The sequence below is a fragment of the Quercus lobata genome, chromosome 6, assembly GCF_001633185.2.
Source record: "Quercus lobata isolate SW786 chromosome 6, ValleyOak3.0 Primary Assembly, whole genome shotgun sequence".
Lineage (NCBI taxonomy): Eukaryota > Viridiplantae > Streptophyta > Magnoliopsida > Fagales > Fagaceae > Quercus > Quercus lobata.
The window spans coordinates 15,403,659-15,475,747 of NC_044909.1; the positions used below are offsets into that span (position 1 = coordinate 15,403,659).

General features: G+C 35.9%; 2 protein-coding genes, 1 long non-coding RNA gene and 1 pseudogene across 3 annotated transcripts; 3 read left to right on the plus strand and 1 right to left on the minus strand.

The window, feature by feature from the left end:
- The first annotated feature begins 28,968 nt into the window (after positions 1–28,968).
- Positions 28,969–33,627, plus strand: LOC115994825 (protein SIEVE ELEMENT OCCLUSION B-like). Its single transcript, XM_031119105.1, has 7 exons — positions 28,969–29,268; positions 29,611–29,703; positions 29,824–30,269; positions 30,372–30,466; positions 30,546–30,676; positions 31,378–31,836; positions 32,814–33,627. The coding sequence occupies exons 1-7, from the start codon at positions 29,059–29,061 to the stop codon at positions 33,408–33,410; spliced, it is 2,031 nt and encodes a 676-aa protein (XP_030974965.1). The 5' UTR covers positions 28,969–29,058; the 3' UTR covers positions 33,411–33,627.
- Positions 33,628–37,896: 4,269 nt separating this feature from the next.
- LOC115994826 lies at positions 37,897–55,259 on the plus strand (annotated as a pseudogene).
- Positions 40,674–41,315, minus strand: LOC115994827. The gene is made up of 2 exons (XR_004093273.1): positions 41,209–41,315; positions 40,674–41,037 (listed from the first exon to the last, which is right to left on the minus strand). It is a non-coding gene; the product is annotated as an uncharacterized LOC115994827 (long non-coding RNA).
- Positions 55,260–63,286: 8,027 nt separating the features above from the next.
- On the plus strand, positions 63,287–68,531 carry LOC115993698 (protein SIEVE ELEMENT OCCLUSION B-like). Its single transcript, XM_031117654.1, has 7 exons — positions 63,287–63,591; positions 64,159–64,251; positions 64,444–64,889; positions 65,643–65,737; positions 65,873–66,003; positions 67,080–67,538; positions 67,828–68,531. The coding sequence occupies exons 1-7, from the start codon at positions 63,397–63,399 to the stop codon at positions 68,422–68,424; spliced, it is 2,016 nt and encodes a 671-aa protein (XP_030973514.1). The 5' UTR covers positions 63,287–63,396; the 3' UTR covers positions 68,425–68,531.
- The last annotated feature ends 3,558 nt before the right edge of the window (positions 68,532–72,089 follow it).

Genomic DNA, 72,089 nt, shown 5'->3' on the forward strand with positions numbered 1-72,089 from the left:
TCTCAAAAACATCTCTAAAAAAAAAAGGCAAAACATTCATAGATCCACACACACACACACACACACACACACACACATTACACACACACACACACATTTCAAAAACAAGTCAAGACAATTTAGTGAGTACGCATTAACACATGTATCCTTTGTGATAGTCAAATTACATTGTACCTGCACATGTATTAAAAGTAAAAAAGAATTTTGCGTGTTGTGTGTGAAAACATAGTAAGAGTACATAAGTTTCTCATGTTATGATGATTTGAGATATGAGAAAATTAATTTTAACTCACACACAATCATAACTGCTTGATGGGAACTATTACCTTCGAGGTACATCCTATAACTCCCACATCTCCTAGAAACAACTTGCAACCATATTTAAAAGCATTTTGATTCTCTTTGCTTTTGATTTTCTTTGCATATTTTTTTTTTCTTTTGAGCATATCATGCATGGGCATATAAGAGAGAAGAAATACCCAATTATGTTAAGCTTACCCAATTATGTTAAGCTTAAACATCATAATTTTGCCATACTGAAACACACAGATATTATTCATGATTAGCGGGCTTTAGTGGTGAGATGGTTATTTATGCCTTTTTCTTCAGATTTTTTTAGCCATTCCTGTTAAAAAGAGTGATATGAGTGTTAAGTACAAGATATTACTTAATTGTACTCATCACAAATACAAGCCACAAAACTCACTTGCTAAGTTGTGCATTGAGATGCTCATCTAAGGTACAAAAGATACAAAGTTTGGAAAATTTTACTTCAATGGCCATCCAAAGTACACAAGTACCAATGTACACGAACAGACACTATTTTTGTAAATTTTTTATTCTTTATATTTTTCTCTTTTTATTTTTATCCAAAAAAAAAAAAAATACTAAACAACCAAACTAAAATAGATAAATAACATGAAAGCATGAAAGAGAGATGCATATGCATGAAAGCATGATTCCAAAGCAGATAAGAAATCAAGTAAAGAGAGTCATACTTTAGATAGAAAGAATTAACGTAGAGGACAAACAGAACAGTCAATTAAGTCTTAGGCTCCTTCTCACCCACACAGCACGAGTCTTTGGCTGTGAAGATGATAAGGCATGTGTCCTAGTATGTCTACTAAAGGACATAGAAGAATTAGAATTCTCTTGAAATTGAGTTAAAAAGCTTAAGACTTTTAATAACTCTACAAACAAAGATGTAGGTCCTTGAGAGGAAACTTGTGACCGTTTGGACACTTGTTTTTAAGGATACAACTTAAAGTAATTAGGACGAATGTGTATAGAAATACCACAATGGTGATAAACATGAGGTCTAACAAAGGATTTAAAATTAGCCAAATTAGCTTTGGATTTCATACCTTTATCACCTTTCTCAGATTGGGGCACAAAGACAATCCTTGATTCAGAAGCCGTGGAAGAGGAGGGGCTAGAGGAAACAACATATCCTAAGCCAGTCTTATCAAAACTAGGCATTTGAGCACTCAATACCTCATCATTCTTTGCACTAGACATCCTCTCTATTTGAGTTCTAGCTTGACTAAGCTCAACCTCAAGATTCTTGACTTTCTCTTCTAATGAGGTGTTCTCCACGACAAAAGTCTCAACTAACTTTGTAGTCTCATCTAGTTTAACTAACAGATCAGTTTTTTTAGTTGTTACCACATTAAGCTCTTTTCTATAAAGATGAGAAGTCTTTTCAGATTTTATAAATTCAGTGCATAGCTTATCATAGGCTTCCTGAAGGGTCATCTTCTTGGGTACTTCATCATCAGAAGAACCCTCACTATCATTAGCACTCTCCACAGTCACCTTATCAATTATGGTAGCAAAAACCATAAAATGACCATATTCATCCACATACTCATCGGAAAAGTCATTCTCAGTATCACTCTAGGTAGTAACCAACACTTTATCTTTGACTTCTTTCATAAGGTAGTTTGGGCACTCTATCCTCATATGACCAAAACCTTTACACTCATAGCACTAGATAAGGGGTTTCTCACTCTTATCCTTCCTAGATGATTTAGATTTTCTAGTAGGTTTGTCCTTATCATTTTTCCTAAATTGAAGAAGTTTGATAATCTCATTAGTTATGAAGGTTAGATCCTCATCCTCATCATCATCTTCATCTTCATCTTTGCTTTCATCTTCATCTTTAGAGCCATCAATCTCTTTCTCTATACCCTTAAGAGCCAAGTTTCTACTCTTTCCACCTTTTTCCATTAAACCTAATCCCATCTCATAGGTTTGAAGGTTTCTTACAAGCTCAATCAAAGGAATTTGATCAATGTCCTTCACTTCTTCCATGGTAGTGATCTTGGCATGGAATCTTTTAGGTAAGGACCTAAGGATTTTCCTAATAATTTTGAATTCTATTATAGATTCTCCAAGGTTAAAGGCAGAATTCACAATATCCTTGAGTTTAGCATAGAACTCATCAAATGTCTCATCCTCCTCCATCATTATTTCTTTAAAACTACTAGTGAGTCTTTGAAGTTTCACAGTTTTTACTGCCTTGGTACCTTCATAGGTGGTCTCAAGAATGGTCCATGCTTTCTTGGAAGATATTTTCTTGAATTCCTCATTGGTCACCCCACTAAAAAAAGGTATTCAAGGCCCTACTGTTGAAATTTTGCTGCTTAGATTGTTGCTTCATCCCAATCCACTGGCGCTTCCTTAGGCTTAATCCAGCCAACTTCAACAGCTTGTCATACTTTTTCACCTAGAGCCTGCAAAAAAACTTTCATATGAACTTTCCAGCATGCATAATTAGTACCATCAAATAAAGAAGGAATCAAAAGAGACTGTCCACAATCCATGACAATGGGGGTCAATGATCACACTTAGGAAATTAATTCAATCAGAGTGTACCCGCTCTGATACCGCTTGTTGGGAAATTTAGAACCTGGTTGATAGAACTAGCAAGTTTTAAACCCAGTTGTTAATTAGATTTATTATGAATAAATGTTATTAAAACAAACAAACATTAATATCATGCATAGCGGAAAAGTAAATAAGACAAGATATAATGACTCAGGAAAACCAATAAAACAAACTAGCTTCACAGTAAAAAACCTAAAGGAAAACCTTCTCAAAAAGCAATCTACTATAATAAAGAGAAGTTTCAAATCTAGTACAAAACATTTGTTCCTAGACTTTACAATCCCCGTAGATGAACTTACAGCAGAAACCTTCTACCGCTTTAGAACCTCTGAACTCTTCAATATATGAACGCCACCTTTTTGCATGGATCCTAGTAGGTGACTAACCAATGATACACGGCTCCTAGTACGTGACTAACTCCAGCAACTTGAAGATGTTATTGACTACAAAGTTCTTCACTTCATCAATAATGAAGATCAAGAAGTACTTGTTTACAAAATCCTAAGGAGCAAAAGACGCAGTAACTTCTTGTAGAGAGAATAAGGCACTCGGTCACTTTTTGCATGTGTTCTCCTTATATTTTCTTACGTGAGGACCTTTAAAATAAGCCTTATATATGTCTAGAGTTGTGAGAAAAGAAACCCTACACATACATGTCAGCATGGGCCAAAAATCAAATTTAAAAATTCTGATTTCGTAGATCTCGATAGATATTGTATCTGTTGAGAAGCTATCAAGACCTCGGTAAATATATCTGTCGAGACCTGGGTAGATATATCTGTCGAGATGTGTGTCAAACTTTAATGAACAACACTTCTTTACTTGTTTCTTGAACAAATTTGCATGACTTCAATACTAGACTTGAACTCTTGTTCCTTGAAGTATTAAACTCATCCTAGATCTACTCAATTACAAATAAAGTGCATTTTGTCAAAGGATTAGCTAATTTATAATGACATATGTTCTAACAAGTTCTACATATATCCTAACAAGTTATAATTTAACTTGACTAAAATATGGAATTTTAAAAAAATAATAATAATAACAATAAAAATTTAAATATATAACGTTTGGTTTCATTATGATAGTTTTTCTCATTAGGCTAAAACACTGATTTTTAATATGGACGAAAGTTAAACTCCTCCTATTTAAGAGATAACTTTTATTTTTTGAAGAAGGAAAACATAATATTATCACGAAGATAAAACCATGTGTCACCATAACAAATACCAAGTTCTTTAGAATCCCCTGGTAATTTAATTTCGTTGAATCACGTGCAATAAAAAAAAATCAAAGAATAATTAGTTTATCAGGTATGAAATTGGTGCTAATATTTTTTTTTTTTGAGCAAAAAGTTGGTGCTACTATGGAGACTCCGTGATGTTCTCGATTGTATCGACAAACAGGTCAGCATTGAAGTGTTAAAAAAGAAGAATATTCTATTGTTCATTTCGGGCATGGAAATCTCTACTGATAAAATTTCGATCTTAAAGCCAATATACAATGCAATAAGGAAGGAGGAGCAATATAAGATTGTATGGATCCCGATTTTTGACCAATGGAACGATGACACGCGTAAGAAGTTTGAGATGCTCAACTCCAAGATGCCATGGTACGTAGTGTAGTACTTTTCACCCATAGCTGGTATCAGGTTCATCAAAGAGGAGTGGTATTTCAAGAACAAGCCTATTATCGTGGTGATGAACCCAAAAGGGAAGGTGGAATGCCCAAATGCAATCCATATGATTCGGGTATGGGGAATGAGGGCATTTCCTTTCAATAGCTCTGTTGAAGAAGCTCTATCAAATGGAAGAGACTGGATGGGGTCCATAGTGACTGGCATAAACCCAAATTTACATAATTGGGTAAAGTTTAGTAATACAAGTTCTAAAACTCAATTGCTTAGGCACTAACACACATTCACAAATGAATAAAAATCTTTTATCTTAATCTAAATGTTTCACTTTATACTCTGCACATTTTGTCATGCATATTTTTTTTCCCATTTAAAATAATAAATTTTTTGATATAATTGATGGAGTAAAAAAATGAAATATTGAGAGTAGACATATGTGATTTAATCTTAAACATAATTAAACTAGTGATGTTCATGCAGAAAAAAAATTGATGATTAAAACATTTTGCTCAATCAGATCAAAGAGGAGAAGTACATTTTCTTCTATGGTGGCAAGGACAAAGAGTGGATTCAACAATTCACTAAAAGTGCAAATGCCCTTGCAAACGATCCAGTGATAAAGGACGCAAGGGTTTCTATAGAGTTGCTTTGTGTTGGAAAGAGCAACAAAGGTGAGGATGCAAAAGCTATTTTGGCACCCTGAACCATAAAAATCATGCTACATCAAAAGTGTTATATCTAAAAATTTATAACATTCAACTACGGTGAACTATTATATTTACTACTCAATAAAAGAGAATAAGTTAAAGGCTATGAGATGTGAATGGAATGGGTTCATAGTTGACACTACAAAAAAGGGGTCTATAGCCGCGTTTCAAAAACGCGGCTATAGACCCCAAAAATGCAGCTATAGGATAGAGCCGTGTTTCCTATAGCCGCGTTTACAAACACGGCCTAAACAGAGCAGCAATAGGCCTATAGCCGCATTTTTTAACCACGGCTATTCGTAGTTCTTCTTAATGATATCAACCATGTTAGTCAAATAAAGGTTTGTGGACAAATTTCGTCTAGAGGCAACTTTTATTTATTTATTTTTTTTTTCACATTATATGGCAAGATAATAGCTTTTGTTTTATAATTTAAAACAGTACTACAATCATAAACTATTTTACAATATTTTTGCAAATGGTTAATGTGGCCAACTTCTTGTTAGTTTTTATTTAAGCATATCATTAATACCACTTTTTCATTTAACAATAACCATTATCACTTTATAAAAAAATTTGTAAAAAAAACCTAGTATTTATCTTTTAAGTTAATAAATAAATAAATAAAAGAAAAGAAAAGAAAAAGACTAGAGAAAAAGAAATTCTCCAATGGGGAGGAGCATATTCTATTCCTATTGTTGCACAGTGGGGCGTAGTACCTTACCTAACAATGTGGTCAGTGGTCACTATTAAGAGCATCCACAGCAAATGTGGTATTTGTGTTAAATGCTATAATATTTGGCATTTGGCACACCAAACACCAAAAACGGAGTTTTATTAGACGTGTTAAATGTGTCAAACTTTTGCAACATGCTACAGTACCCTTTTATTTTGACATGGTATGGACGAAGAATGGCATATGGTTTATTTTTTTTTTATTCATCTTTCTCTCTCATCCCAATTAAAATATCTCTTTCATCTTCTCCTTCAGCCACAGATTCACCACCTCCATCTCCACTCTCCCATACCCTTTCTTCTTCCCTCTTCCCTTTTGCTCTATTCTCTTCCCATTCATGAATCATAAGCCACCACCGATTTCCTCTCTACCATCTCACAAATTCCATCATCATTGATCTATAAAATCTTCTTCACCGGTTTTTCCCCCCCTTTTGTTCACTCTCTCCTCTCTATTGTATCTCATACACCAAATAGGTTTAGTTCATCTTAGAGTTGCCAATTCGCTGTTCAATCTCGGTATCATTGATTTGCTGTTCAATCTCAGTTTCACCGATTCTCTGAAGGTTTCATTGATTCACTACTTCTTTGAAGGTTTCATCGATTCTCTTGGGTTCATCAATGGTGGTAGATGGGTTTTAACAGCAACTAGTGGTTGGTGAATTTGGTGGTTGAAGGTGGTACTTGGCGGTGTGAGCTTGAAATTTGGGTTTTTTTTTTTTTTTTTTTTTTTGTGGGTTTTTTTGCTGCAATCTGTGGTGGATGGGTTTTTGCTGCAATTTGTTCAATCTGTGGGCCTTTTTTTTTTTTTTTTTTTTTTTTGGCTGCAATTTGGGTTGATCTGATATTGCCATATTAGTGAGTAATTATGGTGGTTGGTTTGCTGTAGAGGTGTTGTTGTGGTAGTGGATATTGTTGGCTGGTGGTTGTGCCGTTGATGTTGTTACTTTTGTTGATGATAATAGGGAGGAAATAATATATTATTTTAATGTGTAGTAAATATTATTTTAATGTATAGAATTGAATGATAAAACATCTAATAAATGAAATATTGTAAAATAATGTGGTAAAATAATAAAGTAGGCTTTTAATGTGTCAAAATGGCATTTTTTATGCAACATCTACTATAGATGCTCTAATTAGCTAAAAACATAGACAATGTGGTACATGGTTTTAAAAACCGAACCGGACCAGTCGGTTTGACCAATTCAACCTGGAACCGGCCTCTAATCCGATCCAGTTATGATAAAAAACTGGAAATGACTTAAAACCCAGTAAACAATAAAAACTAGCCGATTCAACCTGAGAATAGAAAAAACTAGAGGTTGAACCAGTTAATGACCAGCTGGGGGTTTTTTGACTTTTTCGGGAAAACTACGTCGTTTTGGTCCTCAAAATTAACACTAAAGTCCTAAAAACTAACCCTAAGCCTAAAGTCCTCACCCTTAGACTCTCTCATCTCACGATCACTCACGCCCCACTCTGCCTCAGCCTCACTCCCTCACGATCAGTCAAGCTCTCAAATCTCAACTCTCTCATCTCACGATCAGTCAAGCTCTCTCTGCCTCACTCACCTCAAGCACGCACCTCTCTCTACGCTCTCTGCCTCACGCATCGTGCTCTCTGAAGTTCAACTCAAGCTGAGGTTTTTTTTTTTTTTCTTCTTCTTAGTTGGTCTTGCCCTCGCCCTTTGTGCTCTGATCTCTGCTTCTCAGTGTCTGGGTTTTGGGTTTTCTAATTAGGTAATGTTCTTTTCTTTTTATTTTGATTTTCTTTTTCATTTTCTCGGTTCTTTTTTTTTCTTTTTTCTTTTTCATTTCTCTCGGCTTCATCAGGTAATAAACTAATAATTAATATATATATATATATATATATATATATATTTATGATTTTGATTACTCGATTTTGATCATTTTCTTTGTTCTGGATTTTTTTTCTTTCTTTTCTCAGCTTCATCTCAGATTCTTAATTCATGTTCTCAGCTTCATCTTAGGTTCTCCTTCCGTGACTTCACTGGTAAGTGGTAACTTCAATTATTAGTTTAAAATAGCATTTTAGTTTATTTGTGATTTTGTGTATGTTGTGGATTTGATTTACAGAGCATTATTGTTTGTGACATAGTTTACAGAGTATTATACTATTAATTATGTATGTTGTTTTGATGAATTTATTGATAAAATGGTTGCTGCTAGTCTGAAATTGTTGAGTGAAATGGAGTCTGCCTTTGTACCATCTAATGAACATGCTTTTACAACTAGGTCTAATGCTAATTCTTCATTTGTAAGAGCGAAATGTGATCCCACATGGGATCATGTAACTGAAGAGTTGAAAGACGAAAAAAGTAGTTATAGATGTATACATTGTGGGAAAACTTATAAAGGAGGGAGCATCAATAGGATGAAAAGACATCTAGCTAGATTAAAGGTGATGTGGCTGCATGTATGGGTGTACCTTATGATGTTAGGTTTCAAATGGTTGAGAATTTGAAGGAAATTTCAAAATCTAAAAAACAAACAAAAAAGGATCAAGAAGCATCTAATTATTCACCATTAAAGGACTCACCAGAATTTGAAGATGTCTAAGAAATTACTCCTAGAGGTAGGGGGTTAGGTAGGGGAAATAGAAGTGCTCCTAGTAGTTTTCCATCAAGATCCAATCTTGGCAAGAGAAAGGTTGGTGACATTGGTAATTACTTCGCTCCTAGAACAACACCGGAAGCTCAACTTTCTATTAAAAGTGTGCTTGCTGGCAAAGAAAAAAAGTGGAAGGTTGATATGTTTGTAGCAAGATGGATGTATGATGCTTGCATTCCAATTAATGCTGTGAATTCTAGTTATTATCAACCTATGTTCAATGTTGTAGCTTCTTATGGTCCTGGATATAGAGGCCCAAATTATCATACCCTTCGAGTGCCTCTGTGGAGAGACGCAAAAAGAGAAGTCCAATTGATTGTTGATTCTCATCGTTCATATTGGGCTGACACTGGTTGTACAATAATGGCTGATGGGTGGACTGATACTAGGCATAGAACATTGATTAATTTCCTTGTCTATTATCCTAAAGGAATTATTTTTATATGTTCTGTTGATGCTTCTGACTTGGTTAAGGATGCTATTAATTTGATAAAATTGTTAGTTGGGTTGGTCCTGCAAATATAGTACATTTGGTCACTGACAATACTGCAAATTATGTAGCTGCTGGAAGAATTTTGTGTGGAAAATATAGGAACATTAGTTGGTCACCTTGTGCAGCACATTGCCTAAACCTAATTTTTAAGGAGATTGGGAAGATGGATCATGTAGCTAAACTTGTAAAGCGTGCATCCAAGATCACAGTATTCATCTATAACCATGTGGCTTTGCAAGCTTGGTTGAGGACTAGAAAAAATTGGACAGAAATTGTGTGTCCAGGGCCAACTAGGTTTACTACTACTTTCATTGCCTTAGGGAGTCTTAAGGAACATAAGCATGACTTACAAGTATTGGTGACTAGCAAATTTTATGTTGAATCAAGATATGCAAAAAATAAGAAAGTAAAGGCAGTGGTAAAAATCATTCTTGATAATCAATTTTGGAATGATTGTCATGTAATTGTACATATTAGGTAAAATAGGAAAGACTTTCATAAATAAATAAATAAATAAATATATATATATATATATAGAGGAGTCCAAATCTTTTGTTCCACTTTTCCTGCTCCACCCTATACTCCACTAGTAAAAACTTGTCATATGTTCACCTAATTAATTAATTACTACCATTAATTAATAATGGTAGTATTAATAAGTCAATAATAGTAGTATTTAATTAGTTAGGTGAACACGTGGCAAGTTTTTATTGGTGGAGTATAGAGTAGAGCAGGAAAAGTGGGACAGAAGATTTGTAGAGAGAGAGAGAGAGAGAGAATCCCTTTAGTAACTATTATGCTTTTATATTCAAACAAATATAATAATTATTCATTAAAAGAAATACAGAAATCATCTATAGTCCGATTGTTGACGTTTATGATAATGAATGGGAGATTTGTGATATAAAACTCTTCACATAAAACTCAAAATATCAATGGTTTAGAGAAATTATAAAATTTAATTTGTAACAATCTTAAAATTTAGAATTTAATTTTAAAAACTTCTAAAACTATAGGTTTCAAGTTAAACCACCTAAAAAAAAAAATGTAAGGTTATAATTTGTCTCCAATAAAATAACATATATAAAAGAAACAATGTGAGAAAATCACTTCTTATTTTTTTTAATATTTTTCTGTGAGCAGAGAAAAATCACTTAAAATAAAAAAGAAATAGTCCAAATTTGACTATTTAAAAACAACCACGTGAGCTGGAAGTTATGTCACTCACCAATTATAAATAAATAATAAATAAAACCAACTCAGCAACTAAAGTCATACTTTGTCTTTTGCAAACTACTACTATCTTAATAATTTAGTGAAGTCTAGCAAACCTCAAAAAATGAAAATAAAATGCATGCAAAACTAGTTAAATCATAAATGTTAAAAACAACTTTGTTTTTTTTTTTTTTTTTTTGGTGTAAACGACAATGTGGCGATTGATTGATTGATATTGATGTGTTATCGTCTCATTGGATTATGCGCAAAAAATTCGTTACCAGCCCCTACCTATTTAGTTCATTTGCAGTAGTAGTGCTGCGTGTTGCACGTGAATTTTATCTTGGAGTTCCCCCGTATGTAGCTCCAAATGGGTGTGGCGTGAGTCATCACCGATTACTCTGTGTCTGGCTGTACTTGGGGGATGGGAAGAGAAAGGAAAAGAGGAAGAGGAGGGGAAGAATATTTCTCTTTATGTGTTTGGATATGGATAAGAAAAAAAGAAGAAGAAAATATGAGTATTTTATCTTTCTTTTATTTAGTTTACAAAAAAAAGAAAAGAAAAAATACGTAGAGAAAAAATTCATATATAACACTTGTAATTTTTTAAAATATTAAAAATATATTAGTCATTTTATAGTATAAAATGACAGGCCCATAAAATTTGTAACCTCCTTTCTTTTTTTCCTCCCATTTCCGCCCATATTGATCTGATACCAAAACAATGGACCCCATGGAATATCATTCCACCTAATCCATTTTTGTTCGCTTTGGTACAACCAAACAGTGAAAATGAGATGTCTTTCAACCTTTTCCCTTCTAGGAGTTTCCGCTTAGATAGATCCAAATGGATGTGTGAGTCATCACCAATTTTTCTTTTAAAATGGATAGGCCATTGATAAAAACGAAGTTGTTTTCACATTTATGATTTAACTAGTTTTGCATGCATTATATTTTTATTTTTTGAGGTTTGCTAGACTTCACTAAATTATTAAGATAGTAGTAGTTTGCGAAAGACAAAATATGACTTTAGTAGCTGACTTGGTTTTATTTATTATTTATTTATAATTGGTGGGTGACATAACTTCCAGCTCACGTGGTTGTTTTTGACTAGTCAAATTTGGACTATTTCTTTTTTTATTTTAAGTGATTTTTCTCTGTTCACAGAAAAATATTAAAAAAAATAAGAAGTGATTTTCTCACGTTGTTTCTTTTATATTTGTTATTTTATTGGAGACAAATTATAACCTTACAATTTTTTTTAGGTGGTTTAACTTGAATCCTATAGTTTTAGAAGTTTTTTAAATTAAATTCTAAATTTTAAAATTGTTACAAATTAAATTAAATTTTATAATTTCTCTAAACCATTGATATTTTGAGTTTTATGCGGAGAGTTTTATGTCACAAATTTCTCCTTCATTATCATAAACGTCAACCATCAAGCTATAGGTGATTTATGTATTTCTTTTAATGAATAATTATTATATTTGTTTGAATATAAAAGCATAATAGTTACAAAAGGGATTCACCTAATGTGTATAAGATGGGAATACTACACATAAGAAAACACAATATATACTTATACTTTATTATTTTTAATTAGTGCTATAAGTATTTTGAAAATACACAAAAATTGCTCAACTTTGTCACCAATTCCAATCGTCCCTCTCTTTTCGATTTTGTGTAATTTTTTTTTTAAAAAAAAACTAGACACTGGTTCTTCTTCTTCATTTAAAAAAAAAAAAAAAAAATGCTTTTCTTGTCTTTGGTTTGTATATTTATGATAGTGTTGGTGGTGATTGATTTGGCAATTTTTGGATCTACGTTTTATGGATCAGATGTTTTGAGCTTTGTTTAGTTGGTATGATCAAGTGGTGAAAGGGTAAGAATATAGCAACCAACACATTTTTTTTTCTTCTTGATATTAATTTTCTATACTTTGAATTTTTTTATAAAAAATTTTCTTATTTAAGTTTAATTTGGGATGTGTTAGCGTGCATTTAGATTGAGATTATAAATGAAAATTATTTCATTATTCAACTTATTTTGGCATTATTCAACTTATTTTGGCATTATTCATGAGCCTCACTATACTATTTCAACTAACTTTTACCTTTATTTACAGTACTTTTAGTAATAATTTTTCAGTTTCAGCAAAGAAAGCGGTATCCAAACACATAATTACTTGATTGTTAAACCTTTTTTCCCTCAATTATTTTTAGGAATAATATATAAATATTAAGATAAAATATTGTTTTCACTTTTTACCCCTCAACTTTACACAAATTTCATTTTTTTTTTTTTAATTTGAAAAGTGAAAATAGTAAAACTAATGATTAAATTCGGCAGAACTAAAAAAGTAAAAAGAACTAAATTAGAAGTAGAATAAGTCTTTGGAAAACACTTAAAGTATAAGTATGGAATTAAAAATCTGTCAAAAACACTCACGACAGATTGCTATAACATTACCTTTGTAGGTGTAAAGTTCCCAGATCATACAACGGGCCTTAGGCCCATTATAAAATTCGACCACGTCCGAGGAGAAGGTGTGGACACCAAAAGGACTCCCGGCCCAATTCTTACGGGCCCAAATTGTTTCAAGGGCTAGCCAAGGAGAAATGTATCCTCGGACGTACTAAGTATGGCTCAAACACATACCCTGCCAGCAATAAAGAACCACTCCAACGAGCATTAGTAACAGGGATGAGTCCCACAAATCCGTGAGAGAGAAGAAAACATGAAATGCTAATGGGAAGACTACAATTGCCACATTAAATGCATGGCAGCCACTTTTCTGGCCGCATTAATGTAGAGAGGACTGGCGAACAGTGTCACCTTGACTACTACAACTCACAAAAATATGGGGGAGGTGTCCGATGGGACTGGCACTCAAGTGAAGGTCCAGATGTGCAACAAGTGTAAGGCTTTGATGACTTTAAGGAAGATATATAAAGGAAGGGAGTCCCCATGAAGAAGGGACGGAAAAAGAGAAGGAAAAAAGGCAGAACCTTCGAATTGAGACAAGGATACGCATCATACTTCTCCTTAGACCAAATACTTGGTAAACTTGAGGAAAATTCACCTATTTTAAAGTGTTACGTAGCAGAAGGATGACCAACGCACACTTCGTTAAAGCCTAGTTCTGTAGCACATACTCTATAAATTCATTGTCTAAGGATCTTTGGGCCAGACTCCCATAACTGTTGGGCTCAGGCCCCGAATCTAGTCCTTACAATTGGCGCCATCTATGGGAAAAACTTGTTCCTTGATAAGTGAAACCATTAGCAATGGAAGGACCAGGTCCGCGCCAAATGGGACGCCCAGACTCCCAACGGCAAGAAAATTTTTTAAACCTCGAACGGGAGAGAGATCAAGATAAACAACGAGAAGGTAGTGTAAACACCTCCCACACGAGCAGGAGACACCCAAAAGGGAAAGGTCGCATCCCACAAGCAAAATGATCATAGGGCGCTACAGCAAGAAATCGACGACTTGAAGAAGAAATTATGCCGAGCGCAGCGGAAGCTTCCCTCATCCGACTCGAACACTAGCGATGAAGGGGACAATGAGTACAGGCAGAGGTCGAGAACCCCTCCAAGCGAAACCTTTTCCTACGAGGAGGAACAGCCTCGCAAGCGCAGCCACAAAAACCCGTCTTACTAGGACCTAGCAAACGAGGCCATGAGTAAGGCCCTGGACCGTATTTCCCAGTCGCCCTTCACGCATAGGATAGAGGGGGCTGAACTTCCTCGATGGTTCCATCAACCCACCTTTACTATATATAATGGTTGGACAGACCCCGTAGAGCACGTGAGCCAATTTAACCAAAGGATGGCCGTCCACTCCAGGAATGAGGCATTGATGTGCAAAGTGTTTTCGTCCAGCTTGGGACCTATGGCGATGAGATGGTTCGATAGCCTCAAACCAAACTCCATAAGCTCCTTCAAGCAGCTGACACAGGCTTTCGGTTCTCTCTTCATAACTAGCAGCAGAGTCCCTTGGCCCCTGGATTCCCTCCTGTCCCTGTCCATGCGAGAAGGAGAGACCCTGAAGGCCTACTCAGACAGATATTGGGAAATGTATAATGAAATAGAGGGAAATTATGATGACGTCGCCATTAACACATTCAAGAGGGGCCTGCCGATAGAGCATGGTTTAAGAAAGTCCTTGATTGGGAAGCCGGTCACTAATGTGCGCCAACTCATGGACAGAATTGACAAGAACAAAAGAGTCAAGGAAGACCAGCAGACGGGGAAGGGCAAAGCGAAGATTGTCCCTCAAGAGAGGAGGGACTTCAGGTCGGACCGTTTTAATAACAGTAATCGGCCGAGAAGGGATTACTCGGAGCAGTTCGGATCCACTGGGACACAGGTAGTCCATGTTGTGTTCCGATAACCATTACATAAGGTCCTAGAGAAGGTGAAGAATGAACTGTTCTTTCAATGGCCAAGCAGAATGGCCGGTGACCCCTCGAGACGTAACCAGAATCTGTATTGCGCATATCACTAAGAGTCGGGCCACACTACTGACGATTGCAGGAACCTGAAAAACCACTTGGACTGGCTTGTCTGAGAGAGGAAGTTAAGACATCTGTTGCATCACCCTGTTGGATGGCAGGAACAGTCAAATGTCGAAACCAGGCAAAGCACATTGAGGCCACCCATTGGCACGATAAATGTCATTCTCGCCGCACCAGGAAGGACTGGCTCCAATCCTTTCAAAGTAATGTCGGTGGGCAGGTTCCCGGCTGAAGCGGATGACAGGGAGTCCAAAAGAGCTAGAGGGATGGTCACGCCCCTAATCGGATTCTCGGATGAGGACAAACTGGGAACCCTTCAGCCCCATAATGATGCCCTAGTCGTCATGCTCAGGATTGGGGGATACGATGTGAAGAGGGTGCTGGTCGACCAAGGTAGCGCCATGGAAGTGATGTATCCTGACATGTATAAGGGATTAAAGCTGAAACCAGAGGATCTGACTGCGTATGACTCCCCTTTGGTGAGTTTTGAATGAAAAACTGTCACTCCGAAAGGCATGATTAGGCTGCCTATACAAATAGACTCGGACGTGGTAGAGGTGGACTTCATTGTGGTAGATGCATACTCCCCCTACACTGCCATCGTGGCCAGACCATGGCTTCACGCCCTAGGGGTTGTGTTATCAACCTTACACCAAAAGGTGAAGTATCTGTCAGAAGGTCGAGTGAAAGAAGTAGTAGGGAACCAGGCCATGGCTCGACAATGCATAATGTCAGCAATCTCGCGACGAACGAATACAGAGCCCTCCACCTCAGCCGAGAATGGCTTATAGTAATTAATGACCCTGGCCCCAGTCTCGGGTAGTGGGGGACCTACCATGAGTTGCAAGGATTTGGAGAGAGTTCTTGTCGGATTAGACCCAGAGAGGTTTTTTCAGGTTGGCTCAGAATTACCGCCCCAAGAGAAGGAGACACTAATTGATTTTCTTAGGCAGAATGTGGATGTGTTTGCTTGGGACGCCTACGAAGCCCCGGGGGTTGATCCAGATTTCATTTGCCATAACCTTAATGTTAGCCCGGCCGTAACGCCTAAGAAGCAAACTCTTTGTGACCGTTGAAAGAGCATGCTGATGTCGTGAGAGAGGAGGTTATAAAATTCAAGAAAGCAGGGGCTATTAAGGAGGTGTTCTACCCCGAATGGCTGGCCAACACAGTCGTGGTGAGAAAGAAGAGTGGGAAATGGCGGGTCTGCGTGGACTTCACAGACCTAAATAAGGCCTGCCCGAAGGATCCCTTCCTAATGCTGCGAATAGACCAATTGGTAGATTTGACGGTGGGGCACCCTCGAATGAGCTTTTTGGACGCCTTCCAAGGCTACCATCAGATACCACTAGCCGCTGAGGACCAAGAAAAAATGGCTTTTGTCACCCCCGTTGGAAATTATCATTATAAAGTAATGCCCTTCGACTTACAGAACGCCGGATCAACCTACCAAAGGATGATGACCAGGATGTTCGAACAACAGATGGGTAAAAGCATTGAAGTTTATATAGAAAACATGGTGGTGAAGAGCAAATTAGTGCTCGACCATGTTAGAGACCTCGGCGATGTCTTTCGGACTCTGAGAAAATACAGGCTATGCCTAAACACATCCAAGTGTTCATTTAGAGTGGGTTCAGGGAAATTCTTAGGTTACATGGTAACCTACAGAGACATCGAGGTTAACCCCGACCAGATTAAAGCTATCCATAGCCTACAGCCTCCTCAGAATCCCAAAGAGGTCCAGAAACTCACTGGCATGATTGTCGCTTTAAACCGTTTCATTTCTCGCTCTGCAGACAGATGCAGACCTTTCTTCCTCCTGTTAAACAAGTGGAAAGGCTTTGAGTGGACTGAAGAGTGTGCCTTAGCTTTCCAGCAGCTTAAGGAATACCTTACCCGACCACCAATTATGTCCAGTCTTGAGGCCAATGAGATGCTATTTGCCTACATTGCCGTAGCCCCTCATGTAGTGAGCTTAGTATTGATCCGAGAAGACAACGGCACACAACGGCCTGTCTACTACGTAAGCAAATCACTGCACAAGGCAGAGATCCATTACCAGCCCCTCGAAAAGGCCATCCTGACAATCGTACAAGCCACGCGAAAGCTCCTCCACTATTTCCAGGCGCATACTGTTGTTGTACTAACCCAACTTCCGCTAAGATCAATACTCCAGAGTGCCGACTACACGGGTAGAATAGCCAAGTGGGGAACGATTTTGGGCGCCTTCGACATTAGGTACATGCCTCGCACTGCTGTGAAGGGTCAGGTCCTCGCGGATCTAATAGCTGAGTTTGCAGAGCCCAAACCAGAAGAAGGAGGAGGGGCACTAAACCCAGACGGGAAATTGATCAGCGCAGTCTCTCAGCAAGAGCCCAGCTGTTGGAAAGCACACATTAACAGCGCGGCCAACCAAAGGTGCTCAAGGGTGGGGCTTGTCTTGGTATCCCCCGAGGGGATCACCATTGAAAAATCGTTGAGGCTGGGTTTCTCTGCCACGAATAATGAAGCAGAGTATGAGGCACTATTGGAAGGAATGTCAATGATCTAGAGACTGGGTGGAAAATCCTTGAACATCTTCTCAGACTCAAGACTTGTTGTGGGACAAGTAAATGGGGAATTGGAGGCGAGGGATGAAAGAATGCAAGAGTACCTAGTCCAAGTCAGGCGCTTACGGGCACATTTCGATCACTTCGATCTAGCGCACGTGCCCAGAAGCGGGAACACCCATGCTGACTCTCTTGCAACGCTAGCCACCTCTTCGGCTCAACCACTTCCTCGGGTTATTCTCGTAGAAAATCTCTATAGTCCAATGATAACAAGGACCAACTCAGTACGAGTTCACAACCTCCGGGCAGGGCCTAACTGGATGGATCCTCTAGTGCTATTCTTAAAGCATGACACCTTACCAGAAGATAAGAACGAGGCCGATAAGATTAGAAGAAAGGCTTCTCGATTCTGGCTGTCCAAGGATTCCAAACTATATAAGCGCTCATTCTCAGGACCGTACTTGCTGTGCGTGCACCTAGATGCCACTGAACTTATCCTGGAAGAATTACACAAAAGGATTTGCGGAAATCATATAGGGGGTAGGTCCCTGTCCTATAGGGCTATAACTCAAGGTTATTGGTGGCCAAGCATGCAGAAAGAGGCGCAAGAATTTGTAAATAAGTGCGATCAGTGCCAGAGGTTCGCCCCGAATATACATCAGCCGGGCGGAACCCTTAATCTGCTGTTCAGCCCTTGGCCATTCGCACAGTGTGGCTTAGACATCCTAGGACCATTTCCTAAAGCTGTGGGAAACAAAAGATTTCTTCTTGTCGGCACAGATTATTTCACAAAATGGGTCGAAGTTGAGCCGCTGGCAAACATTAGAGACGTTGACGCCAAGAAATTTTTTTGGAAAAATATCATCACTAGATTCGGAATCCCTCACACTCTGATCTCGGATAACGGTCTCCAATTTGATAGTAAAGCTTTCAGGAGATATTGTAGTGAGTTGGAAATTGTCAATAGGTACTCCACACCGGCCTTCCCGCAGGGTAATGGGCAAGCCGAAGCCTTCAATAAAACCATAGTGAATGAGTTGAAAAAGAGGTTAGATGACGCGAAGGAAAGGTGGGTGGAAGAGCTGTCCCATGTCTTGTGGACGTACCGCACCACACCCCGCAGGTCCACAGGGGAGACCCCCTTTTCGATGACCTATGGGGCCGAGGCTGTTATTCCTTTAGAGATAAATTTCCCAACACAGAGGACCAGCGTGTTCAACCCCAGTGCTAACGATGGACTTCTGGAGAAGAGCTTGGACCTCATCGAGGAAAGACGGGAGAGTGCAATAGTTCAGCTCACCTACTACCAGCAAAAACTTAAGCAAGGTTACGATGCAAAGGTGAAGTTAAGACCCCTAGCACCCGGGGATCTGGTATTGAGGAAGGTCCTAGGCATTGCTAGAAATCCCGCATGGGAAAGCTCGGACCAAATTGGGAAGGCCCATATCGTATCACCTTTGTGGCCGGCATAGGAGCCTACTTTTTAGAAGATTTGGATAAACATGTAGTACCATGCCCTTGGAATGTAAACAACCTGAAAAGGTACTACTATTAATGAAAGTTATAATTCTCGGCGCCACACTACTGTGCAATTTCATTTAAGTGTTAAACAGAACCCAAATCCTGCCTGGCTCCTCAGACCACAAGCTTGGGGGAAATTAACCGCTGTACAATTTCATCTAAGTGTTAAACAGAACCCAAGTCCTACCTGGCTCCTCGGACCACAAGCTTGGGGGAAATTAACCGCTGTGCAATTTCATCTAAGTGTTAAACAGAACCCAAGTCCTGCCTGACTCCTCGAACCACAGGCTTGGGGGAAATTCATCGCTGTGCAATTTCATCTAAGTGTTAAACAGAATCTGAGTTCTCCTTAGTTCCTTAAACCACGGGCTTGGGGGAAATTAGCCTCAACGAAGTCTTATCCAAGTATCAACTATCATTTTTCTTACGCATTCATTCATGTTTGACCACATTGTTTAAATCTCAAATAACGTTTGGTTCTCAACAGTTAGTAGCATAGAGGAAATTCATTCACAATGAAGGCAGAAAAGGAAGCAATGCAATAAAATTTAAAGGAAAACGATATCATTCATTGAGTTCTAAAATGCGTTCTTTTACAAACTACAGAAAAATAAAATGTAAAAGATAAAGAAAGCAGTTACAAATAAAGACCTATGCTAACGTCTTAGGCTTGGTCCTGAGCAGAATTCTTTGCAGGGACTTATGTTTCAGATTGATCACCTCCTACCTTGGGCTCGGGAACGGCCTCCTTGGCTTGCACGACAACATCCCTAATTGTGAGAGTGTCCTCAGGTGACTTGTCCTTTGTAACCGGTTGCGCCTCCTCCTCAATTTCAGGTACATGGGGATCCGAGATTGTGACCTTTGAAGGGAAGGGCTCCTCAAGAGGGACCGAGTCCAAAATCTCACGAATATCTTCTGGAAAGAAGATATTCTCCACTTTCCTGAGATCGAAATCTGCTAGAACTACCGTCCGGTCCATGACCACCCCCCAAGAGACAGTAATGTAATCCCTACACACTGTAACCACCTCCTCGGTCAGCCTGGCCTTGGTATCCGTGACTCGACGTTCATAAGAGGTCGCCACCGCAGCCTCGGCCGCCTCCCTGGCCACACAAGCTGCCTCTTTGGCCTTAGATAGCTCGGCCTTGAGATCTGAAACCATCTGCTTCTCAGTCGCGAGGATTATTTCGGACTGATGAAGTTGTTGGCAAAAATCCTCAGCCTGCTTCGTAGTGGTCTTAAGCCCAGCCTCGGCACTATCACGGGCCTTTAGGGCCTCCTTTTTCTCATTGTTGAGGCGATCCTTTTCCAGCCTAAGGACGCCGGTAGCCCTCTCGGCAGCGAGGCAAGACTGAACCTTAGTGTTCAGATCCTCGCGAGCCTTATTGGCCCACTCCTCAGCAATAAAAATTTGTTGAGTGACCTGCGTGGGAATAATGGAGGATTAATTAAAAGAAAATAACAAATAGATGCAAACGGCATAAAGAGACTGGATAAAGGAAAATCTTCGTTTACCATAGTCATGTCTCTTTTCAGCGACATAAAGAGCTCTGGTTGCCGAGTAGCCCGAAGTCCCTCCATGTCGCGAGGCAGGAGAAAGGGCTACTGCAGGGTCTCGGCCAGATAGGACGCCTGTCCTCGTTGGGACTCCCACAAAGTCACGTCCCACGAAATAGGGGCGCTGTCTAGCACCAGGCGTGAGGACCAGGTCCGTTACTCCCGCCTTATAGCCGCCTCGTCCCGGCTGTCAACAGACCTAGTCCTTTTCTCTTTGGGCTCCTTGCCCTTTTTCTAGTGCTTGGCCTTTTCTGGGTCGACCTCGCCCCCCTCCAGATCTTCCACAGGCCTCTTCTGCCTCAAATTAGGGAGAGGCTACAGAGCTGGATCAGTTGTTGGGGGAACAGGAGGAGGTAGTTTGGATATGGTTGGCTCCTTGGGGGCATCTTTGGAAGATTGCCCTTTATTTCTATTAGACAGAAGGCCCCGAAGATCAGATCTTGGCTTCAAATCCATGCCTTCTTCTTCAACCTCTTGGCTGCTATCAACCTGAGCAATCACCAAGCCAAGTGTAGAAGCCGCCGAGGACTGATCGATGTCTGAAAGCTCTACAAGCTTAGCTGAAACCTCTCCCTCCTCAGCGAAATGGAATTGATCAATTTAGGCTTCGAGAGATGAGTGTGATGAGTCAGCCCCTTCCCTGGGAACAGTTACCTCAGGAAGAGCGCGCCAAGTAGGCAGTTGGACGAGAGGAAGGTCTCTCCGAGCGAGGAAGCCTGTTATAGAGACGTCTATTCAGGCTAATTGTGGACTTCCAGCCCTGATGGCTTGACCGGCGTCCACAAAGGCACGTGTGAGGGGCTCGTAATCCAAGATGAGAGGTGCGGCACGCAGCTGGCCGTCCTCACTCACGAAGATTTCAGACCTTAAAAGGAAGTTGAGAGCTTGAACGTTGACCAGACTGAGCTGAGGAGTTGTTTGCTCTTTGTCTGCAAAACCCAAGGGTTACGTTAGTCCGAGGAGGCGAATAATCAAAGAGAATTGAAATATGGAGAAAAAAGCTCGAATCTAAAATCTCCTCCAAGAGATTCAACCCTACAGCACCCCACCTGGTATTCCCTCCCTAACTGGGCAGTAAAGATCGTCATGCCACGCCCCGGAGACGATCAAGAGGTCGTCCTTCAAGCCTTTGTTGGAATTGGGAAGGCAGGATATCAGCCTCACCTCGTCAGACCTGGATTTTAGGTAATACGACTCGTTGAGGCAATGACATTCATATAGATGAACCACATTGTGCAATGAGAGGCCGAGGTCCATCTGTTCATTCAGAGCATCAACGCACCCCAAGATTCTGAACATGTTCGCGGTGCACTGGTGTGAGGCCAGCCTATGGCCAAGCAAATAATCCCTAGTTATTCTCCCTATAGGGATCGTCATTCCTCCCTCTATGAAGGCTATCATTGGAATGGCAACCTGCCCCGTCCTCCTCTTGGTTGGGACCTCATCCAGGGAGCAATATTCTAAATCTACTCCCGGCGGGATACAGTATTTGGCCCTGAAGCCTTCCATACCGGCCGGAGAGTCTACCAGCTTTTCAAGCTTACCCATCCCACTAAGCCTAGGAAAAGCGAAGAAGTTCTACTTAAAGGAGAAGATCGGGAATGGCAGCGTAAGGGAAATGAACACTTACGGGAGCAGGAATCTTAAATCTTTTAAACTTGTAAAGAACTCGCCAAGAATCTTCGAAGGGGTGTCTATTGAGTCTGGAATGCCTTGCGAAGGAAAGCGCTGGAGTGCTCTAGGACGTTTGAATGCTTTTTTTTCAAAAATGGAAGAGAGTTTTCCTTAGGAGTCTTTTATAGCGAGGGAACTAAATGAGCTTGTTCCCTCCCAGAATAAGGAGAAAATATCAACCGTTGATCAGGCGCCCAATCGTCAGATTAGAAGGACACAATGCCGCCTAGCGCAATAATTAGTGTCTCGGGGATTACGAAATGCCAGCAGTAGTAATGAGGCACGTGTGGCTATACCTCCGCACGTGTAAAACGAGGCTTTACAATAAATGACCCCATAGGTGTCAAAATCCCGCTTTTCCCCTCGATTAAGAAAGAAAGAACCGAAATTTTGAGGGGCTATTGTAGGGGTAAAGTTCCCAGATCATACAACAGGCCTTGGGCCCATTATAAAATTCGACCACGTCCGAGGAGAAGGTGTGGGCACCAGAAGGGCTCCCGGCCCAATTCTTACGGGCCCAAATTGTTTCAAGGGCTAGTCGAGGAGAAATGTCTCCTTGGACATACTAAGTATGGCTCAAACACACATCTTGCCAGCAATAAAGAACCACTCCAACGAGCATTAGTAACAGGGATGAGTCCCACAAATCCGTGAGAGAGAAGAAAGCACGAAATGCTAATGGGAAGACTACAATTGCCACATTAAATGCATGACAGCCACTTTTCTAACCGCATTAATGTAAAGGGGACTGGCGAACAGTGTCACCTTAGCTACTACAACTCACAGAAAGATGGGGGAGGTGTCCGATGGGACTGGCACTCATGTGAAAGTCTAGATGTGCAACAAGTATAAGGCTCTGATGACTTTAAGGAAGATATATAAAGGAGGGGAGTCCCCATGAAGAAGGGACGGAAAAAGAGAAGGAAAAAAGGCAGAACCTTCGAATTGAGACAAGGATACGCATCATACTTCTCCTCGGACCAAATACTTGGTAAACTTGAGGAAAATTCACCTGTTTTAAAGTGTTATGTAGCAGAAGGATGACCAACACACACTTTGTTAAAGCCTAGTTCTGTAGCCCATACTCTATAAATTCATTGTCTAAGGATCTTTGGGCCAGGCTCCCATAACTGTTGGGCTCAGGCCCCAAATCGAGTCCTTACAACCTTGATTCTTGATTTCTAGAATTAGAAAATTTTCTTTTTTTGATAGGCTCTAGAATTAGAAATATGTAGTTGAAGTTGGGCAGTTATCGTAAAAGATGTACTTATAATTACCAATTTCTCTTAAAATGGATAGACCAGTAATAAATATGAAGTTGTTATCAAATTTATGATTTCACAACGTTTGCATTTTTTTTTTTTTTTATTATTTTTTTTATTTAGGTTTATTAAGATAGTAGTTTACAAAATATAAAGTATGACTTTAATAGTTGAGTTGGTTTTTATTTATTTATTTATTTATGATTGGTAGGTGAAACAACTTCAGCTAGTTCACGTGGTTGTTATTTACTAGACAAATTTGGACTGTTTATTTTTTATTTATTTTAAGTAATTTTTCTCACATTGTATCTTTTATGTTATTTTATTGGAGATTAATTATAACCTTACATTTTTTGGGTGGTTTAACTTTTTTGTTGTTGTTAAAAATGGGTTGTTTAACTTGAACCCTATAGTTTTAGAAGTTTTAAATTATATTCTAAAATTTAAGTTGGTTACAAATTAAATCTTATAATTTTCCTATTTTTAATTTTTTTTTTGAGAAGAACCCTAATTTAAAATTGAATATCAAACTTTTAAATAATATCAATTAAAACCCTTGAAATATAGTTGAGTTTTATGCGGAGAGTTTTAAATCACAAACCTCCCATTCTTTATTATACATGTCAACCATAATCTAGCTATAGATGCTTTTTGTATGTCTTTTAATGAATAATTATTGTATTTTTTTTTTAATATAAAAGCATAACTGTTCCTAAAGTGATTCTCTCTCTCTCTCTCTCTCTATATATATATAATTGATTTTGTGTTATTTTTTACTAAATTTATTTGTAATTTAAGAATGGCACATTTGCAAGTGAATAGCATCATATTTACTTATAACCACAAGGGGTTAATTTAATGGTTCTTAAGACCTTATGAAATTGTATTGTGTTCGAAATATTTACCTGGTATTTTAAAGTCACCTCCAAGGGATTCATCCCTATATTTAAGCCTAATTTGGGACGTGTTATTTGATTGTTAAAATTTTTTCTCTTAATTTTTTTTAGGAATAATATATAAATATGGAGTATTATGTTAAAATATTGTTTTTACCCTTAACTTTACACAAATTTCATTTTTTTTTTTAATAAAAAAAAATTTGATAATGAAAATAGTAAAACTAATGATGACATTCGATAGAACTAAAAAGGACTAAATTAAAGATAGATTAAGTCTCAAAAAAGCACGTATGGAATTAAAAAATTGTCAAAAATAAAAGATATAATTTGTAATTCAATCATTCGGATATTTCTACCTTCTCTTTAATTTATTTTATGATAAATCTTCTACTTCCTATTAACTTGTAATGATAATTGGTAGAGCTAATTAATCGAAAAGTGTTTTCGAAATCAAAATCAATAAATTCTACAGTTAAAATCTATCTATCTTCTTTTTCTTTTTCTTTTTGGAGAATAAATGGCAAATAAAATCTATCTATCTCGGTGTACAAATGATTAAAAATTTGTCGATTCATCTATCTCTTTCGATGTGAAATAATTACGAACACAAAAATATACATTACTCGTACTATGTACATAGGAAATGGGATTTGGATCCCAACTCAGAAGAGTACCCCACCCTCGTTCGCATGCTGTACTTATAAATAAGGCGAAAACACCATTTTGGTCCCTATATTTTAGGGTCACAATTAATTTGGTCCCTATGCATGGTATCTGTCAATTTGGTCCTTACCGTTAACTCACTAACAGAAAATGTTTACACGGCAAATGGTTTGTACAGTTGGCATATTTAATATTAAAAAATTGGATCAGATGATGATGTGTCTAAGTTTAAGTGGCCATGTCAGCACTTAGGTGGCAAAAAAAAAGCCACATAAGCTTTTATATATATATATTCTTTTTGTCTTTTATAAACCTATAATTTCACAAAAATAAAACTGAATCTCTCTAATATAGTAATATTTCATCTCTAGTAGTGTGTGATAATTCTTGTGATCTTTGATTCATGCCCAAAGAAGCCAAAGCCAACAGTAATTGCTGTCACTCCAATGCTATAGCCAATCCTCCAACTCAAATTATGTCGCTTTGACCAACGTACACGTGTAATGAGGAGCTCGTAGGACCATGTTGCTGCACAAGGCAATGACGATCTGAGGCTAGGTCCATGCTGGTCGAGCTTGAGACGAGGAGATCCGAGTCAAGTGGTTGGGATCGATTGGATCTGGTTTTCTTTGGGGTTTGTGGCCACAAATCGAGCTCAATGGTGGATCTAGGTTTAGGATGGTTTTGGATGGTTGAGGTTGTGGTGGTTTTGGGTTTGCAGGCAAGGATTGTGGGATTAGTTTGAAATTTTGAATTTGGGTCTTTTGTTTGAAAATTTTGGAATTAGTTTGAATCTGGATTTGGTGGATCCTCTGCATCTAGGTTTTCTTTTAGGAGATGATTTTGGGGTTAGAAGATTTTGTTGGACTAATTTAAGGTTGATATAAGATTGTTGGACTAATTATTATTATTTTTTTTTTTTTGAGAATGAAATTATTGGACTAAATTATTGTTTGGTTACCAAGAAATTGCAATAAAGGGGAAAAAAAAAACCAATACCAATAAATAAATAAAAAAAGAAATTATGTCAGTTTAAGAAAATTGTGAGAAAATTAGAAAAAAAAATACAAAACGGAAAAAATAGGAAAACAAAAGAAAAATATTTTTTTAAAGTTGATGTGGCTTTTTTTTTGCCACCTAAGCACTGACATGGCCACTTAAACTTAGACGAATCATCGTATGATTCAATTTTTTAATATTAAATATGCCAACTATACAAACCATTTGTCACATAAACATTTTCCATTAATGATTTAATTGTAGAGACCAAATTGATTGTAAATTTAAAATGGTGAGGACCAAATTGACCGTTATCAAAATATAGAGACCAAATTGACTGTGACCTTAAAATATAGGGACCAAAATGGTATTTACGCCTATAAATAATAAACATCATAGGTTGGGTTTGGATTCCACTAAAAATGTGCGTCTGCATTTTTTCTATAAGTCCCATGCATTGTTTACGAGACTGGTAAGTACGGATTTCAACAAATTTTTCTTTAAAACTGGGTTCTACGGCACTATTCATACATTTAAAAATTATTTTGCTACAGTATTTTTAGTTTTTAATTTTTAGTAATAAGCGATATCCAAACAGAGCCTTAACTTTTTTTTACCTATGGCAAGTGCCAAATCAAAACTTTGAGTTAAAGGGTGGTTTTATTATTGGTTATGTGCAATGGTTTTAACTGTTGACTTTGTTACTACTTAGTTGTTGATATTTTTATTTTTTATTATGGGTAAGAACAAAATTATTTTTGTTTAGATTTTTTATAGGGTAGGGTTTTTTATTTTGGATAAAATTAGTTAATTGAGCTTAATATTTTTAGTTTTACTATTGGTAATTTTTATTGTTGATCTTTTTTTTTTTTTTTTTTGGTTTGTATATTTTATTTTAGATTTTAAATTTATAAATTTTTTTTATGGTCACTAAAATGAGAAAATGTTAGAGTTACAAGTTTTTTTTTTCTTTTTAAAATTACTAATATGATAATTAGTTATGTACGTAAAAAAAAAAAATGAGTGGCATTAACCAATAAAATTTTTATAAAAACAGTTTGAAAAAATATTATAAAAAGTTTGTAAAAAAAAAAAAAAAACAAAAACAAAAACATTAGAGCGCCATTTACCCCTAATCCAATGAAATTATTAAAATTAATACATATATATTTAAAAACAAAAAAACAAAAAAACAAAAACATTAGAGCGCCATTTACCCTTAATCCAATGATAGCTCCGTCTCTACCGACTGCTTTCATCATGGACACTTGGCATAAACAAAAACACTCATGACTGACTGCTCCAACCTTACCTTGATTATTGATTTCTAGAAATATGTACGGAGTTGAAGCTGGGCCACATATTTATCGTAAAAGATGCATTTATAATTCTGGAGAATTAATAGACCATGCAATGCTTTTGAGCACGAATTTTTTTTCTTTTTCTTTGATCGACCTTTTCAGTTTTTCCACCCTCTTTCACATCGTCTAGGTCTAGCTAGCAAATAAATATCTGACTTTTATTACCAACCCACACCTGCCCCTTCATTATCGCATTTGATATTTCTCAATCAAAAAAGAAGGAAGCAGAGCATAGTTGGAGCTCGGCCACTTGTTCCTTATCTTGAAGGATTTATTTTTGAGGTTAGAAATAGAATAGACCATGCCAAAGCTGTTCAACAATAACTTTTAGATTTTTGGATTTTTTTTTTTTTTTTTTTTTGGGAGGAACTTTGCTTGAAATTGTTGGAGATTTGAGGAACAGGTTTCTTCCATTATTATTATAGCTATAGAGATTAGAGAACAATTTTTTACCACGCAAAATGATCACGCGGTTCAATTATTGTCTTTTTTGGCTTATTAATGTCAGAAGGAAAAAAAAAATCTTTTAATATTTTCCACTAATTTTATATCCTTTTTATCCAGAAGAAGCTTAAGCTGTGTTTGATTTGATTGATGAAGAAGGAAAGGAAGAGAAGGGAATGATTTCCTTCGTTTAATTAGAAAGAAAATGAGGACGGAAAGAAGAATGGACGGAAAAAGATTTTTGTAGGATGCTTCATTTTTCCTTTCCTAAAATTATTCTTATACTCTTGACAAGTTTTGTTTTTTTTTTTTTAAGTACTTTTATATCTTTGTTAATCTATAATTTAAAAGGATAAAAGTTCATTAAAAAAAATAATTATAAAAGTGTAAAATACATTCGATTTCTTAAGATTTACTAATAAGAAAAATATAGGGAAAAAAAATTCAAGAATAGAGTACACTAAAGTAGATAAAAGCTCTTAAGATTTATTAATAAGAAAAATATCGAGAAAAAAAATTTAAAAAAATTATAAATTAATTCATTGGACCAAAATTTAATATTACAAATTCACAAAATCAATGATATGAAAAATAAAATAATTGAATAATAAAGTCTTAATTTGGATGGAATACTAATAGTTTTATTTTAGTCCATAAGTTAAAGTGCAAATAAAAGAGTACACTACATTCTCAATAATAATAATAATAATAATAGAGTACACTAGAGTAGATAAAATAGTTGCATTATAGCCTATAATTATTTTGTTTGATCTTGAAGCATATCTTGATATCTTCTGTTCACGATTCACACTCAAAAATTTATGAAGTGACACGTGTAGTGAACAAATGCCTATTATTCATTTATGACGCTTTTTTTTTTTTTTGGAGAAATTCATTTATGACGTTTGACTTTAGATTTTTTTTTTTTTTTTTTTTCCGTTTTTTGATTTGTACAAATTATTGAATAATTTTTTTTTTCACTTTTTTTTTTTTGCATAGATTTAATTCTTGTCGTATCTATTGTTGAATTATGTTATATTTAGCACATAAACAAGGTAGAGTCATATGTTTGAAAATCTGACCTAATTCATTGAGATACATATACGTTAAAATGTGCTTTCATTATTATGGACCCCATGGAACCAAGATATAATCTTTGCTTGTTGCCTTATTCAGGTCCTGAAGACTATAAATAGGGGACCATGCCACTGCACAACACCACAAGCCCATTTCTCTCTTCTTCTGCCCTAAACCTTGAAGTTTCTGAGTTTTCTCGCTTTGTTTATACACAACACGTCAATGGCCAGCGTCAATATTGTGCTAGCTTCTGCACAGCAACCCATTAAGCCTAAACTGAAAGTGTTAACCATGTCAGATGAGCAGATCATGAATTACATTTATGCAACCCATGTTCATGCTGACGACGACAACTTTGATGAGGATTCTCTTTTCGCTATCGTGGAAAACATTCTCAAGCATGCCACGATTGTTGCTGACAATGTTATGCTGGTATATATATCTTACCACTACACATACTCTCTTACGAGATGTTTGAATTCACATATGAGGGGAAGTATTAGAATTATTGTTAAATAATTAAACACAATTTCCCAATAATTAAAACTTTTTGAAGCATGAATAACTTATCACAATATTTGTAAACCTCCATGGCTTATATCCTCATCAATGGCATAGAGATGAACACAAATTTTTTCTCATATTTAGTTTTGAAAGGAATAAATAGACGCATGCTAAGTTGTTTTTTGTTTAAATTTAAACAAGAAACGTTGGTAATTTCAAAATTTTATTCTCTGAGTTTTCTGGCTGAAAAATAATTATGACTTACTCTAGGGTACCCATGGACACCCGGAGAACATTCACGAAAAGGCTCCTAAAGTTGGCTTCACTCCACCGCTGTGTACGCTCAGGCATCTTTCCTCCCTGGTAATTATAAAAGAATAGCATTTTTTGTCCAACATTGTAACTATTATAAATGTATAAATTTAATCATCTAACTATTATTCTAACAATTGGGTAATTTGATGCCAAATTATGTAATGCTAGATGACATGCAAATCTCCAGGTGAGGAATTTGCACATAAAACAACACTGTCAATACTTAATAATCTCTCAAATTACTCATGGGATTCAAAGGCAGTGTTGACACTTGCGGCTTTTGCTATGGAGTATGGGGATTTCTGGCTCCTTACCCAACTTTACTCATCGGACCAACTTGCCAAACCAATTGGGATCTTGAAGCGAGTACCTACCATCTTAAGCCGTCCAGGCCTTCAGAAACACAAGAAAGAGATGCTTGAACTTAACAACTTAGTCAAGGTCACATTAGAAGTCATTCAGTGCTTGTTTGAGTTAGAGAAGCTATCCATCTATGGTACAAAAGATGTACCAGAATTGTCAATAGCCATGGACCGTATCCCAATAGACGTCTATTGGGCTATCATAACTATCGCAGCTTGTATGACTCAAATGTGTTGCATCATTAATGATGAGTAAGTCCTTGCCTTTGAAATGAAGAATATGTCCAGAAATAATTGTGTATAATATCATATATTTAATCTAACGCAATAACCATGCTTGTTGCTTAATTTCAGGGATAGGACACAGGATCTATCACCCTTTGCTCAAAAAATCAATTACACCCTTAGCCTGCTAAGGATGCAGTTAACACATTGTCATCAACAAATAGGTTAAATATGTTTTGCACATGAAATATAATAGGTTAAAAATGCATAGGAATTCTAATCAAAGATTGCTGTTCAATGCAGAGATAATAGAGGCATATCGAAAACTCTGCAAACTTTTACAAACCCCAACTGAGATCATGGAGGTGTTCAAGGCATTGATTTTTGGCAAAGATAATGTGCAGCCGCTCATTGATGGTTCCACTAATAGAGTGGTTAGCTCTTATGACATATCACTTTTTCTGGGTTTATTTCTACTACTATTATCACTATTATACAACAGTCTTTTGATGGCATACTACAAATAAGGGTGTCTATAGCATTGTGCCAGGTTATAGTACGTATTTGCTTATGTTTGGCCCGAATCTACCTCAGCTATGATTTTAGAAGTTACCAAAAATTATAGTTTTTTTATAAACACTATGCAAATAAGTTATTTGAAACTGTGAGCTACCCAAGTGGACTCCAAACCAATCCAATAAAGAGAGTTGCTAGCAAGCTGTAAGCCTAGTCCCAACTTAATCCCATTTTTGAAACATGTGACATATTTGTCAATAATATCGTACATAAAATTTAATTTATTTTTTCATTCATTTATGCATTATTTAAAATTTATCATTAAAAATTAAGACTATATAGTATATAATTTAAAGTTTTCTTCATATAAATAAAATAAAAATCAGTTATTGAATAGGGTTGTTGTCATAAATCAGCCCAACTCAAATTGATGTTGAACCTATAAAAAATAGCCAGCCTAAGTATTATGGGCACGCATTATCTCTAACTCAATTCCTCAAATTTTCAAGCTATCTAGCCTAACAGGTCCGGCCATTGCTGCATTTGTATATAACTGTATTCGATCTAAACTATGCAATAATTACATCATCTTTTTAATTAACATGTATTGCATAGACAGGTTACTATCGATGTGCTGAAAAAGAAGAATGTTTTGTTTTACATTTCGGCCCTAGACATCACCATTGATGATATTTTGATTCTCAAGCCAATTTATGATGGAATAATAAAGGAAGATCAGTATAAAATTGTGTGGATCCCAATTGTGGAGCAATGGACTGATGAACTACGAAAGAAGTTTGAGATGCTGCGGTCTAAGATGCCATGGTACATAGTGCAGTACTTTTCACCAGTAGTAGGCATCAAGTTCATTAAAGAGGAGTGGAACTTCAAAAATAAGCCAATCCTCGTGGTGATGAATCGACAAGGGAAGGTGGAACACCCAAATGCACTCCACATGATCCGAGTATGGGGAATGAAGGCCTTTCCTTTCACTATTACTGTTGAAGAAACTCTTACCAATAGAGTTGATGGGATAGCATCAGTATGGTTTGACATTCACCTAGATGTTGCAAATTGGGTAAAGTTATTTACTTATTTTCTCAAATCTAAATTTATATAAATACTTACATTCCATATTAAAATCCTCTACCTTCGAAACGATTTCATTTTATAGTCTACTTACAAACATTAGAATTTATGAATCTAAAAATGTATTACCATCACATCAAAATTTTAAATGACATAGCACCAGGGCCGGCTCTATGGTGGAGCAAAAAATTCAACCGCCTAAGGCCCCAAGTAAAAAAAAGACCCCTAAATTTTAACCAATAGGATTATTTATAATCAATAAATAAAATAATTTTTTTGATTAGATGAAAAACAAATAAAAAAATAGAGAAAAATGCAACGTCGTCCACAATATTTTTCACAACACTTTTACAACTAATGCTAAGTAGCAAGTTATTACAGCCTATTGTTGATGGCAAAAAAATAATTATAGTGATATTTTCAAATAAAAAACAAAAAGCAGTTTAAAATCTAGGATTTGTTGTAAAAAATATTGTGAATGTTGCACTTCTAAAAAAAAAAGAATAATAATAAGAGTTTAATTAGCAAACTTTTACTAGTTTTCATCTAAATCTACCACTAACACCACTGTTTTACTTACCACTATCAATCTACCACATCAACAAGTATGAAAAATTTTGTCAAATTTTTTTTGTCTTAAAAATTCAAAAAAAAAAAAAAAAAAAATTCTATGTAGTTCATGTTAATTAGTAGTAATTTTGCATCTAAATAAGATGATCAATTTTCGCCTTAGGCCCCCAAATGCATCAAGCCGCCCCTGCATGGCACTAATATTATTAAATTCAAAAAATAAAATTTTAATGATGGAATAGAATTTCTCTCCATTTCAAGTTAAATGGAGAGGATCTCACAAGTGGTGAGGGATCATAGTCACACACAATGACACGTACACATATTCATGCACTTTGAAAAGCAAATTTTAAACATATTAATTCAAATAAAATTATTGCTTTGGGGTTTAAACAGATCAAACAAGAGAAGTACGTTTTCTTCTATGGAGGCAAGGACAACGAATGGATCCAACAATTTAACAAGAAAGCAGCTACCTTGGCTAATGACCCAGTCATGAAGGATACAAAGATTTCCATTGAGTTGTTCTGCGTGGGAAAAGGCAATAAAGGGGAGGATGAACCCAACATCTTAGGGCATTTTTGGAACCGCGTAGAGAGCTTTTTCTTCTCCAAGACTCACAAGAAGACTGAACAAGACATTGTAACTCAGGAAATTCAAAAGTTGCTTTCATACAAGACTGAAAGTGGATGGGCTGTGCTGAGCAAAGGGTCTAGATTGGTGGTTAGTGGTAATGGGACAACAATGTTGAAGGTCTTGGAGGAGTTTGACAAAAAGAAGGAGCTAGTGCGTGAGGTTGGCTTTGAAATTTGTTTCAAGGATCTCTATGAGAAGATTATTCAAACAGGTCGCCATTGTTGCCGTGTTGACATCCACATGAATGCTGGAAAGTACCCAGAGCATATTAAATGCCCTGAGTGTCCTCGTATCATGGAGACTTATATCAGCTATAAGTGTTGCCACATTGATGGTCCTATGAATGCACTGCACTAAATGGCAACCTCTCTCTCTCATATTATTATCTCTACCAAATAATTATGTGGGTAAGTTTGTTATGTGTACCACTTGTGTGATGTATGTGAAGTGTAAGAGTAATTCTACAATAAGGGAATCTTGATTACGATGGTAATCTGATGCCCATGTTAAGAAAATTATCTATGTAATCGTTTGATGTTCATGATGCAATTGGAGGGTGTATTTAAGTATTTAAGATTGAAAGTATGCATGGCAGTAGTTTTTTTTTTTTTTTTTTCGGTGGGCTTCCTTTAGCTAAGCCTAAGCCCAATAACATTAAATGGATGCCACTACATGGCATTGGGCCTTCAAGCTCAATCACTTTTATATAAGATACTTCACATATTGCTCTCCAAGCCCAATGGAAATTGCAAGCAACCCTTAACGACATTGGACCTTAAATCCCAAGGGAACTAGAAACTTGTTCTGTACAATATTGGGCTCCGCCAACACAATAAGCTAACGGATGAAAGACAACAACCCAAAGTCGTTTATTTATAATGACTCTCAACCAATCATCCCAGCGAAGGTCATGGGCCTCTTAAGTAAACAATCTTGAAATCAAAGCGTGTCGGGCCACCAGCACAATCCATCCCACTTGCAAGAGAATCAGCATGATCCCTTCAACCCAAAATTTAAGTTACTTGATCTCTACTGTTTTAAGACGCATACAAAATTGTGTGCCAATAAAATGTTATTTATTATAGGACAAAATTTAACTACAAAATTGATTGTAATTTAATATTATAATATTATTTAATATCTTTTTATGGAAGGTGAATTTTGATAAATCTACCATTGAATCACATATTCTTGTTATATTCTCCATACTTACAAAATTTCTAAAAAATTAAAAATCAATAGCTATATCATCAATAAATTTTTTAAATTGCAAATTTTTGTAATTTAAAATTATGCATAAAATACGAGCTTATAGATCATATAGTAAATAATATCCAATTAACACAAAATGTGACATGTGCATTAAGAGCATAAAAAACATATAATTCAATTATTAGATTTATAAAATATGAGAGTCTGTTTGATTTGATAGATTTTAAGGAGGACGAAAAAAAGATGACAGAAAATATATAGGTAGTGGGAGGGGAGGGAGAGAGGAAAAATGGCAAGTTCAGCTATTTTCTTTGATCCATCAAAAATTTATCTTTCCAAAATTGAGAGAGAAGTAAAAAGAAAATGAGGAGCAAAAAGCCCTCGCTGTTTTGGACAAAAATATCGTCCTCCAATTTTCAAAGAGTGTTTTGGTTTTTGTCATTTTCTTCATTTTATTTTTGTCTTTTTCTTCTCTTATACTTTAATTTGCGTACCCTTGAAGTTGAAGTAACAGGGCTCTGGATTAATCACCGCATCCAATAGCAAGTGCGAGAGATCTTCACTAGCTATCCCTTGTTATCTTTGAAGGAGAGTCCAAATGCGTTGGTGTTATTTTTGTTTTAATCAATAATTAAGAGTAAGGGAATTTAAATGCTGCGTGTCTCCAACTGTAAGGTATTGATTAATTAAACTACAAGTCTTTGTATTGTTGCTTTCACTGTATTCTCATCCCTTCGCATTCCCACATTCATTTTATCCAATCTCCAAATCCTTATCTTCTAAAGAGCTTGTACATTGTAATTAAATTAGGTACATCTGTCTACATTTTCAAGCCAATGCGTACCATCCCTTTCACATCCTGTGGTCTTCTCACATTAATTAACTGTGACCACTACCCAATGCAACGTCCTCCTCAGCCGTCACATCTTTTGGCCTCCTCACTCCCTATTATCTGTAATCTTCAAAGAGTTTTTTTTTTTTTTTTTTGATAAGCTATTCTTCAAAGAGTTTGTCCTTAGAAAATTTGGAGGTCTGTCCAGTAGGGCATATGCTCGATCGACCCCGCCAATCAAGCTTCTTTAAATTATTGTTTTGTCTTCTTTAATTAAATACAGCAATCACTCTTTATAAATTAGTTAGTGCTGCTAAATAAATTTACACAGATTTTTACATTCTTTTCTCTCTGTTTTTGCTTTCACTACGTGTGAAAGACATGAGATACAAAGGGTGCCACGCGTTATGTCTTTGACAACATTCAAAGCGTGCAAAACATGAGCTCAAAAATGTCCAAACCCCAATATATAAATCAGACGTTATCATTGAAACTTCAAAGTTCAGAGTTCACATTTTGTGAACGGGAGAAAAGTTGATGAGAAAGAATCAAAATACTGATGATAGGATAAAGATAGATTTATAATTGATGATGCTAAAAATCATTAGTTGCCTCTTCGTCTATGTTGTTGGATGATGATAAGTTGTTCCGATGATCAATATGTAAAAAAAGACCATCAAATAATAAAACACCGGTGTGGTATTGGTCAAAGATTCTTCGATAATAAAAGTTAGTCCAAGGTGAAATGATTTACTTTCTTATATTAGAGAGCAAATTTGGCTAGGAATTGTGAGTATGAAATTGTGTACATTTCTCTAGTTTGGGTGGGTTTTATAATTCTTATATTCATTGTTTGAATGAATATTTGCATTTATGAGATATGAAGCCGTTGGCATTAATAGCTGTCTTTTATTGTTTATCAACAACTATTTGTCTGTTGGTGCCCGTACATTACTCCTTAGCTGTTTTTATATGTCTTTTATGGCTTCGTCCGTTATTGATGTTCGACTATTACGCCTTGCACTGAATAACATCTATTTCGTCCATTGAGAAATTGATGATCTTGATACATTAATGCTCATCAATAATGAAGTGATAAAAGAGTACTATCCTATAGAGACCCTTTTTTTTTTTTTTGTTGAGAAAATACCCTACAGAAACTTGATTTAGTAAATTCAACAAAATTTTTTTTTTTAAAAATTAATAATTTCATTTTGACAATTGATGTTTTATTTAGTTGGCAAAAGATAAAATTAGACACAAACTAATAAGATGGTCATATTTTATTTATTTCAATCAAATATATCAGGAAAAAGGAGGAGATGGAGATCCTTCCATAAAAGTAATTCACCTTTAGGATACAACAAAGTAAACCACTGAAAACAACAATTCTGAAGTTTCTATTAAAAATAATTTTCTAAGAAATTTTGTATTTGATTATGATTTAGGTCCTTTGTTTATAGACAGTTAAGAGTTATGACTCTTCATTTAAATTGACACCCCTAACTCCTTTTTGAACATCATGACTTTTTAGAATAATTCTTAAAATAATTATATTTTTAAAATCAATTATTTTTACATCAGTAAATAATATCGAGAAGTTATAACCTAGTGCATTTCATTTCCTTTTTAATGAATTGAATAATCATCGTCTACTCTTGATGACACACATGCACATGCCACGTGTCCAAGTGCACCAAAAGAACAAGTGTTGTAGAGCCACATGTACATAGATTTTGTCAATCATTTTATTTTTTGATGTTTATGTTACTTTATAATCACCAAAAGTTTTGTAAAAATTCAACGTAGGACAAGTATTAAAACATAAAATTCCAAGAGGCTGGTCTATTGTTCCCAAGGTTCTATGTGATTCATGAGATCCTACATTCAAATCTCATAACAAGTATCATAAGACCATCCACAAGGATTATTCTCTGTAATTACCTTATATGTGTAAGATAGGAAATCTACGTACATACAAACAGTGAATAGTCAAGCTAGCTCTCGTAGAACTTTGGAACCTACTTCTTTCCTTCCATATCACAATCTATAAGACAATATTTTAATAATAATTGCTATCAATCTACCACTTACCTAGTTACCTACGTAGAAATTTTTTGGATAATTAATTTATAGCTGAGGACATTGGAAGTTGAACTCTAGATATTATTGTTAAAAATATATTAGAAAAATGCTAATGGATTAAAACTTTTAGTGTTACCTACGTAAATATTAGCTAAATTGTTTAAGCAAATAAATAGTCAAGAAAACCTTAGTTTAGAACCCTTTTTTTTTATTAAGTTTGCCAAGAAAGTGAGAAAAAAAAAAAAAATCCTTTTGTAAGGTTACGGTTTGAGTCCTAAGCTCAAAAGGTAAAAGGATTTAGGCCATAAAAATTCAATACAATGAATTTGTAGAGAGTGGATTGGAAAACTAGGCTCTAACGAGTTGGGTAACGAGTATAGTGGATCCAAAGGGCAAGAAAACAAAGATAAACTAATTTTATCTAAAGAAAAACTGTCCTCAATCCAATCCTATAATAAGAAAATGAAATGTATATTTAGTGCGTAAAAAAGGGAGAGCCATATGTTTGAAAATCAAATGAAAAATCTGACCTAATTCATTGAGATACATATACATTAAAATGTGCATTTATTACTATGGACCCCATGAAACCAAGATATAATCTTTGCTTGTAGCCTTATTCAGGTCCTGAAGACTATAAATAGGGACCATGCTACTGCACAACACCACAAGCCTACTTTTCTCTTCTTCTGCCCTAAACCTAGAACTTTCTGAGTTTTCTTGCTTTGTATATACACAACACAATGGCCAGCAACAAGATTGAGCTAGCTTCTTCACAGCAATCCATTAAGGCTGAGCTGAGCATGTTAACCATGTCAGACGAACAGATCACGAATCACATTTATGCAACCCATGTTCATGCTGACGACGACAACGTTGATGAGGATTTTCTTTTCGCTATCGTGGAAAACATTCTTAAGCATGCCACGGTTGTTGCTGACTATGTTATACTAGTATATATATATATATATATATATATATATATGTTACCACTACATGCACATACTCTCTTATGAGATGTTTGAATTCACACGTAAGAAGAAATATTAGAATTATTGTTAAATAATTAAACATAATTTTCTAATAACTAAAACTTTTCGAAGCATCAATAACTTATCACAATATCTGTAAACCTCTATGGCTTATATCCAAATCAATGGCATAGAGATGAACACAAATTTTTTTCTCATATTTAGTTTTGAAAGGAATAAATAGATACATGCTAAGTTGTTTTTTGTTTAAATTTAAACAAGAAACATTGGTAATTTCAAATTTTTATTCTCTTCATATAGGTCTTTGAGTTTTTTCTCGGAAAATTGCTTATGGCTTACTCTAGGGTACCCATGGGCACTTGGAGAACATTGAGGAAAAGGCTCCTAAAGTTGGCTTCACTCCACCACTGTGTACGCTCAAGCATCTTTCCTCTGTGGTAATTACAAAAGAATAGCATTTTTTGTCCAACATTGTAACTATTATAAAAGCATAAATTTAATAATCTAACTATTATTCTAACAATTGGTAATTGGACGCCAAATTATGTAATGCTAGATGACATGCAAATCTCCGGGTGAGAATTTGCACACAAATAGGGGTGGCAAATGGGTGGGTTTGGAGTGAGCATAATTGGGTTGGGCATGTAAAACTCATTTACCCATTTAAAACTCATTTAACTAATTTATTCTAACTCAAATCCAATTTAACACAACCCAATTATTATGGGTAAACCCCAACCCACCCAATTACCCAATTATCAAAATTACCAAAATACCACTAAAGTAAAAATGACCAAAGTACTCTAAAATCTTCAAAAATGACCAAAATACCCCCAAAACCTAGAAAATGACCAAAATGCCCCCTGAAACCCAAAAAATGACCAAAATACCCCTGAAACCCAAAATACTCCCGAAATCCAAAAAATTACCAAAATATCCCCGAAACCCAAAAAATGACCAAAATATCCCCCGAAACCCAAAAAATGACTAAATAACCCCAAAACCCAAAAAATGACCAAAATACTCCTGAAACCAAAAAATGACCAAAATACCCCCAAAACCAAAAAATGACCATAATACCTCCGAAACTCACAAAATTACCAAAATACCCCCGAAACCCAAAAATTGACCAAAATACCCCCAAAACCCAAAAAATTACCAAAATACACACAGTTATTTATATATTACTTTTAAACATTATAACACTAAATCAAAAAACAAATAAATAAAAAGAGTATTATTGCATATGGAAAGACCTTAAAGATGGCCATCCAATGTCCATTGGATAATTCTGCAAATGTTGAGAATATTACTTTTTCTACTCAATGGAACTATATCATCCAACCAATTGGAAGCATTTGTGAGCTTCAGAGGCAATTGCGTGGATGCAGGATGCTGGTTATATTAGATCATTGGATATTGCATTGGCTAGTGGCTACTAATTCTGGTCTGGAACTACTAAGGTCTATTAAATTTAAGATTCTATCTTTATTGGTTTAAGAATGTTTTTGGTTTTATTTATTTTGGTAAAAAAATGTGAGGTGCAGGTTACACAAGACAGGAAGTTCTGTATTTATTGGTCTTAAGAATGTTTTACTTCTATGTTTTTGGTAATTAATTTTGGTAATTTTTGTTGAAGGTGCATAACTTTTGCTAATAATTTTCATATATTACAGAGTTTTGTGAGAAATATGCCAAGCCAGAAGATGTAGGGGCTGTCCCAGAGGAGAAATCTAGTGATGAGGAGCTGAGTGAAGATGATTATGCCTCCAGTGATGAGGCAGTTGCTGGCCAAGCTGATCTTTAGGGGCACAAATGCTTGCCCATAATTGTCTCTGTACATGATATTCAACTCCTGGAAAATTAAACCAACAAAAAACTAAGGGCATATGGAAAATCCGTGCCCCTTCTGCATTTATTTTCCATGTTGGTTATGTAAATTATTCAACTATGATTTAATGTTTCAAAAGTTCATTTACTGTTGGAACTATATGGTAGGCGCTTTCTTTTCTCTGCACATGCATGCATAGATGTTACCATGAATGCTTGAGAAAGTTATTGGTTAATAAAGTTTCACAATAGTTTTGCTCTAGAAGAGTTCATGAACTCTAAGCTGCACGTGTGTAACTGGTATATCATTAATATTGTCGTGAACTTTTCTTTTCTTTTGCTTCTTGTCTGATATGGAACGACAGTGACCAGGAAAATGAATTTGCTTGCATAAAAAAGTGCAGCATGGGCAACAGATTCACAACCCAAAATCTTTAACCAAAACATTTTTAGAAGTGGAGAAAATAAACTCATGCTGCTACCCTTCTTGCATTGCACTAATTACACCATTATTGTTTTCACTTTTCCCAATATTCAATTACTACCTGTCATTTAGGAACAGAGACATGTATTCAACAAAAGAGAGGTTAAGGTTAAGACAGCTTAGATAATTTGTATCAAACCTAATTCATCAACTACAGTCAAATTGCCAAAGGAAATGCAGAAAAATAGTTGAAAACAAACAACTCTAGAGCTATGGTTGAAATTAGATGACGGAAGTCAAAACATGAAGCAAAAGATGTCCTGCCATAATTCTTACATGTTCTAGATAATGTTGGAAACAAACACTCAGAAATGACCAAACTGTGGTTGGAATTTCAAGAAAGGCTCATGAAAATTCAGTTGCACAAGTCCTTGGTCGTCTAGATAGCATTAGCTGATCATGAACCTCCTTTTGCCGCCCTACACCTCCAGAGAACTTATCAAGTGAACAAGATATGACCAACCTCTCCAAAATTAGAGCACTTTCAAGCAAAAAGGTCACCACATGTAACTCTCCTTTAGTTCCACCAAATTTAATGAAAGGCAACAACTGCAAAAATAATGTAACCTAAATCACACATAATGGACAACACAATAAATTTCAATAATTAGCTTCTAATAAATAAAAAGTAGAATGTTGCATAAGAGACACTACAATAAGCCAAAATATTCACATATATCCTCCATGTAGAAAAATTACCAAAACAACAGAAAAATTAACCTTAAAATAACTTCCTTTCACCTAATCCTCATCAACATATGAACTAGATTGAGATAGGCACAAGTTGCCAAAATCCTCCACAAGGCTTTCTTCCTCAAAATCATATACAACTGAAAAAGGAAAACAAAACATTTATTAATACATCAAATACAGATTAATGGATATTGCGAGCACATAAGTGATAAAAAATACGATATACCTAGTACTCCATATAGCCAATCACGAGCACATAACAAAGTTTCTGCTGTTTGTGGCAAAAGAGAACTACAAAACTTATCAAGAATGCGGCCACCAATACTGAATGCAGACTCCGAGGCAACAGTAGTATGGGAATGCTCAAAATATCACATGCTATCAAGGAAAGTTCTGGGAAACGATTACTGTGTGACTTCCAATACCCCATAACATTCAAATCCTCGTGCAACCTATGGTCAAGTCGAGTCTCTTCCAAGTATATATCCAATTGTGACTTGCTTGAATCTGAACCAATAAGTTGACTCCTATATGTCTCAAAACCAGAGAAATCATCATGCCTAACATAATGACCATGCACTCCACCACCACCACCACCATTACTGGATGCTACTTCAACCATATTGCAGATATCACTAGTAAAATTCTTATATTCCTCAAAGATGCCATACAATGTATCACGAAGATTCGCTGCCATAGATATTGCTTCCTACTTATACAACTTGCTATAAAAAAATTCTATACATTGCAACTTGAATCTAGGATCCAAAATGACAGCAAATGATAGCACAGGACTGTAATACTCCCAATATTTATCAAACTTTTCATTCATTTCTTTTGCCATTGCTCTAATTATCGCATCATCATCTTCCAACTATTCCATAATATGCAACTGAATCTTCCAAACACAATGGAAATACAAGTTGGCTGTGGGGTAATTTATCCCAGAGAAAAGCTTGGTGATATCATAAAATGGTTCCAAAACCCCTGCTATCATCTCCACCCTTTCCCATTCCTCCTATGAAGGGCAATTGAGAAAGTATTTATCAATCCTACTCAAGTGAGAAAATGCATCTCGATACTTAAGACAAGTCTCAATCATCAAGTATGTTGAGTTCCATCTTGTTGGGACATCTTGGCGTACTTTCTTACTTGTCAAAAAAGGAAGCTCTAAAAGACATTGAGCAAACCTCAATTTCCTATGATCTGAACCTCTCACATATCTAACACTTTCACGTAAATTATACACAACCTCATTTATGACTTTTAATCCATCTTGTACGATAAGGTTTAATATATGTGCACCACAATGCACGTGAAAGAACTCACCACCATAAGGTAAACAAGGTCCAAAAGAAGTCTCTTTAAATGACTCACCAAAGTATCATTATATGAAACATTATCTAAAGTAATGGTGAATACCCTCTTCTCAATGCCCCACTCTTTCAGCAAACCTAACAACCTCTTTGCCAATATAACACCACCACGTGGAGGTGGCACATGACAAAAACTCGAAACTTTCTTCTGCAACATCTAGTGTTCATCAACATAATGTGCTGTAAGAATCATGTACTCATCAATGTTAGGTGAAGACCATAAATCTGATGTTAAGCAAAACCTCCCAGTAATTGACTTTAAATCATGTTTCAAAATTTCCTTTTCTTTACTGTATATTTTTATCACATCCGATTTTGCGGTGTTCCTACATATAGTCTTAACATCAGGATTCAAATAACAATGAAGCAACCTATTGTTCTTATGTTCTTCAAATGAGAATAGATAGTTGTGTCTAATGATTGCCAATGCAACCATTTCCCTATACGTAGCTTGATCTAAAGGTTGACGAGACACACTTTGATTGTCAACTTGATGACATTTTTCTTTGTGACGCAACAAAGAAGTAGTGCCACTAGTACTGGCAACAAAAGAATTTTGTCAGTGTTAGGTGAGGACCATAAATCTGATGTTAAGAAAAACCTCCCAGTAATTGACTTTAAAACATGTTTCAAATTTTCCTTTTCTCTCCTGTATATTTTTATCACATCTGATTTTTGGTGTTCCTACATATAGTCTTAACATCAGGATTCAAATAACAATGAAGCAACCTATTGTTCTCAGGTTCTGCAAATGAGAATGGATAGTTGTGCCTAATGATTGCCAATGCAACCATTTCCCTATACGTAGCTTGATCTAAAGGCTAACGAGACACACTTTGATTGTCAACTTGATGGCATTTTTCTCTGTGACGCAACAAAGAAGTAGTGCCACTAGTACCGACAACAAAAGAATTTTGACATTTTTTACACTTTGCTCTCTCTTTCCCATCAGAACCTTTAGGTAATATTTCAAAATCCAACCATTCAGAAGAAGTCCTACATCTCATTCTTTTTGGAGCACTTGAAACAGTATCACCATACTCATTATTTTCTTTATTCATTGAATCCATATCTAAAATGTAAAGGAAAACAAAACCAAAAAAAAAAAAAAAAAAAAAACCTCAGCATTTTGAACCATTCTAAAACCTTACCACTCAAATAAACACTCTTCTAGGATGTCTTAGAGATCCTGTTTGTGCATCTTCATTCATAGAATTACTAAATATAGGATTTATAATAGAGTGTCTGAAGTATATGCCAATTATTAAAAATGTATGACAACTTGATAAAGTAAGAGCACAATGAGACAAGGTAACCTTGGTTGTTTTTTGAGCATTGTAACATAAAAGGAGGAGGAGAAATCTAATACACAGAAAAAAAAATTATTATAATTAGAATACATGCCAAAAAAATTCCTGGGTTTCTCTTAATGGGAAAGAAAAGCAAGAACAAACAATATTGAAACAACATAAATCAAAAAAACCAAAGCTATAAAACCCAGTATAAATATTGAGTAATATAAGGAAAAAGAAATTAATACAAAACCCACTATTGTTCTGGATCTTAAAAAAAAAAAAAAAAAATGAAAAGCCTCGAAAAGCTATATTTCTATTCTTAACACATACAAAAACGAAAGAGGGCAAAGATGAAGAGGAACCCAGATCAAGAATCATAGTAATAGACACAAAAATATGAATAAATCAGGGAATTGAGGAAGATTAGAAAGGTACCACCAGAAATCTTCGACGGTGTCGAAGGTGTAGACCTTGCGAAGAGAGGTGCCCCACCTCGCACCTTGTTTGGTTTTGGACTGGTTGTTGAACCAGAAGGTCCACTTCCTCTCCGACATGTGTGGCTCTTTTGTCACTGTCGCGGGCACTGTCTCTGTCTTCGTTGCTACCACGATACCACTGGGTTCCAACTTGAAAAACCTAATAATTAGAAAACAAGGTTGGTACCGGGAATTGCAGTTTAGAGTGGCGAATCGATCATCGAGGACGAGAATTTGAGAGAGAGAGAGTTAGGGTTTATGAAAAGCTAAGGGGCGAAGAAATTGAGGTTTGAATTAGCGAGACTGAACTTTCCATGTTGAAGTAGTAAATTTCAATTTTGGGGGTTTGAGTTTTGAGAAAATTTCAACACTGAAGCTGTTGGGTTTCCGACTAAAATGTGATTGGAGGCCGAGAAAATGAGGGAAAGTTCTGGAAACTGACCAACGTGATTGAAACCTTGAAACGTCTAAGGTTGGTTTTTTTTTTTTTTAGGTGGGAAGGACTAGGTTGATTTTGGTATATTGTTTTTGGGTTAAATGGGGTTCAATGGGCGTTTAGTTAAAACCCAATAATTATTGGATCTAATTGGGTTGATGCCCATTTAACCCAACTAATAATTGGGTGAGTTTGGGTTTAATTTAAGTGGACGGGTTTGGGTGGGCAAATGGGTTTGAGCTTATTTTGCCACTCCTACACACAAAACAACAATTTCAATACTATACGCAGCAATATGGAAGAGCGCTCTCCTTCTCTCTCTAGGGAAGAACAAGAGGAACTAATACGCAGCAATAAGAAGGTAAAAGATGTTAATCATGCGGGGTATCATGAAGGCCGGGATTCATTTCCGTCATCGCCGAGCCATGGTTACAGTCCATGGAATCGTGCAACATCCTTCAAGGATAAGTTGATTGGAGAGATTCCAGGAGCATTTACACAGGCCTTCAATTTCGGAGAACTCATGGAAGATGATGTGGAGTCGGATGATGAGGTAGAGGATCTACGACAAGGATTGGTGGCGGTTAAGTTCTCAAAGAGCTTCAAGCAGCAGATTAGAAAGCCGTGGACGAAAGCGCTTATCGTTAAGGTGTATGGCCATTCGTTTGGTTTTAACTATATTCAAAATAGATTGTTATCGTTATGGAAGCCTGCTGGGAGGTTAGATTGTGTAGATTTGGAGTATGGATTCTATCTCACTCAGTTCTCATTGCGAGAGGATTATGAAGCTATTCTGAAGAAGGGACCCTGGTTCATTGGGGAACACTTCTTGTCAATCAGACCGTGAGAGCCAAACTTTCGGCCAGAGACGGCAAGCATTTCCTCCATTGCTGTTTGGATAAGATTGAACAATCTTCCTATAGAGTATTATAACGCAGAAGCTCTACATCACATTGGTAAGTCGATTGGAAATGTCCTAAGGGTGGATACGCACACCGCTTCTGAAACGAGAGGGAGGTTTGCCAGGCTTTGCGTTCAAATAGACGTGAATAAGCCTCTGGTAACAGCCATTTTGATCGGTAAGTTCGAACAACCGGTTTGTTACGAGAGCATTCAAAAGCTATGTTTCGGCTGTGGAAGAATGGGACATAAACAAGAAATTTGTCCGTACATTGTCCGTCACGATCTGCCATGGAGAACAGCGGAAAACTCTGTTGAAGGTGAGCTGGCTGAGCGGGCTGAGCAGTCATGCGAAGAGTGTGCTACAGAAAAAGACAAGGCTGGGGAGGGGACCACAACAAGCGTGCCTGGTAGTGGACATGAGGATGCAATGGAGAGGGGCTACGGTCCTTAGGTAGTGGTTACCAGAAAGAAGAATGGGACAAGAAATTTAAGGAGTGGTGGGCCGTTTGCTGCTCAGGAAAATGGCCAGAGAAGTGGGAGTGTTCCTAAATTATATGTGGATCGTGGGCATGATGGATCAAGCAGTGATTCCGTTAGAGAAGCAAAAAGGAAGTTGTCGCCTAACAGAGGTGCAAATGGGCCATTAATCAATGAGTCTCTTCAGCGTATTGGAAAGGAACACAACAATCGGGCCCAAAGTAAGTCAGAAGGTAGCCCAATAACTCATGTTTCAGGCTCTGTAGGAACACGGGCTGGTGCTGAGGTAACTAAGCCTAAAACAAATCGTAAGGAGTCAATAAGGGGCAAAAAGGCTTTGGCTAGACTAAGGGCATCGCAGAAAATGTCTTTGAGCACCGTGGGAGAGTCTGAGACAGTTGTAGCGCCTTTGTCCTTCAATCTTCACGGACAAGCGGATCATTCCGATCAAATTAAAGAGATGAGTTGCAGACCTTTTGGAGATCACCAACCGGGAGCGGCTACCATGCTTCAGAACACAGCCATGCCGTTACCAGAGATGGGCTTCCAATTTAAAGGAAGCTGTAGTAGAGATGCCGGAGGAATTTCTGGGCAAAATTTGAGGGAATCCGACGCATGTATGGAGCTAGCCCATGGGGACCAAACTGAAACGGCTCCAAGTACTGCCACTAATTATATTCCTCAATCAGTTAGTGCTTCCACAGGAGATGAAGATGGGTATGCACCAAACCATGTGGGTAATGTCGCCGGGATAAGGATAGACGAGGGATATGTTGATACGGATCGGATGGAGCTTGAAGGAGGGGGCGAAGGTGCTGCCACCTTTTGATGAGTGTTTCCCCTTTTCTTATATTCCCCCATGAATGTGATTGTATGGAATTGCAGAGGCGCTCTTAAGCCCTCTTTCCAAAAACATGTTCGTGAGCTGGTCCATAACCATAATCCAGCGATTTTTGTTGTAATGGAAACTCGTATTGGAGGGGAAAGGGCTAGGGAGATTACTGATCGGTTGCCTTTTGATGGGTGTATCCATACGGAGACGATTGGCTTTGCTGGTGGGCTCTGGATGCTCTGGAACTCGGAGAGAGTGGAGGTAACTCCGTTATCCAATACGGAGCAAGAAATTCATACACTAGTTAAGGTACGTAATTCTAATGCTAGCTGGATGTTTTCTGCTGTGTATGCTAGTCCTAGGACTGCAGAGAGAATTATTTTATGGAATAATTTAATTAAAGTGTCGGAATTGCATAACATGCCTTGGGTGTTAGCTGGGGATTTTAATGAACCCCTCTTGGGGGAAGATAAGTTTGGTGGAAGAGCGGTGAGTGTTAATAGGTCCTTGCTCTTTAAAGAGTGCTTAGACAAATGTAGTATGATAGATATTGGGTTCTCGGGTCCTAGGTTCACTTGGACAAACAAAAGAGATATTCAAGCACTTATTCAGGAGAGGATAGACCGGTTTTTTGTTAATCCCAGCTGGTGTCTTCTTTACCCGGAAGCAAGAGTGGTGCACCTCACAAGGTGCCATTCAGACCACTGCCCTGTCCTGAAGGAAATGCAGCCAAGGAGGGGTAGTGGAAGAAATAGGCCTTTTAAGTTCCAAACTTGCTGGCTCTCTGACCCATCGTTTCCCAACATTGTTAATCAAGCTTGGAGACATGCTGTGATGTTGGTGGATGCTATAAACAAATTCACAGAGGAAGCAACAAGGTGGAATAGAATGCAGTTCGGGAATGTGTTCAATAGGAAAAAGAATATCATGGCTAGATTGAATGGTGTCCAACGGGCCCTATCTAATAGGCCTTCCTCCTTTCTCATCAATCTTGAAAAGGAATTGCTTAAAGATCTTGATGTCGTGCTTAATCAAGAGGAAGAGATTGGGCTTTGAAATCCCGGGTTAATTGGATGGTGCAAGGAGATAGAAATACAAATTTTTATCATGTATCAACTTTGGTGCGAAGGAAAAGAAACCAGATTTTGGCTATTAAGAATGCAGTGGGGGAGTGGTGTTATGAGGAAAATGCTATAAAGGGGATCATTAGAAGCGGATTCATCGGGGTGTACACTTCTTCTCTTTCTAGTGTATCCCGATCAGCCCCTTCCTTTTTGCCTTGGCAGATCAATTTAGATGAAGAGGAGAGTCAGAGCATTGGTGGGGCTATATCGTTGGAGGAGATAAAGGCGGCTCTTTAGTCTCTTAAGGCCTTTAAAGCCCCGGGGCCGGATGGGCTTCATGCGGGATTTTTTCATAGATTCTGGCCGGTTGTGGGTAGTTCTGTGGTGAGCGTAGTGAAAAGGGCCTTTTCTGAGAAGAAAATCCCTGATTACCTATATAGAACCCACATTGTCCTTATTCCAAAAATTCAAGGGCCTGAAACTTTAGCCAATTATAGACCAATTAGTCTTTGCAATACGGTGTACAAGATTATTACTAAGGTCATTGTTGCTAGATTGAGGCCTCTTTTGGATAAGCTTGTCTCTCCCCTTCAAACAGCGTTCATTCCGGGTAGAAAGGGAGTGGATAACGCTATCATAGTGCAAGAAATTATCCACACTCTAAGTAAGAAAAAAGGGAGGGTAGGATATATGGCGATAAAGATTGATCTAGAGAAGGCTTATGATAAATTGGAATGGAATTTCATAAGGGATTCGCTCATTAGAGCTAACTTGCGGACTGATTTGATTGACATCATTATGAGCTGCATCTCCTCAGTTTCCACTTCCATTTTGTTTAATGGAGAGGCTCTTGAGCCGATTTATCCCTCAAGAGGGATAAGGCAAGGTGATCCACTATCACCTTATATTTTTATCCTTTGTATGGAGTATTTGGGCCAACTCATTGAAGGGAAATGCAATGCTCGCCTTTGGCAGCCCGTAAAGGCCTCTCGGAGTGGTCCGGCCTTCTCTCACTTGTTCTTTGCGGATGATTTGGTTTTATTTGCCAAAGCTAATGGCACTAATTGCTCCACCATTAGGGATGTCCTTGATGATTTTTGTAACCTATCGGGGCAAACGATAAGTGATACAAAATCGAGAGTTTATTTTTCGCCTAATGTGGATAGGGATACTAGGGAATCTTTAAGTGATATCCTTGGTTTTGCTTCTACTCCCTCACTTGGAAGATATCTGGGGTTTCCTATTAAACATCCGGGCTTATCTTCCCATGACTTTAATTTCATTTTGGAGAGAGTGAAGCAAAAACTAGTGGGGTGGAAGGCTAACATGCTCTCTTTGGCTGGTCGGACTGTTCTTATTCAGGCTTCATCGGCTGCAATTCCATCTTAGATTATGCAGTGTAATTACATTCCTCGGAGAATCTTGGATGGGATTGACCGGGTTAACCGGAACTTTCTTTGGGGCTCTTCGGAAACTATAAGGAAAATGCATTGGGTTGGATGGCATAAAGTAACAAAGCCGAAGGAAGATGGGGGGCTGGGTTTGCAGACTGCAAGAGGCAGAAACACAACGCTTCTTGCTAAGCTGAACTGGCGTCTTCATACAGAAAAGGAAGCGCTATGGTCCCAAGTTTTATGGCAGAAATATTGTAACAATAGAAGAGCAAGAGCCTCTAATGTTGACAGGCTGCCTTGCTCTCAGATTTGGGCAGCAATGAAAAAGGGAAGAGATACTTTTCACAAAGGTAGCATGATGATGATAAGTAGAGATAGCAATATCAGTTTTTGGAGGGGCAACTGGATGAGTAAAGGGCCTCTTCGCCAGTTGATTCAAGGCCCCTTAACTCAAGAAGCAAATCTTTTGGAAATTAAGGATGTGTTAGCAGACACGGGGTGGGCTTGGAACCGAATTCCTTTTGAGCTTCCTTCAGATGTTAAAGCAATGATTCAGGCCACTCCTATATCAATCACTAGCAGAGGAAGGGATAGGATTTCTTGGTTGGGAAACCCGAGAGGTACCTTTGATTTAAAGAGTGCCTATGGAATTGCTACGAATGAGGATTCTGAGGTGACTACTAATAGTTTTGGGTGGATTTGGAAATTAAAAACGCTGCCTCGTATTAAAACCTTTTTGTGGATGTGTTTTCATGGCAGTATTGGGGTCAAAGAATGTCTTGTGAGGAGAAGAGTAATTGAGGAGGATTTGTGTCCCATATGCCAAAGGGAGCCGGAATCAATTCTTCATGCTTTAAGGGACTGTCGGAGAGTTAAGGATATTTGGAGACAGCTAGGGGTTAAGGAGACAGACCGGGGTTTTTGGGTGAGCAACTTACAAGATTGGTTGATTCTGAATGGAAAGAACAACAAAAGACATATCCAAGGGAAGCCTCCATGGAGTACTAGTTTTCTTTTTGGTGTTTGGAATGTGTGGAAGAGCAGAAACAACTTTGTTTTCAACAGAAAAGATCAGAACCTGAAGCTATCTGTGGAGATTGAGAACCAAGCTATGGAGTTTCTTTGTTATGTTGCCTCTCCAAGGAGTCCAGCCCAGAATGTAATCATGGGTATCAGATGGGAGAAACCTTTAACTGAGTGGAAAAAATTAAATACAGATGGGTCTTGTGCAGGAGGAACGGGTAAGGCTGGTTGTGGAGGTATTATTAGAGATGAAAATGGGGATTGGGTAGCTGGTTTTGCGAGACATATTGGGGTAACTAGCAGCCTTGTTGCGGAGTTATGGGGATTGAGAGATGGTCTCATTCTTTGCTGTGATCTTAATATTCCTTGTGTCATTGTTGAGGTAGATGCTAAGGTGGTGGTGGATGTCTTAAAAAACACAAGCTACGTAAATAATGTTGTTTCCCCTTTGCTGGATGACTGCAGGCAGCTTGTAGCCCGTCTCCATCAGGTGCAAATCAATCACTGCTATCGTCAAGTTAATCGGTGCGCCGACTTATTGGCAAAAATGGGCTTGGAGCAAGAGTTAGATTTTGTCCACTTCCATTGTCCGCCTGTGGACATTTTGGAGTCTTTGCTTTTTGATAAGAATGGCTTGTATGTTAACAGGGTATGCCCTGTTATAGCTGGGTCTGTTTAGTTTTGTTTCTTGTTGTAATGCATCGTGTTTCTACCAAAAAAAAAAAAAACAATTTCAATACTTAATAATCTCTCAAATTACTCATGGGATTCGAAGGCAGTGTTGACACTTGCGGCTTTTGCTATGGAGTATGGGGAATTCTGGATCCTTACCCAACTTCACTCATCAGACCAACTCGCCAAACCAACTGGGATCTTGAAGCGAGTACCTACCATCTTAAGCCGTCCAGGCCTTCAGAAACACAAGAAAGCGATGGTTGAACATAACAACTTGGTCAAGGTCACATTCGAAGTCATTCAATGCATGTTTGAGTTGGAGAAGTTATACATCTATGGTACAAAAGATGTACCATCATTGTCAATAGCCATGGACTGTATCCCAATAGATGTCTATTGGGCTATCATAACTATCGCAGCTTGTATGACTCAAATGTGTTGCATCATTAATGATAAGTAAGTCCTTGCCTTTGAAATGAAGAATATGTCCAGAAATAATTGTGTATAATATCATATATTTAATCTAACGCAATAACCATGCTTATTGCTTAATTTCAGGGATAGGACACAAGATCTATCACCCTTAGCTCAAAAAATCAATTACACCCTTACCTTGCTAAGGATGCAGCTTACACTTTGCCGTCAACAAATAGGTTAAATATGTTGCACATGAAATATAATAGGTTAAAAATGAGTAGGAATTCTAATCAAAGATTGCTGTTCAATGCAGAGATAATAGAGGCATATCGAAAACTCTCCAAACTTTTACAAGCCCCAACCGAGATCATGGAGTTGTTCAAGACACTAATTTTTGGCAAAGATAATGTGCAGCCGCTCATTGATGGTTCCACTAACAGAGTGGTTAGCTCTTATGACATATCACTTTTTATGGTTTTATTTCTACTACTATTATCACTATTATATAACGGATTGAGATCTATTGCACCATCGCACACCTTTGAAGCGATAGTCACTCCACAAGTATAACTGCTTATGGGGTGTGGGGAGCAAAGGCCAAGATTCAAGTTTCTAGGAGGGAGTTTCACACACATATATACTTAGATTAGGCTAGAGTAAATTTTCTATCTTGTACAAAAAATAAATAAATAAATAAATAAAATTCAAAATTTTGAAAAAGTAAAAAATGATTTGAGAAGTATTGCATGGTGCAATAGCCCAGATCCCAATCCAACAGTCTTTGATAGCATACTATAAATAAGGGTGTCTATAGCATTGGGTCGGGTTATAGTATTTGCTCATGTTTGGCCTAAATCTAGCTCAGCTATGACTTTAGAAGTTACCAAAAACTATATCTTTTGATAAACACTATGCAAATAAATTACTAGGAACTCTAAACTACCCAAGTGGACTCCAAACCAACCCAATAAAGAGAGTAGCTAGCAATCTGCAAGACTAATCCAAACCCAGTTCCATTTTTGAAGTGCATGACATATCTATCAATAATATCGTACATAAAATTTAATTTATTTTCTCATTCATTTATGCATAATTTAAAATTTATCATTAAAAATTAAGACTAGATAGTATATAATTTGAAGTTTTCTTCATATAAATAAAATAAAAATCAATTATTGAATAGGGTTGTTGTCATAAATCAAGCCTAAGCCCAACTCAAAATGATGTTGAGCCAATAAAAAATAGCCAGCCTAAGTGTTATGGACACGCATTATCTCTAACCCAAGTCCTCAGATTTTTTAGCTGGCTAGCCTAATAGGTCCGGCCACTGTTACATTTGTATATAACTATATTCGATCTAAACTATGCAATAATTACATCATCTATTTAATTATTAAAATATTACAACTTCGATCTAACATAGCTCAATTTTCATAATTGTATTGCATAAATAGGTCAATATCGATGTGCTGAAAAGAAGAATGTTTTGTTTTACATTTCGGCCCTAGACATCACCATCGATGATATTTTGATTCTCAAGCCAATTTATGAAGGAATAAGAAAGGAAGATAAATATAAAATTGTGGAGCAATGGACCGATGAACTACAAAAGAAGTTTGAGATGTTGCGGTCTAAGATGCCATGGTACGTCGTGCAGTACTTTTCACCAGTAGTAGGCATCAAGTTCATTAAAGAGGAGTGGAACTTCAAAAATAAACCAATCCTCGTGGTGATGAATCGACAAGGGAAGGTGGAACACCCAAAGCACTCCACATGATCCGAGTATGGGGAATGAAGGCCTTTCCTTTCACTACTACGGTTGAAGAAACTCTTACTAATAGAGTGGATGGGATAGGATCAGTATGGTTTGACATTCACCCAGATGTTTCAAATTGGGTAAAGTTATTTACTTATTTTCTCAAATCTAAATATATATAAATACTTACATTCCATATTAAAATCATCTGCATTTGAAACGAATTCATTTTATAGTCTACATATAAACGTTAGGATTTTCGAATCTTTTAAGTGTATTTACTATCACATCAAAATTTTAAATGACGTGACATTATATATTGTTAGATTCAAAAAATAAAATTTTAATGATGAAATAGAATTTTTCTCCGTTTCAAGTTAAATGGAGAGGATCACATAGGTGGTGAGGGATCATGATCACACACAATGACATGTACACATATTCATGCACTTTGAAAAGCAAATTTTAAACAGATTAATTCAAATAAAATTATTGCTTTGTTGTTTAATCAAATCAAACAAGAGAAGTGTATTTTCTTCTATGGAGGCAAGGACAATGAATGGATCCAACAATTTAACAAGAAAGCGGCTACCTTGGCTAATGACCCAGTCATGAAAGATAAAAAGATCTCCATTAAGGCTGTGTTTGGTTGCCGTAAAACATTTTCCGGAAAATACATATTTTCCGGAAATGCTAATTTCTGGAAAAGGAAAATATTTCTGTGTGTTTGGTTGCATTTCAAAAAATTTTCCAGAAAATATTTTCTAGTGTTTGGAAAAGAAGAAAGGAAAACACAAATCCAGACACAAGCCACAACCCAGAAAACACAAATCCAGAAAACCCGATCGCGTTCGCGAGATCGCGATCTCGCCGGCGCCCAGAAAACACAAATCCAGAAAACCCGATCGCGTTCGCGAGATCGCGATCTCGCCGGCGCAATCTCGCGAAGGTGAGATCGCGATCAACGTCGCAATCTCGCGTTCGCGATCTCGCGGTCGACGCTTCGCGAGATCGCGCCGCCGATCGCGATCTCGATCCGGCGCGATCTCGCGAAGGCAAGATCGCAATCGATGACGATCTCGCGGTCGACGCTTCGCGAGATCGCGCCGCCGATCGCGATCTCGATCCGGCGCGATCTCGCGAAGGCAAGATCGCAATCGATGACGTGATCTCGCGAAGCGTCAATCGCCGTTGTCGGACTGGTCCGCGCGCGTGGACTGGAGCTCGGACTGGAGATCGGCGCGGACTGGAGCTCGGACTGGTCTTCTCCTCTCGCGCGCGCGCTCTCTCTCTCTCTCTCTCTTTTTCCGGAAATCCTTTGAAGTGAAAATGAAGGCAGAAATTCATTTCCGTGGTCAAACTGAAAATTTCGGTCAACAGGAAATCATTTTCCGGAAAATAATGTTTTCCGTGACAGCCAAACGCACGCATTTTCTGGAAATTGATTTCTGAAATTGGTTTGAAGCCGATTCAAACGCAGCCTAAGTTGTTCTGCGTGGGAAAAGGCAGTAAAGGGGAGGATGAACCCAACATCTTAGGGCATTTCTGGAACCACATAGAGAGTTTTTTCTTCTCTAAGACTCACAAGAAGACTGAACAAGACATTGTAACTCAGGAAATCCAAAAGTTGCTTTCATACAAGATTGAAAGTGGATGGGCTGTGCTGAACAAAGGATCTAGATTGGTGGTTAGTGGTAATGGGACACCAATGTTGAAGGTCTTGGAGGAGTTTGACAAAAAGGAGCTAGTGCTTGAGGTTGGCTTTGAAATTTGTTTCAAGGATCACCATGAGAAGATTATTCAAGCAGGTCGCCATTGTTGCCGTGTTGACATCCCCATGAATGTTGGAAAGGTCCCAGAGCATATTAAATGCCCTGAGTGTCCTCGCATCATGGAGACTTATATTAGCTATAACTGTTGCCACATTGATGGTCCTATGAATGAACTGCACTAAATGACAGTCTCTCTCTCTCTCTCTCTCCCAAATAATTATGTGTCTAAGTTTGTAACAAGTACCACTTGTGTGATGTATGTGATGTGTAAGTGTAATTCTACAATAAGGGAATCTTGATTACAATGGTAATCCGAGGCCTATGTTTAGAAATTTATCTATGTAATCGTTTGATGTTTGTGTTGCAATTGGAGGGTGTATTTAAATATTTATAATGCATCGCAATAGAACCAAACAAATTATGATAATAACAATCGTAGACTGAGAAAGGGCAGAGAGAAGCAATAACTTTCACTCCGAATCTCTGGAGAGTGATAATCAATCAATGGCATTTGGTATGGTGGATACCTTTACTGTATTTTGTCTGACTCCAATTCACGGGTCAAAAAAAAATGTCAATGATCGGATAGTAGATCAAAGGGTCACAATATTTAAAACCCTTTTTATAGCAATTGAGACCAAAACTCTAACCAGGTATGGTCAAAAAGTTGACTTTATGATCCAACTATCAGATCAAGTTGAATCTTGGACCATCTCATAGGACGTATTTTTCCCTTTAAGATGATAGTTTACGGGCTAAAATTGGAGCTAAAACGGGTAAGATATCATCAAAATACCAAAAACTCTAATAAAATCTTCACTTTTTTTAAAAGGAAAAACATGTTGTTTTTGGCCCAACTTCGCACTATAAATTGTACTGATTGGGCAAGAACTGGAGTGATCCAGTTGAACCAACTTGAAGAATGAGGTTTTGAATACCTCTCATAAAAAGGGCTTGATGATATTTGCCTTGGATTGGAAGATACAAATTTTTCAAAGAAAAACGTCACAGGATTTTTCAGCACTGCGTCATTTGCTTCCAAATGCCATATCTCAATGACCGTAGCTCCAAATCTGGAAAGGACAGGACTATTGGAACTAGACATCTAGAGCTTTCCAAGCATATATAGTTTGAAGAAATGAAACTCGGAAAGGCCTCCAAACAGCTGCATGAAGATCAAACCAAAAATCAATAAAAAGACAAAATAATCCGAGGAGGTGGCAAAAAATAGGGGGCTAGGTGTAATATATCGGATTAAATATATCACGAATAAAGCATTAAAACAGTAAATTCAACAGAAATAACAGAAGACAACAATATGGTGATCCTAGAAAACCGATGAACTTGTGGTTTCACAGTAAAAAAACTTGGAGATGATTTATCCTAAACAGTAGCAACATATCCATTAATAAAATCGAAATTTGTACAATAATCTTAACCCTAAACCTATTGTTATCATGTAGCACATACTGGTCATGATCGCACGTAACTCCAAATCTACAATATTTTCTATTATGGACTGTTGCACATAAACTACCATGTTTGTGACTCCGAGATTTTCGCTTAAAGATTATTTAGCAACTATGGTTAACTGACTGCACATAAACTTCCCTATTTGTGACTCCAAGAAATCCACTTGAAGGTTTAGATCAACAACTGTTGTAGATTGGATTGCTTTATGTTTTCATATAGATTTGCACTATGGCAACAACAATACTGTGTTGATTTTTCTCTATAAGATATTGAACTCTCATGGGTTAAATAGATGAAGGCTTATATCTACTTTGAATGTCTCCAGTATAGTGGGATTGAGTGAAATTTGGTTATACAAAACCTAGCCACACAAATAGTGATTTCTCTATCTAAAAAGTCTCTGTAGGGACGGCTTATGATGCCCTTTAAATAGTGCAACAAACAAATCACGAATTGGGCTTAAAACGAGCAAGTTATGAGCTTTTTTGCATTTTAGAGTTTTGCTAATTCATGAATCTTGATCGGTTGAGAGGAATTGAGCCTACAGTTGAAATTACATAAACTTCATTTTTCTTGCATTACATGAATTTTTCTTGATCTGAATTTGGGTGTTTATCTGGGATTATAAAATACACCTTTAACATGCTCAAAACTCATCAAAAACATTATAAAATGATTATATTTGATCACGATTTGCCAACCTAAAAATATGGACTCTACTCAAAGGATGAATAGAAAAGTGAGGATTAACTATGTTGAAAGGCATCTTAATTTTTATGCTTAAGGATAGAATTGAGTTTTACAGAAATTTGAAAGGCACTTTATTTGTCTTATTAATTCTGAAACACAGCTCTCTAAAGTGATAAATAATTGATTATATTAAAAAAAATCATGTGGATCCGGTCATTCTCTAAGCTATGTATTGAGTCCATTCAACATAAAGTTGTAGAAAATCAGAAGTCCCATAAAGAAAGCTAACAGAGCCCCCCCACCCAATGCTCTTGCAGGCCGGGCTCTTAAGAATAGATTTTGGGACATTTTTTATTTAGTATTTGGGCCTTTTGCCTTCCTTGAAGTGATGTGGAATAGACAACATAGGCCTTCCTGGAGTAATGAAGGCGTCATAAATCAAAATGCAAGATTAAGGGGGTGTCAATATAAGTCATCAGGGTGATGATGTTGGAATTGCTAGAAACTTGGAGAGTTGAAGAGAAACGGCATTCTGATCAAGACTTGAGGTTTTGCCTCTAGGGTCACTCTAATTTTGGGGAATTCTTTCGTTAAGGTCCTAAAAATAGTGATTTTTCCATTTTGGTAATATTTGTTTTCCTTAATAACTTTTAATTTAAAAGTTTGAATAAGGTCTTTCTTTTCTTTTTCTTTTTTTTTGGGGGGAGGGAGGGGGGGGGGGATGTCTCTTAGAGGCAGTAATTTCAATTTCTACAATTATCTCAATTTTCCTTTTCTTTTTTTGTAAAAATTACCATTTTGCCACCTAACTATTTAAATGCATTATACCCTTCATGAAAATTCAGTTTTTAGATTAATAAAATTTCAATCTATATCTATTGTTTCTCTATAGTGGATTCCAAAACCTTATTACTTTGTGGATTCAATAGACCCCCCATGAATTTGAATTTTTCATTTAGAAGCAAACGTGTTTAGTTCTTTTTCCACTTAGAAAGTAACGCGTTTGTTTTCTTTTAACTTTCGCGACATCATGATTTTTTTTTTTTTTTTTTTTTTTTTGAGGATCCTAATTAGTTTCCTTTGTTGTAATTATAAGTGATATCAATAAAATTTTCTATTATGAAAAGAAAATGTGGTTCCAATCATTCAGTGAATATTAAAAGTATTAACATAATTAATAGAGATTAAGAGTGCATTTAGCTTTTCTTTATTTGTTAAAAAAATTTCTTTTTTGTTTCAATTTTTTTTTTTTGTTATAAATAATCTCATTTAAATTTTTTTTTTCAAAATTCAAAATTTTTAGTTTTCTGTCATATAGTTAACATAAAAATTATTAAAGATTATATTTTGATTAATATTATAAATAAGTTATTGAAAATAATTACTACCAAACAGATGGTAATATTGCTAAAAAATAAAATATAAAAAAGTTTCTAAACCGGTGCTTATCCAAAACTTTTCCCATCAAATTATTCTTCTCTTTTTAGCCAGGAATGACATTATCCATTATGAATTGGGGTTGGAAGAAAAAGAGAAGGCAAAAAACATTATTAAAAAAAAAAAAAAAAAGGTCTGGTTAATGTGTCTTTAAGGCACATTAATCACCTATCTTGAAAAAAAAAAATTATAAATAATTAAAAACTGTTAAAACAATAAATTATTATTTTTTAAATATTTTTTAAAATAAATTATTAATATATATCAAAAGTATTTGTTAATAAATCTATTAAAAAAAAAAGTAAATGAAAGAGGAAAGGTAAAGTGAAGATAGGATGTAATGATATTAGTGTACGGATTCAGACTATTTTTACAGAAAGCATGCCACATGCACAAATATCTATCATTATTAATTACAACACTACTCTGCTCAGCTCAGTAGTTGGTGACAGACAACATTGTCAAACTGCTACATAAAATATTTGTGTCGTGTCACGTGTGTCGATAAAAATATAAAAACGTGCAACATGAAAGATGGGTAATTCAGTACAGTCAAACTGCCATAAAAAAGGGGTTCTGGTTTTTTATTTCCCTTTTACTTTATCGTAATATATATCAAAAAAGAAAAGAAAAGAAAAGAAAGAAAAGGAATCCCAAGAATCACGTGCTGCATGGGTACGCGAGCTTTTGCCTTTTAGGTTAATTATGTCTTCTGAATGATTGTATCTAAAAGGAAATTACTGGATAAGTAAAAGCAAAACATGACAAAACGTTGCTTAATAACCTATTGTATTTTTTTTAATTATCATCACGTGGTTTAATTCATTGCTAAAGCTATCACACCCCATCACATTTTTTTTTAGCCTAATAATGTAAAAGATACATAAAATAACACAATTTGTACTATAATTTGCCTACTTAAAAGATTGTGAGTCGTAAATGTGCGATAATAGGTTTATGTAGAGATGTATATCTATCACTTACAACTCGTTATATTGACAAATTGTAGTACAAATTGTTTTATTTTATATGTTCTTAGCGTTAAGTAACTTAGTGTACTATACAATATGGATATCATTGATAAGATAAACGCTTTGTTTGGTTGCAAGTGAGGGAAGAGAAACAGAAAAACAATAAGTAAGGCTATATTTGGATTGGAAGGATTAAGAGGGAAAAGAAAAGAAAAGAAGGGAAAAGTAGCTCTTTCCTTGATTTGGTTGGAAGAGGGAAGAGGAGAGGGGCTGATTTGGAGTAAAATCTGTTTAGTGGAACCCAACATTTTGCTTTCAGCCCAAATTGGGTGGAAAGAGGAGAAAAGGGAGAAAGATATGGCATAATATTTTCTTTTTATACCATAAAATTTCTAAAATGCCCCTCTTAAGTTATGTTACTATTTAATTTTTCAAGGGACATGAATGTAAAAATACACATTTTCCTTTCCCCTCTTTTTGTAAACCAAACAAAAATCTTCATCATTTCTTACTTCCTTTCTATCCAATATCCAAACACCTCAAAGGAAAATATTTTATTTTCTCTTTCCCATCTTTTCTTCTTTTCCTTTCTCTTCCCTTCCCTCAACTTCAACCAAACATAGTGTAAAGCAAAAGAAGGGAAGAGAAAAGGAAAAGAAATATCGTTTCTCTTCAATTTCCACCAATTTTGGACCAATTGCCAAAAATTAGCTCAAAGGAAATTGTTTCTATGCATTTCTTTTCTCTCTAATTAGCAACCTAATAGGGGAAATTACATCTCCTCCCTTATTTTCTCTTCTTTCCCCTCTAAACATAGTGAAAATGACAAAATTCTAGGATCTCATAATAATGAAAAAAATTAATGCTATAGTCACAAATTATTTTACAATATTTTTTTTACAAACTATTATTGTGGTCATCTTGGCCTATTACTAACATCACATAACAATAACTATTCACCACATTAATAGTTTGTAAAAAATGTTGTAAAATAATTTATAGTTCTAACATTTCTAATGAAGAATATTTGTTTATGTTAATTTATTTAATAAATTAGTTAAGTATAAGCTTGCTCAAACTCAACTATTGAGTATTATATGTTTATAACTATAAATGTTTAATTATATTTATGAACATTTGAGATTAGATTATGTAAATTTGTAAATAAATTCATAAAATATCAATTATTTAATAATTTATCGACAATATAAATAGTCTATTTTTAGTGCAATTATACATAATTTTCAACTATACAAGGTTTAATTTGTGAATCTAATTTTTATAAGTTCAAAAAAAAATCATTTTTTCTAATTAACTAAAATGATACAATTTCAATTTTAACTTTGACATAAATTATTATCATAAATTTGTGAATGAGTAAAAATATTTAGTTGTAGTGATTATTGTGTATTATATATAAAAATAATAATAAATTAATCAAATACCTCATGAACAAGCTAAAGCTTGTTCGACAAGAATATATGCCAAATTTGAACATACAATCTAATTTAGTAATAAGCTCATGTTTGACTCATGTTTGAAATAAATTTAAATAAACAATCATGAACTTGTAATATACATTATTTGACTTCGCTCATTTGCAACCCTAAAAATAGGAGACATGAAGAATAAACATTTTCATATCATGCTTTTAGTATTTTTAGTATTCGGAACAATAGAAAAATGCAAGATAATAATGAAAAAAAAATCATACTCAACAAGCTCAATAGAATGGAAGATATTTTTCATTATTGTTGGTCCATGAACTTTAACCTATAAGCAGATTTAGTATTTAAAGTTTAAAGTAATCAATTCTAGTCTCCAATTTTCTAAACTAAACTCTTTTGGTCCCTCCATCATACTCCGTTGATGGATATTTGATTTAATTTTTTTGTGAATTAGAATATGATTGGTAAACTTCAATAACATAATTAATTAATAGATTTTTTAATTACATTTTTTTTTAGAGAGTTTCAACCTATGGCGTCCGCTCTTCATGAAAGTTTTTTATCATCAAATCAAGACACCAATCAGTTTTTTGGTGTAGGCAAAGATTGAACCCCAGATCTCTTATACAACCATCAGAAACTTTACCAATTGAGCTAACTAGAACCCACAATTACTTCTTCTTCTTTTTTTTTTTTTTTTGGTTGGTGATACACTAGTTTATAATTTTTATGTAGTAAAATTTGTATTATCTATAGTTTCATTCATGAGGCAAATAGTGCAAAATCATTTAAAAAAAAAATTTATTATCATAAAGTTTGGGCCTTTCTATAATGGAAACGTGCTGGTAATGTAATATGACTTTCATCTAAATCTACCCCTAATTTTACTTTTATAAAGTACTGATTAAATTATATGAATATTTGTTGATAAACTCTAAATCAACCTAATATACTCGATCTGAGACTCAACATCCATCCACATAACAAAAAGTCAATTAATATCCAATCAAATCAAACCTTTGGGAAGTCATAATCTCCCAAACTTAAATTCTTGACTTTCTTGTTAAAGCCTGTATTGTGGGGCAGTGTCTCTAAGCCACATTTTTCTTGATAATAATTTTTAAAGTAAAATGCTAAAATTATTATCAATTTTATTTTAAGTACTTATAAATCGAGTGATAATGAATGTAATTGGTGCAATATAAATAATATAATATATAAATTTCTAAATTTTATATATATATATATATATATATATTATGTTTTAAAGTTGACATATTAATTTAATTATAAGTTTCATAGTAATAAAATTTGTAACAGCTATAGTTTCAGTCTTTTTTTTTATCCTATGATTTCTAGGCAACATTTTTACTGGCAATTTTTTTGGGGTTGCAAGTTAAGACACTACTTTAATAGCAAAAGTTTTTTTTTTTTTTGGGAAATTTATAACAAAAGAAGTCTAAGTACAGCATAGGTAGGGTAGAAAACTCCCGAAGCATTAGGCTTAACATACATGTATGGGATCTCAATAAAGTATAAAAGCTTCATTTATCTCACACCCGGCCCCTTTGCGAAAAAGTCTGCACTAAAATTTCCTTTCCTTTTTCTTTGCTTTACTTCGAGAGAGTGGAATTTGTTGAGAAGGTACCTGCAATCAAGTATCAAGACACTCAAAGGGTGAGGTTGAAAAGTTTCATTCCCAGATTGTTTCAGCTAGCTAGGTTTACAACTATCATTGCATCCAAGTATCCTACTCCACCACAAATCCGAAAACTCTTTACCATTTTCCTTATTTATTGATTAGACCCCTTCTCCCATTGGCATCAATTATTGAATCAAATGGCAGGAACTCCAAAACAACAGACAGCAATGAATGATCGGACCCAAACTAGTGACTTATTTTTTCAATAATTCACACACTTCTTCCTGTTCTGCATACATTTCATGTGGATAAAGCGAACAATATGGACCACTCTCGATTGGCGAGAAATAGAACAATTAATTGTAGTAGATCATCAAAAAAAGAAGAACAATTATTTGTGGTAGTGTACCTGTGCATTAGTCTTAATGTTAATATCTCGCTGACATGGATTCTGGGGACTAATTTCGTAAAGAAAATAATATAGTAGTACTAGATTTTCCTTGTGACCTATAGTATACAGTGTTGGATGGCTATAAAAACCACTTAAAGTTTTTTTTGCAACAAGAACTCAAGCAAACCTTCACTCTTCTGCCCCAAACCTTGTCATTTTCTAACCTATCTTTTTTTTTTTCTTGTGTTACCCAATTAGTAATCCATTATGGGCAGCAAGTTGGTGCCGAGTTCAGTACAACAAAGTGAGTTGAGCGTGTTAACCATGTCCGACCACGACATCATGAACCACATTTATGCAACCCATGTTCATGGTGACGAAAAGTTTGATGTTGAGTCTCTTTTCGTTCTCGTCGAAAACATCCTTAAGCGTGCCACCATGATTGTTGACCATGTTGCACTGGTACACTACCATAATTCTTTATTAGAATAAGATGCTCTCTCTCTCTCTCTCTCTCTCTCTCTCTCTCTCTGGTTTATTTTCTTTTTCCGAAGTTGGAATTTTAACTTGGACTGAAGCATTCCATAGTTTGGAATACACTAGTGAGGTAGGGTAGCCATTACTTTTACCAAAGAAATTGAAAAACCACTTCAGCCTTAACGAAGTGGAATAAGCACACGAGGTTGCTTTTCATTTTTTGTTTCTTTAAAATGAGGGATATGTAATGCAAGTCCATTTTGTTGGTCTGAGCATAGGTATGAGAATCAAAGTTGAAGCATTTGGGTGTGTTCTAGATTATTGAGGCCGGACAAATATAAAAATTTTAGAGTTAATTACAACAATTTTCATAAAATATTTCTTAATTATTGTAGATTTTTTTTTTTTGAGAATCAATTATTGTAGATGGTTAATGATAACTAATGAAGTGATGCGACCATACAAGAACCAATAAAAATGCCAACTCAACTAACATTACTCAGAAAAATTCCTCTTTATTCTTCTCAATACAATTGTTTACACTCACTGCAGGGTACCCAAGTACACTTGGAAAGCTTGGAAGACAAGACCCCTAAGGCCAACTTTAATCCACCATTGTGTACACTGAAGAAAATTTCCAGCGAGGTAATCAAAATGATATAATTTTATTTCAAAATAATTAAATTAAAATTTATAATTAAAAGTGTTTAGTGTTTAAATAATGCTTAAGTGGTTAATTAAATTCATTATTTCTTAATTTATCAATTATTATACCAGTAAGCATCAGTTTAAATTATTAGATTAAAATTTTTCATAATAAAAGATTTGTAATGTCAGATGCAATGCAAGACTCCTGGTGAGGAAATTGCGCACAAGACAACAATGTCAATACTTAACAAATTGTCAAGCTATTCGTGGGATGCAAAGGCAGTGCTCACACTTGCTGCTTTTGCTTTAGAATATGGGGATTTCTGGCTACTTGCCCAACTTCACCCATCGGACCAACTAGCCAAATCAATTGGGATCTTAAAGCAAGTACCTGTTATCTTAAGGCGCCCAGGCCTTCAAAAACATCGAAGAGCATTGGTTGAACTTAACAACCTGATCAAGGCCACATTGGAAGTGATAGAGTGCATCTTTGAGTTGGAGAAGCTATCTATCTATGATACAAGGGATGTACCTGCATTGTTAATTGCCATGGACCGTATTCCAGTCGATGTCTATTGGGCTATCATAACTGTTGTAGCTTGCTCAACTAAGATGTGTGGCCTCACTAATGAAGAGTAAGTTTTTATCTCTGTCAAATTGTTTTGATCAAATCTTTGAAGTACTTCCCTATCCTATACGTGTTATAAGTCTTATTAATTACCATACGAGCAATCTTGTCTTCACAAACTTTAGTCAAAAACCTTTTGTGAAGTTTCATCCCTACGTTTTCTGTTGTGAAATGGGTATTTAGTTTTTACAATTGAGTGAAAATTAAATCTTGTGAAAGATTTTCCAATAGAAGTTGTGAAAATGGTATTGTTGTTGTTGTTATAATATAAGTGGTAATTAATAGAAAGAAATCTAGTTATTGTTGATGGTTCTAAAAAGATATTATCATTTTCCATTAAAAATATTTATTTATAAATTTTTTATTAAATTGGGCTAAATTACCATATAGCTCATGGTGTATATGAGTGTCCGTGACCAAAATGAAATCGTCAGAATCCCCTTCAAAAATCCTTTAATAATTTTATTCTAATAGAAACTTTAGGACTTCAAAATTTAGGAATTAAAATATTTGTGTGACTAAATTGTAATAGAGCTAAACTACAAGAAATAAAATAGGTTGTAATTGAAATTCGTCCCCCAAAATCTGTTACTTTGGACAAAAGCTTAACAATTTCATTTTATTCAAAATTTAAAGGGGTCAATTATAAAATTAAAAATTTGAGAACTAAATTGAGTCAAAATATATAGAACCAAACCACATAGAATAAATTGTAAATTTTCCATAAAAAAATTAACGCAAATGGTTGCCCACTTTTCAGGGACAAGGTGCAGGAACTATCCCACTTTGCTCAGAAGCTCAACATTGTCCTCAGCATATTAAAGAAGCAGATTCAACTTTGCAAACAACAAATAGGTAAAGGCCACTAAGTAGTTTCGTTCTTAAGAATGCATAGATGCTGAAAGCAATCTTACCTAGCTATGTTGCAAAATGCAATGCAATGTCTTCAAAATGGACCACACTGCTCATGAAAAATCCTTGTTTACATAGAGGATCTGGAGGCTCATCGAAAGATCAAGAAACTCGTACAAACCCCTAATGAGATTATGGAGGTTTTCAAGGCGCTTGTTTATGCCAAGAATAATCTGCAGCTGCTCATTGATGGTTCTACTCAAAAAACGGTGCGCTCTTTTAACACGTCATTATATACTTTGTTACCATGACTGTTAACCCTTATCACAGCCACAAGTTCAATTGTACTGCTAGCTGCTCTCTTGATAATTGTCTTTTATTATCAAATCAAAGATACCAATTGATTTTTAAAATAGGCAAGAATTAAATTTAAAATTTTTATTCAATCACAAAAGACTTTACCAGTTGAATTAATTAAGAACCCTAACATGTTATTTTTAGCCAAAGCTTAAGGAAACGGAATCCAAAAAGGTTATAATAATTGTATCACTACATATGTTAGCTTTATAAACTAAAAAAAAACACTCTATGTTTGCCATTCATAATTGTCCTTAAGATTCTCAGGAAAAAAATTGTCTGTAAGATAATATCTTCCCAGATACCATGTTCTAAAACAGCAGCACACACGATAAAACACCAAATATTTTATATATGGAAAGAATACCACACATGCAATATTGCAACCAAGGTCAAAATAACTTCATCTTTTGTCAAGAAATAATTGTGGAATAAAAAACCGAGGAACAAAGGTAAAAGAATTTTCTAGAAGTGAGAAAGAAAAGAAAAGAAAAGAAAAGGAACTTGGAAAGAGAATAAAGCACCTTTGTCATTATACGTACCGGCTAAAATGGTGTGAAGAATCTTAACATTTCATTAGTTATAATTTAACTTGACTAAAATATAGACTTTTTTAAAAATAATAATAATAGCAAAAAAAAATTAATTATATAATGTTTGGTTTCATTATGATAGTTTTTCTCATCAGGCAAAAACACTGATTTTTAATATGGATGAAAGTTGAACTCCTACTATTTAAGAGAACTTTTATTTTTTGAAGAAGGAAAACATAACATCATCATGAAGATAAAACCATGTGTCACCATAACAAATACCAAGTTCTTTAGAATCCACTGGTAATTTAATTTCGTTGAATCACGTGCAATAAAAAAAAAATCAAAGAATAATTAGTTTATCAAGTATGAAGTTGGTGCTAATATTTTTTTTGAGCAAAAAGTTGGTGCTAATATAAAGACTCTATGATGTTCTCAATTGTACTGACAAACAGGTCAGCATTGAAGTGTTAAAAAAGAAGAATATTCTATTGTTCATTTCGGGCGTGGACATCTCTATTGATGAAATTTCGATCTTAAGGCCAATATATGATGCAATAAGGAAGGAGGAGCAGTATAAGATTGTATGGATCCCGATTGTTGACCAATGGAACGATGACACGCGTAAGAAGTTTGAGATGCTCAAGTCCAAGATGCTATGGTACGTAGTCCAGTACTTTTCACCCATAGCTGGTATCAGGTTCATCAAAGAGGAGTGGCACTTCAAGAACAAGCCTATTATCGTGGTGATGAACCCAAAAGGGAAGGTGGAATGCCCAAATGCAATCCATATGATTCAAGTATGGGGAATGAGGGCATTTCCTTTCAGTAGCTCTGTTGAAGAAGCTCTATCAAATGGAAGAGACTGGATGGGATCCATAGTGACTGGCATAAACCCAAATTTACATAACTGGGTAAAGTTAACTAATACAAGTTCTAAAACTCAATTGCTTAGGCACTAACACACACATTCACAAATGAATAAAAATCTTTTATCTTACTCTAAATATTTCACTTTATACTCTGCACATTTTGTCATGCGTATCTTTTTTCTCATTTAAAATAATAAAAATTTTGATATAATTGATGGAGTATAAAATGAAATATTGAGAGTAGACATATGTGATTTAATCTCACACATAATTAAACAAGTAATGTTCATGCAGAAAAAAAATTGATGATTAAAACATTTTGCTCAATCAGATCAAAGAGGAGAAGTACATTTTCTTCTATGGTGGCAAGGACAAAGAGTGGATTCAACAATTTACTAAAAGTGCAAATGCCCTTGCAAACGATCCAGTGATAAAGGACACAAGGGTTTCTATAGAGTTGCTTTGTGTTGGAAAGAGCAACAAAGGTGAGGATGACCACAGTATCTTAGGGCATTTCTGGAACCGTATAGATAGCTTTTTCTTTTCCAAAACACAAAGGAAAAGTGAACCCGACCCAGTGACACATGAAATCCAAAAGCTGCTTTCATACAAGAATGAGAGTGGATGGGCTGTGCTTAGTAAAGGGTCTAGAGTGGTGGTGAGTGGACATGGGACCTCATTTTTGAAGGTGTTAGAGGAGTTTGAGAAATGGAAAGAGTATGTGCGCCAGATAGGCTTCGAAGTTTGCTTCAAGGAGTACCATGATAAGCTTCTTCACACTACTCGACGTTGTTGCCGTGTGGATATCCCCATTACTACTGGAAAGATCCCAGAGCATATGAAATGTCCCGAGTGTCCACGAGTCATGGAAGCCTATATTAGTTTCAAGTGTTGCCACATTGACGGTTCTATGAATGGACTGCATTAGATCCCTACTTCTCTTCAGCTAGCTTGTATTGCTACAAAATAATAATATTATGTTTAAGAGTTTTCTTTTTATGCTAATATAGTGTACGTTTAAGATTTTTTTGGTTAGTAACCAGTGCCACTAGTAAGAGGGTGTGTGTGTTTGAGTAATGCTTCGATAAAAGACATCTTGCTTAATTTGGTGACTGATGCCCACATTTGGGGGGTGCATCTTTGTATAACGTCAAATTTTGACATTGCAATAATGGAAGGCATCTTTATTTGTAAGTATGACACTTTGCTAGCATTTTATATATATATATATATATATATATATATAAATAATCTTTTTTTAGGTTCAAAGATGGAACTTTGAAGAAATAAAATACCTTGTTAAAGCATTCACAATAGAGACGGTAAAACCATGCAAAAGCTATTTTAGCAACCCAAACCATAAAAATCATGCTACATCAAAAGTGTCATGTCTAAAAATTTATAACATTCAACTACAGTGAACTATTATATTTGCTACTCAATAAAAGAGGATAAACTTAAGGCTATGAGATGTGAATGGAATGAGTTCATAGTTGATATCACAATTTGCCATAAAAATATTTGTTAGCCCTGGATTATTTTAAATAACTCAAAGACATGGTTGATATCATTAAGAAGAACTGAGAATAGAAAGAGTTCTCTTCCTATTTTCTCTCCGCTCTATAAAAGTACTTTGTGAATGTGAGTCTCTTTTATTGTGAGTGGTGTGTGAGTGTTTGGAAGTTTGAGCATGTGAATGTCTGAATGAAAATGGAATAGAAAGAGAAACTGATCTCAAGGTTAGAGAGAGAGAGATTAATTAGATAAATTTTAAATAGTTTTGGATTACTTTTAATTTTTCAAGGGTTTTGGTCATTGTGAATCAAATAAAAAGATGTGAGAACTTGGTTGATGATTAATTGTGTAGTAGAAATAATCCTCCAGTCATTAGCTTATAAGTTTGATCATATCATCGTGGCAATTGAGGAGTCAAAAGGTTTGGAGTATTGAACATGGACAAAGTTTTTGGGATTTCTACAATTCCTTGAAGAAAGACTCAACGACAACAAGAAATAAGAGCCTTTGGACCAAATCTTACAATCAAAGCTAGTTTAACTTATATGACAAAGGATGGTGTCAAAGAGGCGAAGGATTTGGAGATGATTGAGGAAGAAGACCTTACGAAGGAATGGTCGTAAACTCGGCTAATTATGAAGAGGAAGTTTTTCAAAGACGAAAAAAAAAATTATATGGAAAATCTTTCATAAAATGTATATTTGTTAAAGATTTGGGCATTCTGTTTCTGAATGTAGTAAAGTTGCCAACAATGTTAAGCAGAAAGCCTCGAGCCTGGTGCGCTTCTCAGTGCTTGTGTTTGTGGATTTTTAGTTGACTATACTAACAAATATTTGAAACTTGATTTGATGGTTTTTTTTAAAAAAGAAAAAGAAAAAAAATGAAAACTGAGGAATGTGTGACAATTTTGGTCGGAATTCAAATTAACTACCCTATTGTCATGTTAATGGCTTATGCCTTTGAGGGTCAAGTAAAGGTTTGTGCACAAATTTTGTCTAGAAGCAACTCTCTCTTTTTTCTTTTTCTTTTTTCTTTTTTTTTTTCTTTTTTGCATTATAGTGCAAGATAATAGCCGAAAGCTCACTTAGTGTGTAAAACACTAATGAATGTTCAGACCCCCAATTATAAAATAACCAACACGAGCTTATATTCAAACAATATATGTGCGGAATGATAAATATAAACTATACCCAAACATACAAACTACTTTAAGCCATAATTTAATCACAACACAGTTGTAATTAAAAGTAAAGAGTAAAGGATAGAGAGAAGCAAACGCAAGATAACACTGGCACGTGTTATCGAAGAGAAAACCAAAGAATTCGGCGAAAAACTTCTTCGCTACCGTCCAAATGGTAAAATGATCTATTAGAAAATCAGTTGAAATATATGAATAGCAATAGACTCTCCAAGCCTAATCAACCCAATGCACTTAATTCCTTCAAACTTCTTGCTCCAACAAGGTTACGCCTAACATTGTCTTTTCTAGCTTACCGGATCCCGCAATTAGCCCATTGCATCAACCAAAATGAATTGGTTCTCTCTTGAACTGCTTCCCAAACACCAATAACCTTCTCACTGCTCTGATTGTGGTGATGTAAGGATTTGGCTCAAGATCCATTCAAGGGTATGACAATAGAAGGGGTAAGAGTAGAGGAATTTGAAAAATCAAATGTATAAAATTGTGAATGAATCAATCTTGTTGTTCTTTAGTATTTATCTCTCAAAATTCTCTTTGAAAACTCTTTACATTTCGTGAGTATAAGGGTATTTATAGTAAGGTATAAGAAGGAATGTGAAAAGTTATTTTTCTACAAAATAGGGTGCATTGGCAAGTCACTCGCGACTAGGATAAGTCACAAGTTCCAATCGCCAATTAACAAAATGGTCAGACTATACTTTTTGTCTTATAATGATCTAGCTATCCCGACCCTTCAACTTTTTGCATACTTCACACATGGGTTAAATTCTTGTAAGTCACTACTTGCGAGTCAATCGCGAGGTCCAGTCGCGAGAAGCCTTTTAATGCACACACTTGATCAAATCTTCCAACTCTCTCACACACAACTCTTACATTATTGTTATCTAAATACAGGGTTTTTAAATGCTGAATTACAAGTAAATTTGACACGAAATAAAACAAACACATAATTGAATAAATTCAACTTTACAATAGCTTTTGTTTTAAGATAAAGCAATGCTATAATCATAAATTATTTTACAATATTTTTACAAATGATTAATATAGTTAACTTTTTATTGATTTTTATTTAAATTCATCATTAATATCATTTTTTTATTTAATAATAATCAATCACTATATTAATAGTATTACTCTTTCAAGTTAAAAAAAAAAAAAAAAAAAAAAAAAAAAAAAAAAAAAAAAAAAAAAAAAAAAAAAATGGGACAATAGAGAAAAATATATTCTCCAATGAGAGGAGCATATTCAATTCCTGCTGTTGCGCAATGGGACACAGTACCTTACCTGACAATGCGGTCAGTGGTCACTACTAATTAGCTAAAAACAAAAACAATGCGGTAGATTTTTTTTTTTTGGTAAACGACAACGTGGTGATTGATTGATTGATATTGATGTGTTATCGCCTCATTGGATTATGCCCAAAAAAATCGTAACCAGCCCCCACCTATTTATTTCATTTGCAGTAGTAGTGCTGCGTGTTGCACGTGAATTTTATCTTGGAGTTCCCCCGTATATGGCTCCAAATGGGTGTGACGTGTGCGTGTGAGGCATCACCCATTACTCTATGTCTGGTTGTACTTGGGGAAGAAGATAATTTCCCTTGATTTCTTTCCTCCAGTCCCGCCCATAATGAACTAATACCAAAACAATGGACCCCATGAAATATCATTCCACCTTATCCATTTTTCTTCTCTTTGGTACAACCAAACAGTAAAAATGAGATGTCTTTCAACCTTTTCCCTTCTTGGAGTTTCCGCTTGGATAGGCCCAAATGGATGTGTGAGTCATCACCAATTACTCTTTTAAAATGGATAGGCCATTGATAAAAACGAAGTTGTTTTCACATTTATGATTTAACTAGTTTTGCATGCATTTTA

Excerpts from the sequence above, each read along its gene's own strand:
- LOC115994825 (XM_031119105.1), top strand. The coding sequence starts at position 29,059 with ATGGCCAGCGTCAATATTGTGCTAGCTTCTGCACAGCAACCCATTAAG. Across the intron at positions 30,467-30,545 it reads ACATTGTCATCAACAAATAG|AGATAATAGAGGCATATCGA; the intron begins GTTAAATATGTT and ends TGTTCAATGCAG. Across the intron at positions 30,677-31,377 it reads ATGGTTCCACTAATAGAGTG|GTTACTATCGATGTGCTGAA; the intron begins GTTAGCTCTTAT and ends TTGCATAGACAG.
- LOC115993698 (XM_031117654.1), top strand. The coding sequence starts at position 63,397 with ATGGGCAGCAAGTTGGTGCCGAGTTCAGTACAACAAAGTGAGTTGAGC. Across the intron at positions 65,738-65,872 it reads ACTTTGCAAACAACAAATAG|AGGATCTGGAGGCTCATCGA; the intron begins GTAAAGGCCACT and ends TTGTTTACATAG. Across the intron at positions 66,004-67,079 it reads ATGGTTCTACTCAAAAAACG|GTCAGCATTGAAGTGTTAAA; the intron begins GTGCGCTCTTTT and ends ACTGACAAACAG.